Here is a 72,089-nt window from a genome sequence, read left to right as displayed (position 1 = left end):
AATCCTTAGGACTATTATGAAAAATTAAAGAGTATAGACCTGGTGATAGAGTCCATAAATTTCCACTTCCTAATTCCATCAAATTTTTTTTAATTTTAAGTGTTGTATTACCCAACATTAAAATATTATTTTCTTCTCTTGGTCCATAACTATTGTCTAAAATCTTTTCTTGCTTTAACTGATTAATGTTGAGATTGTACTTCACCCCGGTTTCTTCATATACACTTTCATTTAAATCATCTGTGTGAGGTTGTTGTGAAACATCGGATTCATCTATAAGAGACTGTTGTGAAACATCAGATTCATCTATAAGAGACTGTCGTGAAAAAGCATCAACATAAGCATCACTCTCACTATCACTTTCGATTACTCTCTCGTGTTCCCTTTTTTCTTTTTTACTTTTAGGTACTCTTATATTCTCTTTCTTGAACTTAGTCTTAATATCATGTGTATCATTAATATATTCCTTTTTATTCAATTTTTTATTTTCAGTGAGTAATTCATGTAAAGGTTCTGTAATAGGTTTAAAAGTTTCCTCCAAATTTGATACGTTCTCATTTTTTATTTGTTTCAATTCATTAAATTTTCTTTTTAATGAATTTCTACTTTTCGTCAACTGTTCTAAAAGTTTACGCTTCATTGTTGTCGTTTTCTCTGATACTCATGTGCTACTGGGAAAAATGTACTATAATTTAAATGTTTATAACAAAGAGTTTGAGTTTGAGTTTTATAAAACTTTTTTTTTATTTTTTTTATTTTTATTTATCAAAATAGATACATTAATAATATTAAAAATGAAAACATTTTAAGCTTTATTTAATTTTAAATAGAGATTGTTATCCTTCTTTTTAATAATACAAAAAAGATTATCTTTTATATAATCAATTGTTGAATCGTCTAAAGTTGAGTATCGTTCCGGCAAGTACAGCATATACTCTTCAAGTTCAAGAGTGAGGGTCATCCCAAAGCTGGTTTTCTTACGTTGAGCACGTCGAATAGGTTAGCACACCTCCGATTCCATCTTCATTCCCGGATTGACCATTTGTAGTTGTTTCTTCTTGTAGTTGTTTTCGTTGTTTTTGTTGCTTTTACCTGTTTTTGTTGTTGATTTTAGTTGTTATTTTAGCAGTTGTAGCTGTTTTTTGTTGTTTAATTTACCTGTTTTTAGCAGTTGTAGCTATTTTTGTTGTTAATTTTAGTTGTTTTTAGCAGTTGTAGCTGTTTTTGTTGTTAATTTTAGTTGTTTTTTAGCGGATGTAGCTGTTTTGTTGTTGTTTTCAGCTGTTTTTAGCAGTTGTATCTGTTTTAATTGTTGTTGTTGTCTTACTGTTTTAACTGTTTTTTATGTTATTCTTATTGTTGTTGATTTTGATGATTGCAAGATTTTTTAGGTTGAAACTTTAGGCTGAGAACGTTTTAGCTTGAAACTTTAAGGTTGAGACTGTTTGCAGGTGGTTTTTAAATGTGTGTTAGAATAACTTTTGATCGAGTTTTTATACCTTGAGGTAAACTAACCCTCCCTGTTCTCTCTCATTCTTGATTTAGCATCGACCCATCATAGCAGTGAATAGCATGTAAATAGGGTGGGTTTCAAGAATCATAGAGAAATTACTTGATCATAGTGTAAAAGTTAGGGTGGGATAGAGAGAGTAAGAATTGGAGGGACAGGTGTCCACAGTTGGTACTATTAAAGTCTTGTTTTCTCTCATAGTTATAGTTAATGTTATTCCCCAAGTATTTCACAATTTCTTTTGGGGGTTGTAAATTTCCAAAACTATCAAAGTAATGTATACTTTTTTTATTTTTGTTATAAGCTACCCAATGTGTACCATTTGATGAACTATCATCTAGGTTTATAATTCCTGACTCTTCTCTCCAAGGAGATTTGGGGAGTGAGTCTCTCATAAACACACCTCGGAAATGTGGAATGTACTTTTGAGCAAAATTCAAAATTTCGAAATTTGAAAGAGGTTTTTTAGGTAGCTTAGTAATTAGTTTTTTGGATTTCCTCTAAATGGATTAAGATATAATCCATAACCTTTTCTATAAGGTTTAAGAAACATACCTTCACCCACCTTTATACTTTCCATTTTCTTATTATGTTGCTTACTCTCTTCTAATTGTTTTTTCCCCATATTTGCATTATTAATAGTTTTAGCAATAGCTGCACTACCAGAGGCGAGACTACCTAATGCACTTAGTGCAGTCAAAATGGGTACAATAGGTAAAAAACCACCAATTTTCGGTACATTAATAATACGAGGAATCTTAATTTTTTTTTTATTTCTGCCAATTGATTTATTGACTGCTTTACGTGCAACCTTAATCGCACTCATTAGATCTAGTGGCTTCTGAGTTTTCAATGCCCGCATTCCTGTTTGGATAACATTTGAAAAACTCTTTACCTTTGATTTCCTTTTCTTACACTTTCTCTTTGTTCCCTTTTTCACACCCATTCCGAATTTCTTTTTTGTTTTCATAATATTTGTAATCAAGTATGCTGCTGTTTTCTCTGCAATACTACTATCTTTTGAACCAACACGTTCCCACGCTTTATTTATTAGTACTGCGTCAGCCCTATGTCGATCAGCTAGATCCTTATATTGTGAATATGCAATATCATGTACTCTACAAGCTTCATCCAATTGATTTATCCCACGATCACCGCGCTCCAACCTTTGTTTTAGCTTTGTTCCAGGTCCACAAAAATTATAACCAGGAATATGTACTTCAAATGGAAGTGTGTTAATTATTTTGTTGATAATACCACTACCTCGTTTCAAGTTTGAACTCTGACTGCAACAATTATAAAAACTTTTACCCATTTTATATAATGTTTAATCAAGGAGCATTTCTCATCGAATGAAGTACATTACACACGTGAATATGCGTTTAATACGTCAAAAACAAGAAATCTGTGTTAGAAATATCGAGGGTGGTGATCATTCATTAACAAATTCAGTTCCACGACATAGTTCTTTATTACCCAATACAATAAGAGCATTGGTTGTCGGTCCCTCAAACTGTGGAAAAACAAATGTTATGCTCAGCCTTATTGAAAGTCCAAACGGGCTAAAATTTGAGAATATATATGTATTCTCAAAGAGTTTATATCAACCAAAGTATGAGTATTTAGAGAAACTAATTAAACCGATAAAGGGAATGGGATATTATACGTTCTCACAAAATGATGAAGTTTTACCACCCGCTAAGGCTAAAGAAAACTCTATTATGATTTTTGATGATGTTGCTTGTGAAAAACAAAACAACATTCGTTCATATTTCTGTATGGGGCGTCATAAAAATATAGATTCTTTTTACCTATGCCAAACATATACTCATATTCCAAAACATCTAATACGTGATAACGCGAATATGATTATAATGTTTAAACAAGATGATTTAAATATGCGTCATATATATCGTGATCATGTAAATACTGATATGTCCTATGATTCATTTATGAAAATTTGTCAAAAGTGTTGGAGTGATAAATACGGATTCCTCATAATAAGTAAAGATAACGATATGGAAAAGGGAAGATACAGGAAGGGTTTTAATGAATTTATAATTATTTGAGAATATAAGTTTCATTCTGTAAGCTATATTTTCACAGTACATTATTAGACCCCAAAATGAGTAGATCATTCACTCTTACAATAAATGGTAATGAACCCATTACAAACATTTCTTATTTCCCACCCATTGAACTGACAAATGGTGAATATGAGTGTGCACTCATTGACTTTCATATGTACAACTCTATACCCAATGTTGATATAAATAATAATCTATTTCATATTGGTGATAAAGTAATTCAACTTCCAATCGGGTCATATGAACTCAATGATATTTATGATTTTCTAAAAAATAAACTAAAAGATTATGATCTTGAGAAAACATTTCAAATGGAGAGTAATAATAACACACTTCAAGTTCATATTACAACTACCAAGGAACCTATTTATTTTAATAGAAACAACTCCATTGGACAATTGCTTGGTTTCAATAAAAAAATAATTTATCCCGACTTGAAAAAAACATATATATCTGATCAACCTGTCAACATTTTAAAAATAAACACAATACGCTTAGTATGTAATATTATAAGCGGGTCATATATTGATAGTAGACAAGATCATTCATTATACGAATTTGGAATTAATGTTCCACCAGGCTATAAAATGAATATCACACCACACAATCTTATTTACTTACCAGTCAACACTAGAGAAATAAGTACACTCTCTATTCACATAACTGATCAGAACGGTGAATTAATAAATTTACGCGGTGAAAACTATACAATTCGTTTACACTTAAGATTAATACAATGATTATATACAATAAAAGAGGTGATACCTACCATCATCAGCACACTTTAAAACATAAAGTTATAGGAAGAGGATCGAAACCAAAAAGACACACACTTACATTAAAAATAAGTTAATTCTTAAATCATTGGGCTTCAAAGTGCGAGTTTAACTAAAGTCATGGGGTTGAATGAAATATTGACAGTACGGGAAAAACCTTTCTCTGATGAAAGTATATCAAAGAAGGAATATCACAGCTATCAACCCTATCAACAATCATTTAAACCAAATGATGAGATAAGAATTACAATCCAAAATCAAGATTTATATGTACTCCCCCATGAGAGTCTTCTAAATTTTCAAGGAGATATTACCCTAATTAAGGAAGGGGGAGCGGTAGAAACTCAAAATGTTATTGCGAAAATGAGAAATAATTGTATGGCATACTTTTTAGATGAAATACGCTATGAAATCAATGGTGTTGAAATAGATAGAACAAGATTTAGTGGTATTACTTCTACAATAAAAAACTTTGTTTCTTTAAATCAATTTGAAAGCAAGAGACTTTACAATTCTGGATGGAGTGGAGGACCAGTTTTCAATTTAACCCCCCACTTCCACTTTTCAATACCCCTTAAAAACCTACTTGGATTTGCTGAAGATTTCAAAAAAGTATTATTAAATTGTAAACATGAACTAGTACTATTAATATCAAAAAATTTTAATGATGTACTTGAGCAAGATAAATTTGAGAATGCACAATTAGTCGGAAAATATCATCTCAATATGACTAATATTACATGGAAAATTCCTCATATAACACCCAGCGATTCAACGAAAATTAAAATGTATGATATTATAAAAAGTGGAACCAATCTACCGATTGCATTCCGTAGTTGGGACACATACATTAATCCTAAACTAAGTAATGGAACAAATCATGTTTGGAATGTTAAATTAGCTGCTAACCGAGAACGTCCACGATTTGCTTTAATTGGATTTAAAGATAACCACTATCTGATTACAAACAATTTAAGAAATCTAAAGGTCTACTTAAACTCTGAAACTTATCCCTACGATGACTTAAACTTGGACTTTGATAAAGATCGATTTGCTCACCTGTATGATATGTACTGCAAGTTTCAATCTAGCTACTATAACCGAAGTGAATCTCCTTTACTATCACCTACAGACTTTAAAACTAAAGCTCCTATTATCGTAATTGACTTATCATATCAAAATGAAATGGTTAAATCGGGACCCATTGATGTTAGGATTTCAATTGAACTTACCAAGCCTGCTATCGAAAATGTTCAAGTATATTGCGTGCTCATACATGATCGTTTAGTTGAATATAACCCGTTGAATGGTCTAGTTCAGCGGATTGTCTAACAATTAATCAATCAATCATGAGTGAAGATATTGTTGCAATTGATGTTCAAGGATTTCTTGGGAACAACAATAAATTTATTCTAAAGGAAATTGGTGTGGTATTCAAAAACGAGACAATCTTGAACTCTAATTTTATCATACACTCTCCACATGATTTTATTGAATTGAATAAGAAATGTAGAAAAACAGCTACTTGGCTAACAAAAAAACATCACAAAATTTATTGGAATGATGGAGTATACTTTTTCAAAGAAACACAAATGTATTTAAGAGAAATAATTAGAAAACAGGAAATAATTTGTAAGGGATATCAAAAAAGGTTATTCCTACAAAAATTTTTAAAAATTGATAATGTAATTAACATTGATGAAATTGGTTGTCCCTCTCTAAAAATAATGGATGGAAAGCACTTTCCGTATTGTTCATTACATGCTCGGGATGGTGTCTGCTCTCTGAACAATGCTCATAAAATCTTAAACTTTTACACAAACGAAAACTCCTAAACACCTTTTAAACAATTCATTCACATTTTGAGAGTCGGGAAAATAAGTTTACGAAATGACTGATTCTAATAACAATCTTAATATACCGACTTATTCATCTTTAAGAAATAAAATTAATTTTTTTATTAATACATTTGGAAATATGATTTCAAAAGAGGACTGGAGACAAGGAACATGTTCATGGGTACTGACGTAAAGGAGTTTATAAAAACAACATTTGGAGAACATTTAAATTTATGTACATTTTCTAATGATAATATAGAAACTTGTGCTTGTTTTCATATTGTAATTCAACAATATAGAGTTAGAAAATTAATTTCATCATATATTGAAATTTTTAAATAAAGAGAAAACCAAAAAAAAATTTTCTATTGTTTTGAATTTGTTTTCGAGGGTGGGTCTATCTTCAGCTGTTGCATTTTTTAACATCTGTTTTCTAAGTATAATACAACGAGTTATCTCTACCAAACTTTAGTTTAAGATAAACATTCAGACTATTACGTTGAAAGAAAAAATGATTTCCTCAAAAATTGAAGAGTTCTTAAGGGAGCATGGAAGTGAGATCTTCAAGGAACATGCTACGAAATTGAAATCATTTCATACATTTTTTAAAGATGTAGAAGCCACCCCACTAATTCATTCAAAGTATGGAGAACACCTATCATCCTGTGCATGGGCATATGATGATTGTAAAGTTGGACCTGACACTTGCAGGTGTATGCATGTTGAAAAGAGAGAAGAAGACGCCTTAAAATTGATGGAAAGATACATTCATTTATTTGAAAGACTCAATGTAAACTAATTTAAGACGAATATATAGAAATAAAAACGTATTTGACTAAACAAACGATCTCATTTGTTTTTGTGTATAAATGTGTATATTCTGTTAGGAACCACCACCACAAGCACCGCCACCACCACCATCCCTCTTATACTCCTACGCTCACTTTCCCATCTAATGCTCGCTAAAGAGGGGAGAGGTTACCGAACTCACGCTTGTTTCACACCACAAAAGTATGCGGTCTAATATCCCTCAAACCAACACCTTTTGACCACAAGACCGTAACCAGGTTACACTAACAGGTGTCACCTACAACCCTAATTGAATCAACAAAACGCCCACGCATAGAAAAACAACTTCCCTTCCTCCTCCTCCTCCGCCTAAATATAGTTTTACAAATTCATACGCATGACAAAACACCCCTTGTAAAACGAATAGTTTTTTAAAACTGAACTACTTTCCACATTTCTCCTTAACACATACATTTTTTGAAAACTTAGAAGGTAACCGTTTTCTCTCTCATGTAAGCGCATGAGAAAAAATTTTCAAATATGATTAAAGAAAAACGTATTTGACTAAACAAACGATCTCATTTGGTTTTGTTCTGTTAGGAACCACCACCACCACAGTCACCATTTTGACCACAAGACCGTAGGCAGGTTACACTAACAGGTGTCACCTACAACCCTAATTGAATCAACAAAACGCCCACGCATAACAAAACAACGTTTTTGTTACACTCCCACGCTCACTTTCCCATCTAATGCTCGCTAAAGAGGGGGAGGTTACCGAACTCACGCTTATTTCACACCACAAAAGTATGCGGTCTAATATCCCTCAAACCAACACCTTTTGACCACAAGACCGTAGCCAGGTGTCACCTACAACCCTAATTGACTCAACAAAACGCCCACGCATAACGCCTTCTAACCCAAGTTAGAAGCAACATAGTGATCTGTGTGCAACCATTGCACTCCACAAAATCCCACGCATGACAAAACACCCCTATCACACACGCAAGCCAGGTGTCACCTACAACCCTAATTGACTCAACAAAACGCCCACGCATAACGCGTTCTAACACAAGTTAGAAGCAACATAGTGACCTGTGTGCAACCATTGCACTCCACAAAATTCCACGCATGACAAAACACCCCTATCACACACGCACCTTTAGCTTGAGAAAAAGACAAGACAAAACAAGACATATCAAAACACCACTCTCTCACACTCCTACACACCACTTTCTAACCTCATTAAGTGACCTGTGTGCAACCATGCTCATCTAACTAGGGTCAGCAACACCCCCCTTTTTGAATTAATTATGCTAAGTAGGTCATTAGAACACCTGTGTGCAACCATGCGTGACTAATTAGGGTCAGTGTGCAACCATGCGTGACTAATTAGGGTCACCCCCACCTCCTTTTTTGACATGATTTATTACCTAGTGAGCCAGCTCCCGTATTAACTACCTACTGCGCACGTTTCCGACGTCAATTCAGGATTAGTTTTGTAGATTCGTAGTTTTGAGATCATGTCCGCCTCGATTCATGAACATAGTTTTTGTGTTTAGAAGGTATTGAAAATGCTGACCAATTATCTCCCCTTTAAATTGATCAGTAAATTGGTCAATTTCCTCATGAAATTTCATTTTGTATAAAATGATCATTTTAAAATGATGTATAACAATTATTTTATTGTTTTGGAGCTACTTTTAAAAATTGTCAAAATAATGTATGCATTGTTAAGAGCACAAGTCCCGCCCTTAAGGTGGGTTTCACGATAGGGAAACCGGTTTTCCTTAAAACTGTTTAATGACGGACAGTCCATTTCCTCGATATTAATGAGCTGAGGACTCCCAAATAACGTCTGTAGAAATCTTCTGTTTTTCACACCTTTACAAATAATTTGTTTTCCGCTTGCAATTGTCCTTAGATACTTTCGAGTTTGTGGAAAACTATTTTCTCCATCGTTCCAAAAAATGTTGTGATGTGTATTGGTTAACCAAAGTGCAGTCTTTCGAGATTTTGTATTTAGCAAAGTAAAATCATATGGAGGTTCTTTTAAAAAACTATTATTCAGTTTAAGATCTCTTTTAAATACAATTCCAATTTCCTATAGAATAAAATTATTATTATTATTATTAAGAAAGAAACCTTGAACATCAGTCGAAACAGTATCTTTCAACATTTTTCTAATGTTAAACAACTCGTTGTACTAGTCCGTTTAATGGGTTATATTCAACTAAACGGTCATGCAGGAGGAGACAGTAAGCTTGGGTATTTTCATGACTTGGTGTCTTCAGTTCTATTGAAATTCTCACAGTTTTCACTGATTCGTTTTGATATGAAAGATCAACCACAATAATGGGGGTCTTCAATTTTAATTTATTTGGGGTCGAAAATGGTTGTGATTCACGATCATAGTAACTAGATTGAAATCTTCTATAGATTTCATATAGGTGAGCATACTGATTCTTAGTAAAGTCAAAATTCAGATTATCGTATGGATATGACTCAGAATTCAAGTGAACTTTCAAGTTTGATAAGTTATTTGTGATAAGTTCTCCAAGTTGTAAATCCAATTATGACAAATCTTGGTTTTTTGCGGCTAGCCGACAATTTCACATTCCAGCTGCGTTGACTCTCATACCCCATTTTGGGGCTAGCATATGAATACCAACTCCGGAATGCAATTGGTAGGCTTACACCACTTTTAATAATATCGTACATCTTAAATTTTGCAAAATCGCTCGGAGTCACATTGGGAATTTTCCAAGTTATATTCGTAATTTTCATCTTAAAAGTTTGTTCATTTCTGATTTGTTCAAACACATCCCCAAGGTTCTTAGTAAGCATCAACACTAGTTCATGTTTACATTTTAACAAAACTTTTTTATAGTCCTCAACAAATCTCAACAAATAATTTAATGGTACAGAAAAGTTGAAGTGGGGTCCCGTAGAAATATCGCCTCCACTGCTCCATCCAGAATTCAATAGATTTTGACTTTGAAGATTATCCAGAGATATAAAATATTTTTAGGGTAGTAGTCATATTGACATGGACTTGACAAGTTGGGCACGTTGTATTTAGTTGTTACCCTTCATTTGTATTTGTAGTTTTAATTACAGTCAGAAACAAATTTTGTAGGATCATTTATTATTTTTTTTTATTTATTTTAGTATTGTAAACATATTTTATTAAATTCATAATTTTATATATATTATATATATTTGTATATAATTTATTTTCAGACTCCACCCTCTGTAAAAAATATATATGGGTTATTAACCTTCGTTCCAAACGCATATTTTCGCTTGGTTCCCATAGATAGATGTAAAATAATTCTCACAATTTAATGTTTCTCAGATGTTGGGCTATTTTAAAGCGTTCATTTGCTCCATCCCATATTATCATTATAACATATTTCGAAGGCATAATTACCTAACATAGGAGCGTCTTTTAATTTAATTTCTGATTCAAGTTTATGATAGAGGTGTTGTGACCTGTTAACATCTGTTTTTTGTTGCCAACTATTTTTCTAGTTCTAGTTTTCTAGTTCTTTTCTATTTGTATACTATTTGTATGAGTTAGGCACCAATGTCTAAAGTTTTGAATAAGTTTAATAATCTCTTTAATTACGATACTCATCTGGTTTTCAAGATTAATGATGGCGGATGAGCTGCTTAAACTTTGATTACTAGCAGTTGCTAACTGTTATGAGCTATTATTAGATGGTTACTATCTGTTTAGTAGATGTCTACTAGTTGCTTACTCGTTGTTATTAGCTGGTTACTATGTGTTTAGTAGATGTATACAAGTTGCTTACTAGATGTTATAAGCTGGTTACTGGCTGTTTAGCATCTGGTTTCTATATACTTATTAGATGTATACAAGTTGTTTACTAGATGTTATTAGCTGGTGACTAGCTGTTTAGAATATGGTTTCTATGTGTTTAGTAAATGTATGTTTACTAGATGTTAGCAGGTTACTAGTTGTTATTAACTTCTACGAGCTGTTATAGTCTTTTGTTAAGAATGATCAAAAATTCTTGATCACTAGACGACTCTCGATGTGATAAAAAACTTACACACTGATTTTCAATGTGTTTGCTGTGTACGTGAGAAATATCGCACAACCAAAATATCTGAAGATTGATATATAAATCTTCGGGGAACATGTCCGATTATGTTGGGGATAGATGTATCCCGTGATTGTAAAACTAATTAAGAAATTAGTTGTTCACAAGCTGTCTAAAAGCTGTTTAGAAGCTGCTTTGATAAACAATTATGATTCATGTTGACAGATATTAAGAACTGATAATATCATCCACTTTAACTAGTATATAGTAAAAATAAAACATTTCCTTTTTTCATATTCCTTCATCTTACGTAGGTATAATAAGAGTATCCTTAACTACAATAGCTAGTCTTACACCCCATAAATATAGTTATTAGCTACAATAAAATGTTTAGAAAGAACAAAATATATAAATGTCAAAAAACGATTTCACAGGCTTTCGCGGTTTGTGGGCGTTTAAGTGGGCGTGGCAAACTTTTTTTTAGGTCAATCGATAGGTATTGATGAGAACAATACATTTCAGTTAAAATTTTCTATCTAGCATCAAAACTGTATGAGTTACAGTTTTGGGCGGTTTGTGGGCGTTAGAGTGGGCGTGGCAGTCTACTGAAACAAACTTGCGCTGCGTAAGAAGCTCAGGAATCTGTACGCCAAATCTCAATAGCCTAGCTCTCATAGTTTCCGAGATCTCAGCGTTCATCCGGACAGACGGACAGACGGACATGGCTAGATCGACTCGGCTAGTGATCCTGATCGGAAACGCTTCCTTCTGCCTGTTACATACTTTCCGACGAATCTAGTATACCCTTTTACTCTACGAGTAACGGGTATAAAAAATGACCAGATCGTACAACTATATCCTGTAGCTTCCTTGGGAACGATTTCCTCAGTAATTGCGCTTAAATTCATAAATTCATGATATATATATCATATATGATATGATATATTTTCCGGTAAGTTATGAAAAGAGCTAAAACTTCTTCAATTCTTGGTTCGGAAATTTATTTATTCCCTTGCAAATCAGATATTCGTAAAAGAGATGCAGCAGACTCATCTCTAATCGCAACCTCTGCTATGCGTCGGCGTTTCGTCCTATTCGAAATGTCTGCAAAATCCTTTTTTGGCCGTCCACGAGTAATATTAGTTGCTTTTGATGGCAAGCAGTATTTTATAATTATAGTTTCCTTGCACTCCAGCCAATCATAATTTTTGTTAAGAAATCTCTCTTTATTCTGATTAGCAATCTACCAAAAACGATGCCAGCTTTTTACAAATAAAGCTTATTTGTGTTGGGAATTCATACAAATTCGGCTCATATCCCTTATTTCTTATGTCCTTAATTAGGGCATCCAGTACATTTTTAAATCTTTCCGCAAGTGTGCCAGATTCCTCAATCCAAATGTTAAAAACATAATTTCGAGTATACTTGCTTTGAATTTGGGTACCTGAGAAAATAATTAAATAATCAAACAAAAAAACAATCTAAAAACATAAAGCACAAACGCAAAAACAACAACAAACTACAACGGCAACAACAACATAACAGACACAGAACAAAAAAGTGCGTCCCTCCTAGATAGAGCTGCTGAAAAATAAAAGAGGTTATGTTGAATATTGCAATGGCAAATGTGCAGACGCAGGTTATCGCAGCTGAAGTAAACATTTTTATAATCTAAAAATATTAATAAATAATATAATGTGTACTTTATTGGGGGGCAACGGGGGGAAAACACTTACCTAAACTTTGTAATGGACATCAAATACAAACTAAAAAAGACGCACTTCTTTAAAAATAGATATAGACAAGACACAGCACAAAATATTTATATATTTATCTGTATAAATAAAGTATATACCACTATGAACAATATTCATTTGAGTTCTATTGATTTTACGGGTGTTCTATAATTAATTTGCCTTTTTTAAATTTGGGCTGTTGCACTTGACTGCTGGCAAATTGCAAATACGTAAACACGTGCTCGCTCTTTTCGTTTTTTTAGAGAGTCCCGTTAGAATTGCCAAACAAACGGTATTGTGTCGTTGAATTTGGAAAAGTGGGTTTCGTTGGAATAGCTCAAAATCAATTTTTTGATTTATGGCCTATGGCAGCGACCACTGTGCAACGGGGAAACCGGTTTCCTTTAAACCTGTTTAATGACGGACAGTCCATTTCCTCGATATTAATGAGCTGACGACTCCCAAATAACGACTCTAGAAATCGTTTCTTTTCCACACTTTTACAAATAATTTGTTTTCCGCTTGTAATTGTCCTTAGATATTTTCGAGTTTGTGGAAAACTATTTTCTCCATCGTTCCAAAAAATTTTGTGATGTGTATTGGTTAACCAAAGTGCAGTCTTTCGAGATTTTGTATTTAGCAAAGTAAAATCATATGGTGGTCCTATTAAAAAACTATTATTCAAGTTTGGTTTTTTTTCGAATACAATTCCAATTTCCTTTAGAATAAAATTATTATTATTATAATTAAGAAAGAAACCTTGAACATCGATCGAAACAGTATCTTTCAATATTTTTCTAATGTTAAATTACTCGTTGTACTAGTTTCTTAAGATTTATTTAACTAAACTGTCATGTATGAGGAGACAGTAAGCTTTGGTGTTTTCATGACTTGGTGTCTTCAGTTCTATTGAAATTCTTTCATCAATAGGACCAGTATTCACTGATTCGTTTTGAAATGAAATATCAACCACAATAATAGGGGTCTTCAATTTTGATTTATTTGGGGTCAAAAATGGTTGTGATCTTGGTTTTTTGACAATTTCACATTCCAGCTGTGGCTTACGCCACTTTTAATAATATCGTACATCTTAAATTTTGCAAAATCGCTTGGAGTTACATGAGGAATTTTACAGGTTATATTCGTCATTTCCAGCTTAAAAGTTTGTTCATTTCTGATTTGTTCAAACACATCACCATGATTCTTAGTTAGCATCAACACTAGTTCATGTTTACATTTTAACTAAACTTTCTTATAATCCTTAGCAAATCTTAACAAATTTTTTAATTGTACAGAAACGTTGAAGTGGGGTCCCGTAGAAATATCGCCTCCACTGCTCCAGCCAGAATTCAATAGATTTTGACTTTGAAGATTATCCAGAGATATAAAATATTTTTAGGGTAGTAGTCGTATTGACATGGACTTGACAAGTTGGGCACGTTGTATTTAGTTGTTACCCTTCATTTGTACTTGTAGTTTTAATTACAGTCAGAAACAAATTTTGTAGGATCATTTATTATTTTTTTATATTTATTTTAGTATTGTAAACATATTTTATTAAATTCATAATTATATATATATTATATATATTTGTATATAATTTATTTTCAGACTCCACCCTCTGTAAGAAATATATATGGGTTATTAACCTTCGTTCCAAACGCATATTTTCGCTTGGTTCCCATAGATAGATGTAAAATAATTCTCACAATTTAATGTTTCTCAGATGTTGGGCTATTTTAAAGCGTTCATTTGCTCCATCCCATATTATCATTATAACATATTTCGAAGGCATAATTACCTAACATAGGAGCGTCTTTTAATTTAATTTCTGATTCAAGTTTATGATAGAGGTGTTGTGACCTGTTAACATCTGTTTTTTGTTGCCAACTATTTTTATACCCGTTACTCGTAGAGTAAAAGGGTATACTAGATTCGTCGGAAAGTATGTAACAGGCAGAAGGAAGCGTTTCCGACCCCACAAAGTATATATATTCTTGATCAGGATCACTAGCCGAGTCGATCTAGCCATGTCCGTCTGTCCGTCTGTCCGTCTGTCCGTCTGTCCGTCTGTCCGTCTGTCCGTCTGTCCGTCTGTCTGTCCGTCCGGATGAACGCTGAGATCTCGGAAACTATGGGAGCTAGGCTATTGAGATTTGGCGTAAAGATTCCTAAGCTTCTTACGCAGCGCAAGTTTGTTTCGGCACAGTGCCACGCCCACTCTAACGCCCACAAACCGCCCGAAACTGTGGCTCCTACAGTTTTGATGCTAGAATAAAAATTTTAACTGAAGTGTATTGTTCTCATCAATACCTATCGATTGACCCAAAAAAAAGTTTGCCACGCCCACTTTAACGCCCACAAACCGCGAAAACCTGTGACGCCCACAATTTTCATGCTAGATAAAAAATTTTAACTGAAATGTATTGGTCTCGTCGATACCTATCGATTGATCCAAAAAAAAATTGCCACGCCCACTCTAACGCCCATAACGCTTAAATCTGTATACCGCCGGTAGGTGGCGCATTTTAATCTCGCTTTGCTGCTTGCATATCTCCATATAGCTGAGTAACGGGTATCTGATAGTCGAGGTACTCGACTATAGCGTTCTTCCTTGTTCTAGTTCTAGTTTTCTAGTTCTTTTCTATTTGTATACTATTTGTATGAGTTAGGCACCAATGTCTAAAGTTTTGAATAAGTTTAATAATCTCTTTAATTACGATACTCATCTGGTTTTCAAGATTAATGATGGCGGATGAGCTGCTTAAACTTTGATTACTAGCAGTTGCTAACTGTTATGAGCTATTATTAGATGGTTACTATCTGTTTAGTAGATGTCTACTAGTTGCTTACTCGTTGTTATTAGCTGGTTACTATGTGTTTAGTAGATGTATACAAGTTGCTTACTAGATGTTATAAGCTGGTTACTGGCTGTTTAGCATCTGGTTTCTATATACTTATTAGATGTATACAAGTTGTTTACTAGATGTTATAAGCTGGTTACTGGCTGTTTAGCATCTGGTTTCTATATGCTTAGTAGATGTATACAAGTTGTTTACTAGATGTTATTAGCTGGTGACTAGCTGTTTAGAATATGGTTTCTATGTGTTTAGTAAATGTATGTTTACTAGATGTTAGCAGGTTACTAGTTGTTATTAACTTCTACGAGCTGTTATAGTCTTTTGTTAAGAATGATCAAAAATTCTTGATCACTAGACGACTCTCGATGTGATAAAAAACTTACACACTGATTTTCAATGTGTTTGCTGTGTACGTGAGAAATATCGCACAACCAAAATATCTGAAGATTGATATATAAATCTTCGGGGAACATGTCCGATTATGTTGGGGATAGATGTATCCCGTGATTGTAAAACTAATTAAGAAATTAGTTGTTCACAAGCTGTCTAAAAGCTGTTTAGAAGCTGCTTTGATAAACAATTATGATTCATGTTGACAGATATTAAGAACTGATAATATCATCCACTTTAACTAGTATATAGTAAAAATAAAACATTTCCTTTTTTCATATTCCTTCATCTTACGTAGGTATAATAAGAGTATCCTTAACTACAATAGCTAGTCTTACACCCCATAAATATAGTTATTAGCTACAATAAAATGTTTAGAAAGAACAAAATATATAAATGTCAAAAAACGATTTCACAGGTTTTCGCGGTTTGTGGGCGTTTAAGTGGGCGTGGCAAACTTTTTTTTTAGATCAATCGATAGGTATTGATGAGAACAATACATTTCAGTTCAGTTCAGTTCAGTTCAGTTTCTATCTAGCATCAAAGCTGTATGAGTTACAGTTTTGGGCGGTTTGTGGGCGTTAGAGTGGGCGTGGCAGTCTACTGAAACAAACTTGCACTGCGTAAGAAGCTCAGGAATCTGTACGCCAAATCTCAATAGCCTAGCTCTCATAGTTTCCGAGATCTCAGCGTTCATCCGGACAGACGGACAGACGGACATGGCTAGATAGACTCGGCTAGTGATCCTGATCAAGAATATATATACTTTATGGGGTCGAATACGCTTCCTTCTGCCTGTTACATACTTTCCGACGGATCTAGTATACCCTTTTACTCTACGAGTAACGGGTATAACTACAAGTACAAATGAAGGGTAACAACTAAATACAACGTGCCCAACTTGTCAAGTCCATGTCAATATGACTACTACCCTAAAAATATTTTATATCTCTGGATAATCTTCAAAGTCAAAATCTATTGAATTCTGGATGGAGCAGTGGAGGCGATATTTCTACGGGACCCCACTTCAACTTTTCTGTACCATTAAAAAATTTGTTGAGATTTGCTGAGGACTATAAAAAAGTTTTGTTAAAATGTAAACATGAACTAGTGTTGATGCTTACTAAGAACCTTGGGGATGTGTTTGAACAAATCAGAAATGAACAAACTTTTAAGATGAAAATTACGAATATAACTTGGAAAATTCCCAATGTGACTCCGAGCGATTTTGCAAAATTTAAGATGTACGATATTATTAAAAGTGGTGTAAGCCTACCAATCGCATTCCGGAGTTGGTATTCATATGCTAACCCCAAAATGGGGTATGAGGGTCAACGCAGCTGGAATGTGAAATTGTCGGCTAGCCGCAAAAAACCAAGATTTGTCATAATTTGATTTACAACTTGGAGAACTTATCACAAATAACTTATCAAACTTGAAAGTTCACTTGAATTCTGAGTCATATCCATATGATAATCTGAATGTTGATTTTAGTAAGAATCAGTATGCTCACCTATATGAAATCTATACAAGATTTCAATCTAGTTCCTATAATCGTGAATCACAACCATTTTCGACCCCAAAATAAATTAAAATTGAAGACCCCCATTATTGTGGTTCTTTCATATCAAAACGAATCAGTGAAAACTGGTCCTATTGATGTGAGAATTTCAATAGAACTGAAGACACCAAGTCATGAAAATACCCAAGCTTACTGTCTCCTCCTGCATGACCGTTTAGTTGAGTATAACCCGTTAAACGGACTAGTACAACGAGTTGTTTAACATTAGAAAAATGTTGAAAGATACTGTTTCGACTGGTGTTCAAGGTTTCTTTCTTAATAATAATAATAATAATTTTATTCTATAGGAAATTGGAATTGTATTGAAAAGAGATCTAAACTTGAATAATAGTTTTTTAAAAGAACCTCCATATGATTTTACTTTGCTAAATACAAAATCTCGAAAGACTGCACTTTGGTTAACCAATACACATCACAACATTTTTTGGAACGATGGAGAAAATAGTTTTCCACAAACTCGAAAATATCTAAGGACAATTACAAGCGAAAAACAAATTATTTGTAAAAGTGTGGAAAAGAAACGATTTCTAGAGACGTTATTTGGGAGTCGTCAGCTCATTAATATCGAGGAAATGGACTGTCCGTCATTAAACAGGTTTATAAGGAAACCGGTTTCCCTATTGCACAGTGGTCGCTGCCATAGGCCATAAATCAAAAAATTGATTTTGAGCTATTCCAACGAAACCCACTTTTTCAAACAGCTGATTGTCCAAACTCAACGACACAATACCGTTTGTTTGGCAATTCTAACGGGACTCTCTAAAAATAGAACGAAAAGAGCGAGCACGTGTTTACGTATTTGCAATTTGCCAGCAGTCAAGTGCAACAGCCCAAATTTAAAAAAGGCAAATTAATTATAAAACACCCGTAAAATCAATAGAACTCAAATGAATATTGTTCATAGTGGTATATACTTTATTTATACAGATAAATATATAAATATTTTGTGCTGTGTCTTGCCTATATCTATTTTTAAAGAAGTGCGTCTTTTTTAGTTTGTATTTGTTGTCCATTACAAAGTTTAGGTAAAGTTTTAAGTGTTTTCCCCCCGTTGCCCCCCAATAAAGTACACATTATATTATTTATTAATATTTTTAGATTATAAAAATGTTTACTTCAGCTGCGACAACCTGCGTCTGCACATTTGCCATTGCAATATTCAACATAACCTCTTTTATTTTTCAGCAGCTCTATCTAGGAGGGACGCACTTTTTTGTTCTGTGTCTGTTATGTTGTTGTTGCCGTTGTAGTTTGTTGTTGTTTTTGCGTTTGTGTTTTATGTTTTTAGATTGTTTTTTTGTTTGATTATTTAATTATTTTCTCAGGCACCCAAATTCAAAGCAAGTATACTCGAAATTATGTTTTTAACATTTGGATTGAGGAATCTGGCACACTTGCGGAAAGATTTAAAAATGTACTGGATGCCCTAATTAAGGACATAAGAAATAAGGGATATGAGCCGAATGTGGACGAATTCCAAACACAAATAAGCTATATTTGTAAAAAGCTGGCATCGTTTTGGTAGATTGCTAATCAGAATAAAGAGAGATTTCTTAACAAAAATTATTATTGGCTGGAGTGCAAGGAAACTATAATTATAAAATATTGCTTGCCACTAAAAGCAACTAATATTACTCGTGGACGGCCAAAAAAGGATTTTGCAGACATTTCGAATAGGACGAAACGCCGACGCATAGCAGAGGTTGCGATTAGAGATGAGTCTGCTGCATCTCTTTTACGAATATCTGATTTGCAAGGGAATAAATAAATTTCCGAACCAAGAATTGAAGAAGTTTTAGCTCTTTTCATAACTTACCGGAAAATATATCAGCCTGAATTTATGAATTTAAGCGCAATTACTGAGGAAATCGTTCCCAAGGAAGCTACAGGATATAGTTGTACGATCTGGTCATTTTTTATACCCGTTACTCGTAGAGTAAAAGGGTATACTAGATTCGTCGGAAAGTATGTAACAGGCAGAAGGAAGCGTTTTCGACCCCATAAAGTATATATATTCTTGATCAGGATCACTAGCCGAGTCGATCTAGCCATGTCCGTCTGTCCGGATGAACGCTGAGATCTCGGAAACTATGAGAGCTAGGCTATTGAGATTTGGCGTACAGATTCCTGAGCTTCTTACGCAGCGCAAGTTTGTTTCAGTAGACTGCCACGCCCACTCTAACGCCCACAAACCGCCCAAAACTGTAACTCATACAGTTTTGATGCTAGATAGAAACTGAACTGAACTGAACTGAACTGAAATGTATAGTTCTCATCAATACCTATCGATTGATCTACAAAAAAAGTTTGCCACGCCCACTTAAACGCCCACAAACCGCGAAAACCTGTGAAATCGTTTTTTGACATTTATATATTTTGTTCTTTCTAAACATTTTATTGTAGCTAATAACTATATTTATGGGGTGTAAGGCTAGCTATTTTAGTTAAGGATACACTTATTATACCTACGTAAGATGAAGGAATATGAAAAAAGGAAATGTTTTATTTTTACTATATACTAGTTAAAGTGGATGATATTATCAGTTCTTAATATCTGTCAACATGAATCATAATTGTTTATCAAAACAGCTTCTAAACAGCTTTTAGACAGCTTGTGAACAACTAATTTCTTAATTAGTTTTACAATCACGGGATACATCTATCCCCAACATAATCGGACATGTTTCCCGAAGATTTATATATCAATCTTCAGATATTTTGGTTGTGTGATATTTCTCACGTACACAGCAAACACATTGAAAATCAGTGTGTAAGTTTTTTATCACATCGAGAGTCGTCTAGTGATCAAGAATTTTTGATCATTCTTAACAAAAGACTATAACAGCTCGTAGAAGTTAATAACAACTAGTAACCTGCTAACATCTAGTAAACATACATTTACTAAACACAGAAACCAGATTCTGAACAGCTAGTCACCAGCTAATAACATCTAGTAAACAACTTGTATACATCTACTAAGCATATAGAAACCAGATGCTAAACAGCCAGTAACCAGCTTATAACATCTAGTAAACAACTTGTATACATCTACTAAACACATAGTAACCAGCTAATAACAAAGAGTAAGCAACTAGTAGCCATCTACTAAACAGATAGTAACCACCTAATAATAGCTCATAACAGTTAACAACTGCTAGTAATCAAAGTTTAAGCAGCTCATCGGCCATCATGAATCTTGAAAACCAGATGAGTATCGTAATTAAAGAGATTATTAAACTTATTCAAAATTTTAGACATTGGTGCCTAACTCAAATAGTATACAAATAGAAAAGAACTAGAAAACTAGAAAAATAGTTGGCAACAAAAAACAGATGTTAACAGGTCACAACACCTCTATCAGAAACTTGAATCAGAAATTAAATTAAAAGACGCTCCTATGTTAGGTAATTATGCCTTCGAAATATGTTATAATGTTAATATGGGATGGAGCAAATGAACGCTTAAAAATAGCTCAACATCTGAGAAACATTAAATTGTGAGAATTATTTTACATCTATCTATGGGAACCAAGCGAAAATATGCGTTTGGAACGAAGGTTAATAACCCATATATATTTCTTACAGAGGGTGGAGTCTGAAAATAAATTATATACAAATATATATAATATATATATAATTATGAATTTAATAAAATATGTTTACAATACTAAAATAAATAAAAAAAAATAATAAATGATCCTACAAAATTTGTTTCTGACTGTAATTAAAACTACAAGTACAAATGAAGGGTAACAACTAAATACAACGTGCCCAACTTGTCAAGTCCATGTCAATACGACTACTACCCTAAAAATATTTTATATCTCTGATAATCTTCAAAGTCAAAATCTATTGAATTCTGGATGGAGCAGTGGAGGCGATATTTCTACGGGACCCCACTTCAACTTTTCTGTACCGTTAAAAAATTTGTTGAGATTTGCTGAGGACTATAAAAAAGCTTTGTTAAAATGAACTAGTGTTGAAGCTTACTAAGAACCTTGGGGATGTGTTTGAACAAATCAGAAATGAACAAACTTTTAAGATGAAAATTACGAATATAACTTGGAAAATTCCCAATGTGACTCCGAGCGATTTTGCAAAATTTAAGATGTACGATATTATTAAAAGTGGTGTAAGCCTACCAATTGCATTCCGGAGTTGGTATTCATATGCTAGCCCCAAAATGGGGTATGAGAGTCAACGCAGCTGGAATGTGAAATTGTCGGCTAGCCGCAAAAAACCAAGATTTGTCATAACTGGATTTACAACTTGGAGAACTTATCACAAATAACTTATAAACTTGAAAGTTCACTTGAATTCTGAGTCTGTTCTTACTGTCAAAAGTCTTTTTACGGTGCGTAAGGTTCTCAGATAGGCGCTAGATATTACATCATCGTATAACGTACGAAACTCTTCAATTTCATCCTTTAGCTCTCGAATTTCTCGATCAGCAACACCAACAGCGTCTTCACTGTTGATAGATCTTCGTTTAGCAAGAGAGTTAACATTGGTGGATTGAACCAACTTATTGGGTCGAGGATCTTCCTTTTCAGCAACACCAGCAGCAGCAGCAGCAGCAGCAGCAGCAGCAGCAGCAGCATCAGCATCAGCAACACCAGCAGCAGCAACATCATCAGTAGTACCATCATCAGTACTAGCAGCATCACCATCACCATCAATGATAGATTTAGAAACTTGTGTTTTGGAACCCTTTATTTTTTTTTTTTGATTGAAAAAATATAAATATAAAAAGAGATGAAGAATAAATTATAATTTTACATTCTTTTTTATGTTTTTTTTCTTGTTTTGTCTAGGCGCAGCAGGTATGGTTATGGTGGAGACCTACGTTATTATCCTCAATGGTGTCTTTAGGAATTTGAGTTAAGATCTTGTAATCGTGGACGGTATAGTCTTCTTCTTCTTCGTCTTCTTCTGAGGTTGCGTAACCGGGTTGTCTGTGGGTACACACCACACATTTGCAATTGGAGCATCGAAGCGCTTTCGGTGGTCTACTCAATTTGCTTAACCAATTTGAACCGGATGCTTCTTCTGCTCCTACTACCACTTTCTTGAATTTGATCGTTTGTGACTCCATGTTAACTTCTGCTTGCTTGCTTAGTTTTTTGGTTATATATATTGTTCACGTACTTAATTCAATTATGAACTGACTTTGAATTTGACTGTCTCAGCGCTATTTATTGGAAACTTTTCGCTGATTGAGTGTGCACTTGCAAATACAAAGTAAGTGTTTTTTGTTTGAAATCCCTTTTGAACACCGGATGTGCGATAACTGCATCCATTGCAAAAAAAAAATTATTAATTTGTTTATTTCTACCCCCACGCTCAATTTTTTTATTTGAGTAGGTGGCTTGCTGGATTCGTTTTCGTTTTTTTTTTTAAAGTTATGTGAAAGATAACGAAGAAAAAAAGGACACTAAAATTTATTGGCTGAGTGGATGATAAGAGTATGCTTTGAGAAAAAAAATGTGATTTAAATTCACAACTGCGCAATAAGTGCACACACACACACACACACACACACACACATCGAGTTGTGAAAGCAGAGAGTGAGGACGCGTTCTAAAATCGCTCCGTTTATTCCTTGAAGTTTTCAGCTTAAAACCAGAAGCGCAGCCGGCCATCCGGCGTGGAGCACTCGGGACACGCACCTGGACATCAGCTGGTGGACGGGAGGCCGTGGACGACATCTAGGAGCAGCTTGGGAATCTATCCCCAACAGGTTTGGCGGCCAGGCAGGGGCCGGTCGTAGATGAGGGAGGGGAGGCATCTCTGCCTCTTAGTACTTTCCACTCGTTGTTTGTTTAGCAGTTGCCAAATTTTTTCACTCGCGCTTTCTATTTTTGCAAACACTGAATCAGTGGTGGAAAGCGCTTGCGCGACCAGCTGATCGTAGTGAGCGAAAGGGGCTGCGGGTGCTATAGCAGCAAGCTTCGGACAGGGTGCAGGCCAAGCACATAAATAAGTGCGTGCCGCAGCACGTAGGGAATTTTGGGTGGCTCTTTAAAAAAAAATTAGAAAATAAAAACCATAAGCCTTATTACTAAGACTTATCCCCTTTATTTAATAATTCATAAAAATATTCAAGTCCGATCGGAAAACAGCAGATACTGCGGGTAAAGATCTAAGCTTACTGCAGTACCATCGAACTCCCCAGGCGGGGAAATGGCGGGCAGGGGATCGGGGGCACAACACCCTGGCGCTAGCCTAGGGGTTGGGCCAACCAATAGTGGAGGCACGCCGGCAAACAAAGGCCTGGCGGCGCCGGCTAATGCCGACGGCTTCCACACGCCTTTGTCCAGTCTACCTGACTAAGCCAACACGGGAGCTGACCCTTTTAAAAAAAGCAGTGTAATGGCGAGATCGCCAGAAAAAAGGGTGGAGTGCAGTGGCAGGCAGCCTGGCAACCCCCCAGCAGGAGATAAAAGCAGCCCAAAAGCTGCAGATGAGGAGCAGGGGGATATGCTGAAGCAGCTGACGGGCCTGGGATCAAAGGCCAGGGAGCTGAAGAAGCTAATGGAAGGAAAGCGTTCCATTACTAACCCCATGAGGGATATAGTCGACGAAATCGACTATCTCCAGAGGGAAGTCTTGTCGGCTGTGCAATGCATAGTCGAAGAACAGGAAAAAGCTAAGGAGATAGCAAAAAAAAAAACCTGCGCAGAAGTGCTTGCGAGCGGCACCAGCAAGCGACCCAGGGGTCAAGAAACTAGGATGACGCTAGCGGTACCAGCGAAAAAGGCGATGCATAAGGCACCGGCAAGTGATGCCAGTCAAGGTGTAAAGAAAGGGAGACATACTGGGACAGTTAGCACCAGCAAGCCCCAAAAACCTGGGAAGAAGCCAGAGGAGTGGACACAGGTGAAGCAGAAGGTCCGGAAGCCCAAGGTGCGACCGCCACGGAACGACGCGATAGTCATCGCAGCCTCTGCTGGAGGGTCCTATGCCGACATCCTTAAAAAGGTTAAGGCTGAACCGCAGCTTAAGGAGCTAGGACAAGCAGTACAGGCCGTTAGGCGAACAGCAAAGGGGGAACTCCTAGTGATTCTAAACAAGGTCTCTGACCCTAAAACCGTAGAGCTTCAGACCACAATGAAGGCTGTCCTGGGCAACAATGTCGACGTCAGAGCGCTGACTGAGACAATGCTGATCGAGGTAAAAGACATCGATGAGACCACCGACAAAGCAGACATCTTATGTGCGGTTCAATCACAATTTGATGTGGAACTGCCAGAGTCCGCGGTGGTAAACCTAAGGGTGGCATACGGAGGCACCCAAACCGCCACACTAAGAGTTATGCCCGACATAGGGAGGCGACTCTTGGAGAAGGGCAAAATAAGGCTGGGATGGACCTGGTGTAGAGTCCGCCCAAAGCAAACACCTAAAAGGTGTTTTAAATGTATGGAGTTTAACCATGTAGCAGGGAATTGCAGGGTCCAGGAGGACTGCTCAAAATGCTGCTACAACTGTGGCGCAAAGGAGCACCAAGCCAGAGGCTGCAAAGCAAAGGCCTGCTGCATGCTATGCAAACGCAAAAAGGAGAAAGATTGCGATCACCCAACAATGAGTGGGAAATGCCCGTACTTCAGGAGGGCTATGCAAGGGCTTAGGGGTAAATGAAGTTCCTTCAGATTAACCTAAACCATTGCTAGGTTGCCCAATCGTTGCTAGAGCAAAATGTCATCGAGAAAAACGTAGACATGGCACTCATAAGCGAGCAATACAGGAATAAAAACTCCGGAGAATGGGTAACAAATAATAGCAAAAAATCGGCAATATGGAGCTGCGGTAATCCAAGGCGACAGATTAGCAAGAAAAAATGCGGAAATTGCTTCGCTAGGGCCCAAGTGAATGGTATAGCTTTCTATAGCTGTTACCTGCCGCCAAGCCTTAGCCTCCCCCAGGCAACATCTGCGCTCGAAGAGATTGCAAAAGACGCCCGGGAAAATCGCCCCGCCGTAATTGCCGGGGACTTTAATGCCTGGGCTACGGAGTGGGGCTCCCCCCGAACCAACGCGAGGGGAAAGGCGCTACTTGAGAGCTTCGCCGCACTTGACCTAGTGCTGCTGAACTCTGGAACAAAACCGACTTTTTCAAGAGCCGGCACCAGTTCTATCATTGACCTCACATTTGTGAACACTGGATTGGCCTCGGGCTCCAGCTGGGAGGTTAGTGACACCTACACGGGTAGTGACCATGCAGCAATAATCTGCACGATAAATTCTAGAAGTGGCCCACCACGAGTCCCTAAGACCGTGCCAGGGTACAAAATAGAAACGCTAGACGTGGAGATGGTACAGATGTTGTTCGAGGACCTCTCCACAAGCGGCTCAGCTGAAGAAAGGGCAAACCACATCGCAGAGTACACCAAGGTAGCCTGTGATGCATCTATGCAGAGAAGAGGGAAAAACCCATCAAGAAGAAGACCTGCATACTGGTGGAACCAATCCATTGCGGAAGCCAGGAAAGACTGCCACAGGGCAAGACGCGCATACCAACGCTCAAGAGGAAGGCCCGAATTTGAGGCACTCCAAATATACTTCAGGGAAAAGAGACGAGCCCTGGAAAAAACTATAAAAGAGAGCAAACGCAGGTGCTTTAACAATATCTGCGAGGAAATAGACTCCAACCCATGGGGCTTCGCATATAAACTCGTCACAAAACGGCTGCGGGTATTAAGTCGGCCATCACCGACATGCCCAGTCAGCCTAAAAAGGATCGTGGAAACACTATTCCCAGAGCAAGAAGGTATGGCGCGGACCTCACTGATCGTGAACAGGGCGAGCATAAAGCTCACAAGTGCCGAAGAAGTCCTCCAGGTATTGAAGATAATACTGGACGACAAGGCACCGGGACCAGATGGAATCCCGAATAAAGATCTCAAAATTGCCATAAAAGCAAATACTAAAGAGTACGTTGACATGTATAACGCATGCCTAACGGAAGGTGTGTTCCCTAGCCGCTGGAAAACACAGCGGCTGGTACTCATACCAAAGGGGGAAAAACCCGCGGAGGAGCCTTCTTCGTATAGGCCACTCTGCATGCTGGACACGGTGGGTAAAATTCTCGAAAGAATAATCCACTCCCGGCTAGAAGGTGCCCTTGCCGAAACCAACGGCCTCTCAGAGATGCAGTATGGTTTTCGGAAGGGGCTATCCACCATCGACGCCGTCGGTAAACTGTGTGAAATCGCAGATAAAGCCATTGAGGGGAAAAGGTGGTTGTACGGCACTAAGCAGTACTGCTTAGCGGCAACGTTGGATGTAAAAAACGCTTTCAACTCCGCCAGCTGGCACCACACACTAAATGCACTGAGCAACTTAAATGTACCAGTGTATATACAGAGAGTAATAGCGAGCTACTTTGAAGGCCGCCTGCTCCTGTACGATACTGATTCCGGGCAATCGACCCACAGGGTCACCGGGGGAGTTCCCCAAGGATCAGTCCTAGGCCCTTTGTTATGGAATGTCATGTACGATGGGATACTTAGGATCACGATGCCCGAAGGGGCACGACTCATTGGTTTCGCGGATGACGTGGCCATAGTGGTTACGGCAAAGAAACTCCCAGATGCGGAAGGAATCTGCAATGAAGCGGGGAAACGAGCAAGCGCATGGCTCGACTCCAAGGGACTCGCCTTGGCAGCGCACAAGACTGAAGCAGTCCTGATAAGTAGCAGGCAGAAAGTGGAGGCAGCTACTATCAAAATTGGAGAAGCCACAATTACATCGCGTCCAAGCCTAAAATACTTGGGCGTCATGATCGACCACCGGCTTTCTTTCAAAGAACATCTAGCGTACGCTAGTGGCAAGGCAAGTAGGACCGCGGCCGCGATATCGCGAATTATGGCGAACACTCGGGGACCAAGGCAACCAGGACGTAGATTACTGGTTAGTGCTGTCACATCGACGCTGATGTACGCTGCTCCCATATGGGCTCGAGCCACAAAAAATGGAAGTTATATGCAAGACGGCGACTCCGTGTAGAGATTGTGTGCACTACGGGTATGCTGTGCGTTCCGCACGGTATCCCATGACGCGGCGTTGGTAATATCGGGAGGCATACCGATTGATCTGCTGGCAGTGGAATCAGCCAACATCCGCGGGGGCAGCACAGGGGTCGCAACTGCAGAATCCGTACGGAAAAGGTGCAGAGAACTCACCATTGCTAAGTGGCAAGAGAGGTGGGTAAATAGTAGCAAAGGACGATGGACGTATAAGCTTATCCCAGAACTGCAGAGATGGATGGGACGGAAGCATAGACATGTGGACTACTACTTAACGCAACTGTTGACGGGACATGGATGCTTTAAATACTATCTGAATAGGTTTAAGCATGAACGTTATCCGCACTGCCCACTCTGCGAGTCGGATAATGAAGACGCAGAACACGTGTTTTCTGTCTGTCCGAGATTCGAAAATGAACGAAGAGATCTGAGCATAAGGGTTGGGAGGACGCCAGCCGCTTGTAACCTGGTGGACATTATGCTTGAATCAGAAGTAAATTGGTCTGCGGTTTGCAACATGGCCACAATAGTACTCAAAAAACTGCGCATCGCAGAAAGACTGCGAAATTCCAATAGGATAGAATCCTAGAGAGCCCTAAGGGCATTCCCCCCCCGGCGAAGTAATACCTAACGGCAGTACCGCCGGGGAAGCGGGGAGGGGGTGGAGTTTTTACTGGGTTAGAGTCCCAGACTTCGGCAAGCTAGTTCAGCTCCGAGTTGGCTTTCGATGCTTTAAACCACCACTAACACAAAAAAAAAAAAAAAAAAAACACACACACAGTGCACAACCACTGCAGAGCGGCGCAGGACTTGCTAGCACAGACGGTCATCGAGCAGCAGGCTGAGGTGGCAATACTCAGCGAGCCCTACAAGGACAAGCACGAAGGCGTATGGCAACGCAGTTCGGACGGCAGAGCAGCAATATGGAGCTGCGGGCAGCCCCCTGGACACCTATCGCAAAGGGCTTCCAGGACGGGATACACCAGAGCGAAGATCAAAGGGATCACATTCTACAGCTGCTACATAGCCCCGAGCGCACACATTAGTGAATTCAGAACAATAATGCAGGAGATCGCTGATGACGCACGCGGTAGGTCCCCTATTCTCATCGCAGGTGATTTCAACGCATGGTCCACAACATGGGGCAGCGCTAGTACGACGCAGCGGGGAACCATCCTCCTTGAGGCAGTGGCTTCGTTAAACGTATGCCTACTCAATGAAGGTAATAGACCAACCTTCAGCAAGTCAGGTCGGGAGTCAATCATCGACTTGACCTTCGCTAGCCCTGAACTGGCACGCAACTGTGTATGGAGGGTGTCAGACATATACACCCACAGCGACCACGCCCTGATCATCACCCAGACAAGCCCCAGACTGACCGCCCCAAGCAGCCGCCAAACGACATACAAAGCGCATACCCTGAACACAGTGTCCCTCCTAGCCCACATGGAAGGCGTCTGCGTTACAGGAGACGCTAACACATGCGCGAGGAACATAGCCGAGAGAATGAAGGAAGCGTGCGACGCATCTATGGAGAAGGCCACGAAAGGTGGTAACGGGCGAAGACCAGTACCATGGTGGAATGACGAAATAGGGAGCGCGAGGAGAGACTGCCTAGCGGCCCGGCGCAGGTGTCAGAGAAGCAGAGGACGCGGAAGCCAGGAGCTAAAGGAAACCTACAGAGCTAAGAGAAAGGTGCTGAAGAACGCGATTAAAGTTAGCAAGGCCAGATGCTTCCAGGAGCTGTGCGAAGCGGCGGATGCAGAGCCATTCGGGTCAGCATACAGGATGGTCATGGGTAAGCTCAACAGACAGCCGACCCCTACCGGCCACGTACAGCTTGGCCAAATAGTGTCCACCCTGTTCCCCACCCAGCCGCCCCTTACCTGGCAAGCTACCGGGGAAGGCGATACTGTTCTCACCAGCGAAGCCGAAGTCCTGGCTGCGCTAACGAAAACCAAAGTCGAAAAAGCCCCTGGCCCCGACGGCATTCCCAATGCTGCACTGCACACATTGGTGGCAAACTTCCCTGGTATATTCACGAAGATGTACAACATGTGTCTCACCCAACGAACCTTCCCCATAGGTTGGAAGCGACAAAGGTTGGTGCTTATCCCAAAACCGGGCAAGTTGAACGACGACGCATCCTCGTACAGACCCCTATGTATGCTGAATACAACGGGGAAAATATTCAAGCGCATAATCTGCACCCACCTCGAAAAAGAACTCGATCAACTCAGAGCGTTATCGGACCACCAGTTTGGCTTCCGGAGAAAAAGAAGCACTATTGACGCGATCCAAACGGTCACCCAACTGGCTGCTAACGCAATCGAAGGAGAAAGGTGGCTAGGTGGCTCAAAAGAGTACTGCCTCGTCTGCACCCTGGACGTCAAGAATGCCTTCAACTCTGCCAACTGGAACCTTGTCCTGCAGGCACTTCAGCGCATGGGAATCTCGAACTACCTGATCGAGCTCGTAGCGGACTACTTCAAGGACAGAGTGCTCACATATTCCTCTGATGCCGGAGAGCACGAGTACCTGGTGACAGGAGGAGTACCTCAAGGCTCAGTCCTGGGCCCGATACTGTGGAACGTCATGTACGACGGGATCCTAAGGCAGGTACTACCCGAAGGATGCACAGTTGTGGGATTTGCGGACGACATAGCGCTGGTAACGGTAGCGAAAACCCTCGATGAGATCACGGATAGATGCAGCCTCTCGATAGACACCCTTATGTGCTGGCTCACAGACAACGGGTTAGCAGTCGCCGAGCACAAAACGGAGGCAGTGCTCATAAGCAGCAGGAAGACTGTGGAGAAGGCCATAATTCGAGTCGGATCAACTCTAATAGAAACAAGCGCCTCAATCAAGTATCTTGGAGTACTGATCGACCACAGGTTATCGTTTAAGACGCACCTATCGTATGCCGCAGCCAAAGCATCCAGAACGACTGCAGCCATCTCAAGGATGATGGCCAATACTCGAGGACCAAAGCAGCACAGCAGAAGGATTATAGCGACAGTGGTGACATCTATCATAATGTACGCCGCGCCCATATGGGCCGAGGCTATGAAGACCGCATCATACAGCCGCCAGTGCAAAGCTGTCTACAGACGCTGCGCACTGCGCATCACAAGCAGCTTCTGCACGGTATCTGAGGAAGCCGCGCTAGTGGTAGCCGGTACTATACCGATAGACCTGCTGGCGGCAGAACGAAGAACTGGGAGCAGAGGAAGCAGGACCCAACGCGGTAACACGATCGAGGCATGGCAAATGAGGTGGAACAATGCGACCACAGGGCGGTGGACGCACAGGCTAATTCCAAATCTAACCCCCTGGCTGCAGAGACGACACGGACAGGTAGACTTCTACCTCACGCAGATGATCTCCGGGCACGGATGCTTTAAGGAATACCTGCATAGGTTTAAGCATGAGCTAAACCCCTACTGCGACCACTGCGGCACAGGAAGCATCGAAGACGCGGAGCACGCGCTATTCATCTGCCCCCTATACGATAGGAACCGAGCCGAAGCTGAAACGACAACCGTATGTAACCTGACAGCGGACAACGTGATCAGCTGCATGCTGGAAGATCAAAGCAAGTGGGACGCGATAGCCAACATGGCCGCTGGCATCCTGAAGGATCTTAGGCGTCGAGAACGGAGTCGACGCATGGAGTTATAAGGACGAGCGGCAACCTGACCGCCATCCGTCCCGCGAAGTATAGCTTTGCGGCAGTCCCGCGGGATCGGAACTTTTTCTACCTCTTCTCTTCTTCTACCACTTATATTCTTGTATATATTTAAGCTTATTTAATATAAAAAAAAAAAAAAAAACACACACACAGTGCAATATAAAGTATGTATTTTTATTTTTTGTATTTTTTTTTCTTGTGATAACGAAGAAATAAAGTGTTTTAAATTTATTGGCTGAGTGGGTGATTTAAATTCCTCAACTGCACAACAAGTGAGTGATAAAAAAATCCCGCTCTCGCTCTCCCTCCCGCCCTCCCTCCCGCTCTCGCTCTCCCTCCCGCTCTCCCTCCCGCCCTCCTCCCGCTCTCCCTACCGCCCTCCCTCCCGCTCACCCCAATATTAAATACGATTTTTTTTTTTTAGTTTCACCACAATATGAAATATTAGTATTTTAATTTATTTCTATTTTTTTTTTTGTTTTTTAAATATTTTGAGTACAATATGCATTATTAAGTTCGTAATTATTATTATTATTATTTCGAACTGGTGATGCTGTATCTTCAGTCATCTCAACTTTGATGCAGTCTATATAACAGGAAAAGATTATTTGAAATATTACAATTGCAAGATAGACTAACAAAAGCAATAATAAAAATATAATAGTAATGTTAATATGATAGACATATTTTGGTACGAGTGATGTTTTTGAAACGTCATCGTTGTCTGCTGCTGCTGCTGCTGCTGCTGCTGCTGCTGCTGCTGCTGCTGATGATGAGTCTGGTTCTTTGATGCTGGTTGTTGTTTGTGTTGCTGCTGTTGTGTTGTCTGCTGCTGCTGCTGCTGCTGCTGCTGATGATGAGTCTGGTTCTTTGATGCTGGTTGTTGTTTGTGTTGCTGATGTTGTGTTGTCTGCTGCTGCTGCTGATGAGTCTGGTTCTTTGGTGCTGGTTGTTGTTTGTGTTGTTGTTGTTGTTGTTGTTGTTGCTGTTTCTGTTGTTGTCGGGGGTTGTGGTGTTGTTGTTGTTGTTGTTGTTTGATTTGAAGTGATTTTAGCGACTGCGCATACTAACAGTAATAGGAATACGCGAAAATGCATTTTTTTTTTGTTCGAAATGCTTGAGAGAGAGACTCGAGAATAATTTTCAACATCAGTATCACCTCAAACTTCTTGGAGATAAGACGTGTTACCTCTGTGCTCCCGTAGTGCTAATCGCAAACAGCAGCTCTTGCTAGCTTACCAGCAAAAAAACAAACAAGTGCACAAAACAAAATTCGCAACAATCAAAAACAACAAACACAACAAACACATCAAACACAAATCCACGTGCCGGGCGCCAGCCCAATAAAAACAACAACAATGGATAAACCGCCTGACATAAGTAGAACATCAATATACAACAAACACCTAGGCGAACCAAAATACATTGTAATCACCAGAACCGACAATAAGTCTTTTGAAAATGTATCACCCTTCCTAATTAAAAAAACCATCGATTTCGCGTGCGGAGGAGAAGTGGAGTCATGCAAAAACACTCGATCGGGCTACTTATTAGTTAAAACTAAGAACAATTTACAAGCAAACAAATTACTTAGAATAAAAAACATGGCAGACATTGAAGTAAAAGCCACCGAACACAAGACCTTGAACTTCTCTAAGGGGGTCATATACTGCAACGAATTACGCAGTATAGACGAAACCGAAATACTAAACGAACTAAAACATCAAAAAGTCATCATCCTAAAAAAACAAGATCAAGCTTTAACAGAAACTGGCTTAATTATAATAACATTCCAAACCCTTACTCTCCCAGACTCCCTGAACATTGGATACGAAAAGATCCGCGTACGCCCATACATCCCGCTCCCATTAAGGTGCAGAAAATGCCTACGATTTGGACACCCGACTCCAACCTGTAAAAGCCCCGATGAACTTTGCAAGAATTGCTCCGAGAAAGTCCACACCGAAGAAAATGAGAAATGCAACAGCGAAAAATGCTGCATTAACTGCAAACACATGTTCGAAACAGACGCAAAACACAGCCCACTAGACCGCAGCTGCCCAACATTCATAAAACAAAAAGAACTGATCACAATAAAAACTACACAAAAAGTGGATCACAAAACTGCACTAGAACTATACTACACTCGTCGCAACCAACATCTTAGCAACAGCTTTGCATCTGTCCTATCTAAACAACAGACCCCAAAAACAACAACTACCACAAAAATAACACCCACACCCCAGCACACAAAACAAAACAATGACACGCAAGCAACACACGAACATCAACAAAGAAAACTAACATCATACCAAGACCTCTCTACAGACACCTCCACACCAACCCAATTTACAAACACCACACCACCCCCACAAACTTCACCCGCTCACCAAACAACTGATGTTATCAGCATGGATCTCGACCCCCCTACCACCTCAAAGGACAACATGGCAAGCGAAAGGACCCAAGATCTGAAACTACGTATTTTCTCTAAGGACAAAAACAAGACACTAACAACCAACTTAAAAGCCACCAAAACTAACCAACCAAAAAATCTTAACAAAAACAAGCACATTAACATAAGCGACTCAGAAAGTATGTGACACTTTTAGCAGCAGTTAGCAAAAAACAGGTACTCAATCAACTAATCCTTTACCAACAACAAACTACTGGCTTTTAAAACGACTATGAAGATTATACAATGGAATATGAATGGATATATCAACAACTACGGCGAACTTCAAACAATCATTAAAAAACACACACCACTTATAGTATCTTTACAAGAAACACATATAAAATTTACCAGTCACATTCCCATACCCATTAACTATATACTTATTTCAAAAAACACCTCATCTTCCCACGGTGGCGTAGGTCTCCTAGCCCACAAATCACTGCAAGCTCGAGAAATAACCCTTAGCGACGATTTTGACGCGGTATGCATGGAACTGAACTCCAAACTTAAATTCAGAATTATCTCAGCCTACATCGCACCTAACAAATCTTTCTCACTGCAAAACCTTCAGGCCGTACTAGACACCTCACACATACCCACCTTGATCACTGGCGACTTTAACGGTTGGCACAAAAACTGGGGCTCAAATCAGAACAACACAAGGGGAAAAATATTAGAGAAATTTATAACCCAATCAAACTATATTTTATTAAACGACATGTCTCCTACTCACTTTAGCACACACAACACACTAACAAACGTTGATCTAACTTTCAGCAGCCCAATGCTACAAATCGACAGCAAATGGCAAACAGAAGATAATCTGTTTGGCAGCGACCACTTCCCCATAATTATTACCCTCTTCACCTCCAACACATCGAACCGCCAAGTCACTCCACGTAAGCCTACATTTCTAACCGACAAAGCAAACTGGCAAGAATTTTGCCAGCTAACTGAAGAATACTCCGCACAAAGACAACCAAGCACAAACATAAACAAGGAAGCTGCAACAATCCACAAAATAATCCTCTCCAGCGCCCACAAAGCAATACCCCAAACACACCCTATAAGTAAGACCCAAAATGTACCATGGTGGAACAATAACCTTAGCAAACTGAGAGCAGACAAAATGAAGAAATGGCACGATCTAAGAAGAAACATAACTACAGAACACATCCTGAAATACAAAAAAGCAAATGCACTATTTAGACTAACACTAAAACAAGATAAAAAACAAAGTATAAACAACTTCACTTCCCAAATCTCACCCGAAACACCCCCAAAAACAATCTGGAGCAACATCCGACGATTTTGCGGACTCAACCCTCAAAAAAACATACACTGCATATTTAACCCAACCACAAACCAAAACACCACCCACAAACTAGAAATCGCAGACTTATTTTGCAAAAATTTTTCAGAAATATCATCCGATACAAATTTTACGACCACATTCATACACCAAAAGCAAACATCACTTAATAACACACACACCCTGTCATACATTCCCAGCAAAAGAGCAATAGAAATAGAAAAGCCCATAACACCAATAGAATTCGCAGCAGCACTAAACACACTAAAAGGAAATACACCCGGACTGGACAGAATTAACTATACCATGATAAAAAACATAGGTAAAACAACAAAAAATAGAATAATAAGCCTGCAAAACTCAATATTAAATAACTACATCCCACAAACCTACAAAAATAGTCTTATAATACCAATAATAAAACCAAACACAGATAAAACCAACCTAAATTCATACCGGCCAATCTCACTAAACTCATGTCTATCAAAAATTCTTGATAAAATTATAGCAAAACGACTGTGGTGGTTTGTACTAAACGACAAACTTATCCAAAACAGCCAAACTGGTTTCAGAAAAGGTAAATCAGCTATGGACAGTCTACTGCTAGTTGACCATCTATTAGCAAGAGCTATCTCAAGAAGAAACCACGCATCCATCATATCCCTAGATTTCGCAAAAGCTTTCGACAGAATTGGAATCCACTCCATACTCAATCAACTCGCCAGTTGGAAAACAGGACCAAAAATAACAAACTACATAAAAAACTATATGACAAACAGAAAAATACTGGTTCGTATCAACTCCGACCTCTCTTCCTTTCAACCCATCCAAAACGGCATACCTCAAGGCTCTCCACTTTCCGTGATCCTCTTTGTGATAGCATACAACCAACTAGCAGAAAAACTCACTCTTCATCCCAACATTAGCCTAAGCGCATATGCGGACGACTTTAACTTGATACTAAAACTAAAAAACAGAAAAAATATCAACATAAACCTTAACCCCATCATAACCACCATACTGGACTGGGCCGAATACTCTGGCGCCAAGCTCTCGACCACAAAATGCAAACACCTGCACGTCTGCAGAAAGCACAACTGCAACTGCACTTTATCCACGGGTAACATACAAATACAAAACGAAACATCACTAAAAATACTTGGCGTACATTTCAATAACAAATACAGGTGGAAAACGCACACTGAACTACTCTCACACAGCCTCAAACAATCAATTAACATAATAAAATGCCTCTCAAGCCCAAAATTCAACTGCAACACGTCTACACTCCTAAACGTCACAAAAGCAATCATCACCGCAAAAGCAGACTACGGCCTTCCAATCTACGGATATTGCCCACAAACAACATTACGAAAAGTAAAATCACCGATAAACACTGCCTTCAGAACTGCTCTTGGCGCATTCAGGACGACACCTATCGACAACATCCTGTACGAAGCACGCGCAGACCCACTAGAAGATAGACGTGACCTCCTAACAACAAACATTTTAAAATCCCTGATTAACGCCAAAAACTCACCAATAATAAAAATTCTTAAATCATACCGACCACCAAAACGACCACAATACAAATCAACAATAGACCGCATAATAGAAAACTCCAAAGCGCACGACCTCCCCCTCAAACAAGTTACTCAGCGTGCACAGACCGCACCACCCTGGAACACTGATATGTTAAAAATCGACACATCGCTAAGTACATACAACAAAAAAAACACAACACCACAAATTTTTCGGAAACTATTCACAGAAATTAAGACAAAAGACAATCACAAATTCACCTACATTTACACAGATGGATCGCATACAAACACAATTACCAGCCTCGCAATCACAACCGAAACAGATAGCATAAAACTAGGCCTTCTACCACACTACTCGTCAGTGTTTTCCGCTGAGCTGCTAGCGATTGTAGAGGGGCTCGAAATATTAAAGAAGAAAAGAGGCAAATTTTGCATATGCTCTGACTCTCTCTCTGCCATCGACGCAATAAAAAACACAAACAATATTGAGCATTACATTTCACACGCCCGCAACCTGCTACAAAAATTCCCTAACAAATTCAAACTGCTCTGGATACCCGGCCACGTAGGAATACCAGGAAATGAACTGGCGGACTCCCTAGCAAAAAACGCAATCAAACAACCACTTATAACTATTGAAAATCTTAACACAAAAGACATACTAAAATATATAAAAAACACACACCAAGCCAAAACACTATTACATATAACGAAGACATCAGCCTGGTACCAGTCAATTAACCAACTCCAACTCAACAGCTACCACATCACAAAGAACAACCACTTATCCATCTCACGTTTAGACCAGATAAAAATAACAAGACTCAGACTTGGACACACCAAAATAACCCACACACACTACATCGATCCAAACCATACCAATACCTGCCCATTCTGCAACGACATTGTATCAATAAGACACTTACTTTCCACTTGCAACGCGCTAAACATCCAAAGACAACAAATATTTAATAACACCAATCCACTAGAAGCACTTTCCAATCCCACACCACCAAACATATCAAAAATTATACAATTTCTAAAAAACACAAATTTATACCACCGCATATAGGATAACTCTACCTAAGCTAAACAATAGAAATAAATACCTATAAGAAACCCTAAAAAATAATATTATATACAATTCGAGCTGAAGGCCCACGTCGCCATTGCTCAACATCATTGCTAGCTGATAATTTCAATTATTTGTTAGCTCTTTATAAATAAAATAAATAAATAAAATTTTCAACATACTAAATCTACTGACCAACATACACTCAATTTTATAGCTGAATCTATATACTATATATCACATTCTATCTTGCCTTAATTTTTCCACCCATTTTCTTTGTTTTCCTTTTTACAATCTCTCGCTCTATAATACACACACACACAAACAACACAGGAAGCCTCCCACTTATTATTCGGATATACTAGATGTTGACGATGATGATGATGATGATGATCTGAAATATATATATAACAAATAAAATAACTGATATATATATATATTTATAAGTAGTATACTTACAAAATTTGATAGGAAGTCATAATTTGTAATGCGTCATGTTCATCAACCAATTTTTGTTGTATGTACTTGAAATGTTGTTCTTTTTCACAATCTACTACATCATCAGCAGCAGTAGCATAAGTTGTACTCATCTCTTTATTCGTTTCCATTTGATTAAAGGTAATATTTAAATTTTTAATATGTTCTAATCGCATATGTATACTTTGGAGAGTTTCTTTATCCTCGGGCGACAGAATGTGTAGATAATTTTGAATAAAATCAATAATTTTTTTTGTAAATGTCATTATTTTTTTTTTTGTGTGTTGTTATTATTGAATATTCATATGCAAAACCTGTTGATAATCATTGATGTTATACGTTCCGATGTGTCTCTCTAACTGAAGGTTGGTGGGGTTGGCTTTATCGTAATAATCATCTCCCTCATCGTTGGTAAAGTCTCGTTCAAAAAAATAATTTTTCTCTATCAGGTTTCGCTCATTGGTATTGCTTACAGCATTATAGTGATGACAAAAAATTCGTAATGTTTTATTTTCGAAATCGCTATGATAATTGCATCGAATATTGACAATACTTCTCAATACTTTTAATTTGAAATATCTACAAATTACAGCGGGTGCGTCAATTATTCCACCAATATCCTCTTCTTTTCTAATTAACTCTCGGCGGAAATTTTCAACTACCTCATCGATCGTGGGGAAAGTAAGAGGCATATGTTCGAATAGTACCAAATCTCGTTTAAATCTAATATCATTTTGATTTTTGTTGTTGCTGCTGCTGCTGCTGCTGCTGCTGCTGCTCTCTCGAATCACTTCCACAAATGCGGTATTAAGTTCAAAAATTAAATTTACTTTGACAGTCAATGTTTCGTTTACAACGAGATCAAAACTAGAGTATTTAATTTCCGTTTGGTAGGGAATTTTTTTGATATCATATTCGCTTTTTACTGACGCTATTCCAACGAAGATTCCAAGTACAAATAATAATATCAAAACCATAATTATTTTCATTTTGTGTATTTATTATTAATTTTTATTATGCGATTATATACTTTCCCTGTGGGTGAATGCTTAAAGACTAGTTTTACAGAATTGTGATTAAAGTAAAAAAATGCATGAATGCATGTATAATATATAGGTATAAAGAATATAAATTTTTTTTTTTGACGTCTCTCTCTCTCGGGCTCTGGCTTTGGCTCTCTCTACTGATTATTGAGTATTAGCTGCATTTGTTTTGGGCTGATAGCTTAGTAACAACAACAACACTAGTAAGTAAATGCATGAATAAAGTATGTGTATATAAATATATATAGGTATAAGTATAAAAAAAGATTAAAAAAGTTTTTTTTGTCTGCTCTCTTTCTCTCGGGGCTCCGGCTCTCCACTGATTATCGTTTATTGGCTGCGTCTGTTTGTTTGTGTGTTGTAATCGACTTCTAGCGCGTGCCCCTCTCTCTCTCTCAAGTGATTGTCATCGTCTCAGTTTGTATATAGTTGTTGATGTCTTCGTTGAGGATAATGTTCTTCAGGGTGTAGGGGTTTTTTTCGACAAATGTTTGTTCTACCTCACCGTTTGCTAATAAACGTTCAATAATGATTGTCTCAATATATTGATTGCATTTTATATTTAGTGTTCTCTTCTCATAATTGCTTTTATACAAACAACGAATTGATATAGCCGACTCTTTATATTGGAGATTAAAGTGCCTATAGAATGGTACTGTTGCATTCAGTATTCCTCCAATATTTTTCTCCTTTTCTATTAGGTTTGCTTGAAACAATTCGATTACTTGATCAACCGTAACTTTAATATTATCCTCGGCATTGTCCTCATCGTTAGCTGTTGATGTTGGTGGTGCTGCTGGTGGTGTTGGTGTTGACGATTCAGTTATCAATTCCACCCACTCACTGGGTTTTATTGTTGTGGTTGGTGGTGGTGGTGGTGGTGGTGTTGATGATGGTTGTCTCATAAATTCTAATGAGAGGTTTACTTTTAACACCTCGTTGTTCGATAATGTTATATTAAATTCTACACTTTTTGTATTTGTATTGATACTATTGGTGATATTCAGAATAGAAGCAAATTCAGGATTCGGAATAGGATTACAGTTTCCCTCCCCGAAATTGCAACCGAATAGTAAAATAATTACAATGATTATTATTCGCAACATTTTTATTTTTATTTATTATATTTTTTTTTTTTTTGGTTTTTATTCTCGTTTTGATTGTAGTTTCTAGCTTGCAGTTCGACTTGCTACTAATGCTTGCTTGCTTGCTTGCATTCTCACAGAGAACGCAATAGAAAAAATATTCACATATACGTACATTGTATATATATATATATTTATAATATTTTTCTAACCTCGTTTGATAGCGGTGTATATTCGAACAATTTATCATGAATTATGAGACAGTATGCAGATGTTTTTGAAGGGATATTACTTTGTGTTTTAATCTCAATTCGTATATCAATGGGTCCACTTTTTACTGCTTCATTTTGATGCGTTACATCTAAGACAATAATGGGAGCCTTATTTTTATAAGTCTCTAGCGATAATAACGGTTGTGACTCACAGCACAGCCGTAGTAACTTTTTTGAAAATTGATATACATATCGTATAATAGTGCATATCTATTATAAGAAAAATTTTGATTTAATCCGTCATACGGATATACTTCAGAATTGAGATATACTTTCACATCGACTAAATCACAATGAACATACTTCTTATTGTTTTTAAATGCGATAATAACATAGCGAGGGCGTTCAGTTTCAGCAGCTAATTTAACACTCCAAATAAATGTAGTTTGTGGAACTACTGGGTTATAGTATATATCCCAACTCCTGAAGGGAATCAATAATGGCGTTTGTTTGTTTATCACATTAAACATGTACAATTTATAAGCATCAGACAATTGTACATGGGGCATTTTCCAAACAATGCTCGAAATCGTCATTTTCAATTGACTCATTGTTAAAGCTACAGCAGTGCTCTTATAAACATCATCGTTATCTTTTCCTCTTAATAGAATTAGCTTGTGTTTCCCATTCAGCAGTATTTTATTGTAGTCCTCAGCAAATCCAAGTAACAGATTCAACGGCACGCAAAAATTAAAGTTTCCTCTTTCAAGTTTTAAATTGTCTGTGATGGACCATCCACAATTTTCGAGCAAGTGTTCTTGATTTCGTTTAATTGATAAATAATTTTTTAAATCGCTTGTTACACCCAAATGTCGTGTTCGATCAATTTCAATACCATTCAATTCATATCGTATTTCACTAAATAGATACGCCATGCAATTGTTCAATAAAGCTATTGTGGTTTCGATTTGATCATCAACTTTTGTGATATGCCCTTGAATGTGAAGAAAACTTTCGCTCGGCAACACATACAAATCTTGATTTTGTATGGCAATCCGAATTTCGTCATTGTTCTCATACGATCGCAAATAGGGTGAATAACTATGATAATCTTTCTTTATTATTGAATTATCAATAGTCGGTTTCTCGAGCACGTTAATTATATGTGACATTTTTTTTTTTTAGTTTGAATCCTAAACTCTCGTTGTCGTCGCCGTCGTTGTTGTTGTCGATTAGCTAATCTGGTCAGCGTTGGTGAAGCGAGTGAGGGAGAATTGAGTGATAATGCCTTTTTATAGACGTTGTTGTTGTTGTTGTTGTTGTTGTATATAATCATTTTTTTTATATTGGTTTTAAATGTAATCTTATTGTAATTCTTTCACCGCGAAAATTAATCAGATTACCGTCTTGATCACAGATTTTTAAAGTTATCGAATGTATTTCTTTTGTGTTTACTGGTAGATATATAACATTTTGTGGTACCTCAGTTATTTTATATCCAGGACTAACGACAAGCGCAAACTGATGTAGTGTGTGTGTTGTTTCGTTGTTTATATATGTATTATTTATAATATTGCATTGTACACAAATGGTATTAATTTTTGTGATATCAATTGCCTTATCAGAAGTATGTAATATATTAGGGCTTAATATATTCGAAGTGAATCCCAATAAAGAGCCGATTGACTTTTCCTTATTGAAATATATTTCATCAGTTGCAGAGAAAATTTCTGATTGCAAAGTGTTATAGTTTGGAACTAGATAGAATTTGGGACTTCCGTCGCTCTCATTCTGTGTTAACTTTCTATATTTTCGTGTCAATAGATCATTAATATCGCTGATTTCATAGGAACCTACGGGGATTTTTATCAAATGTTTACCAATATGAAATAAATTATTGTCTACGTCAACGTTTGGAATCGAATTATAAGTGTCCAGACTGATTAACGCACACTGATAGTTCTGTTCAAGTTCAATTGGAGGAAAATAATCTGCAACAAGTACTGACGTATTGCCTGTTAGTGTTAATGTTATCGACATCTTAACGGTTCGGGAGGGAATGAAATGTTTATAGGCTTTACACATACACATATATAGTATGCTGCGTGTGTGTGTGTGTGTGTGTGTGTGTGTGTTTACAAATCAATCCAGGAATTATGCTCTGATAAGAATCCTAACCATTTAACGAATGCTCTACCATTTCGACGTCTAATAACCTTCGCCACTAGATATGTATCGGGAAATTTAGTTTTCATCAGCTCATATTCGTAAAATCCTCCCTTAATATCATTTCCCTGATAATCTTTCAATATATACGTAATGGGATTGGTATTTTGTATCCGTTTGATTTGGAATATCTCAGTTGTCCAGTTTGGAGTATAACCTTTTTCGAACACATGTTTATATTTACTTATTCGCACATAATCGTCAACTTTGAATTTTGGTTTATGAGTGATTTTCAGATGATTGTAAACGGTTTGGAGGAGTAATTCTTCATTTAGAAAACTTACATCGTTTGGCGCCATCAGAATTGTTTTATGGTATGTGTTATTATATTTAGCAATCAATGCCTTATAGATATTAATCCATTTGTAGCTACCTTGATAGCTGAACTCTTTCCACATCATATTTTTGATGGTTCTATTAAATCGTTCAACGATGCTGGCTTTTAAAATACTATACGTTGAATAATGATTAATATGATTTAATTTCATCAGATTTTGAAATGTCTTATTGAAAAATTCTTTACCATCATCTGTTTGTAAGTTTTTCGGTTTTCTTTGTGCATCATCGAAAATGCTTTTCATACTCTTTGTGACGCTGTCTCCTGTTTTGTTTTTAATAGCAACAGCCCATGCTTGCTTCGAAAACGTGTCAATAACAGTTAAAAGATAACGATATCCCTTATTATATAATTGATAGGGTATCATTTCAACTAAATCGGCTTGCCATAAATCATCTATCCCCTTCATTATCACACGTCGTCTGATAAAATTTTTTCGTCCTTGTCTATGCAACTCTTCGGTGAGTTGTCTTTTATCCGCATTCAAGTTATTGTTGTTGTTGTTGTTGTTGTTGTTGTTGTCACTCATTTTGTTTTATTTTATTGTCAATATATTTAACAACAATGGGGAACTGTACTTTAATTTTTTTCACCTCATCCGTAGGTAGCTGTGTAGAGAGTAATTTAAAGAGAACGTCTTCAAGTCGTTGAATATTTTCTTCTAATCGCTCTATATACTTAGTATAAATATCTTGAGAGTAGTCCTCTAGAGCTAATTTTATAAGATTCGCACTTTCACTGACCTCTGATTGAAGGCTTGTTTCCAATGTAATTATTTTGCTTTTTAAAATATTTATGCTCTGTCTCAAGCTGTTTAAATCAATATCCGTTTTCTCTTGTCGATTTAAAATATATTTTTTTAGACTTGCTCCTCCTACTCCTCCTCCTACTCCTCCGGACGGCAAGCTTTCACCAAATTTATTAATCTGATTCATTTTATTATATTTGCCTCTCTAAGCTCTTCAATAATGGATATAATTTCGTTTTTGTGATTGGTATTTCCAGCACTCTCGGATGCTAATAGTAATCGTAATCTCTCGATTAATTCATTCGGATCATCCCAATACTTGTATCCTCTATCCTCCTTGGAGTAAGATTTTGTTGTTGCTGGTGCTGCTGCTGCTGTTTGTGTTGTAAGCAAACCTTTACCAATAAGTTGTGTTTTCGGTTTGAATAGATTTTTTATAATATGCTGATACTTAAATGATTTAGACCCCTTAACTTGTGAACTATTCTGATATTTTCGTTTGTATGCGTTTGTTCTTAAGAGAATATCTCGATAATTTTTCAAGTCCAGATTTGAATAATGCGCGGGCTTCGTGTGAAATAACAATTGAAATAGACCAGGAGTCAATTTCCATTTTTCCTTATCAATAATAATTGTGTTATTATTATTATATTTCAATTTACTATTGGCAAAATACCATTCACCATTTTCTTTTATATTCAGACCATACAACATGTCCAATTGTTTTTGACTTTTTAAGAGCTGAATATTATGCAAAAACGGTGATTTCTTGATCGAAACTTTTCTCTTGATTGCAATTTGTTTTTCCTTTTTGATCACATTGTTGTTGTTTTGTTGCTGTTGTTGTTGTTGTTGTTGTTGTTGTTGTGGCTGTTGTTTTGTCTTGTTATATCTTGGATATCTGGGTCCATTTATCAAAAAACTTTTCTCAAGCATAGAATCTCTTTTTTCGATTAATTTTAATCTTTTATTAGAGGAAGAAGAAGAAGAAGAAGACTGAGGCAGAGGTAAATTTTCTGTGTGAGCACTTCGTTTTTTTTGTGTGTGTGTGTATGATCTCGGTATAAAATTTATAATGTTCGATGACGATGTCTGTGCTGTTTTTTTAAATCTATTAAATTTGGGACCATTGACCTTACGACTTTTTTCAAGCATAGAATCTCTTTGTAGCAGATTAAAAGGTAATTTATATCTCTTGTTATTAGGCTGGACTGCTGCTAAAGATAAATTCTCAATGTTAGCATTACGTTTGAGATTTTTAAAAAGACTTAATTTTAAATCATAATCATCATCAACAGCAGCAGCAGCAGCAGCAGGGAGAGCTGGGGGGGCAGGGGGAGCAGGAGGGAGAGGGAGAGCTGGGGGGGCAGGGGGAGCAGGAGGGAGAGGGAGAGGGAGAGCAGCAGATGTACTACTACTAACTACTGCATTGTGGTCATCATCGTTCCCCCGTTTTAGTGTGTGTGCAGGACTGTTTTTTTCTAATAAATTAGAGTATTTTGCTCTTTGACTATCCAAAAATGAAGTATAGTCTGATAGGATATCGTTGGAAGTATCTATCAAGTCGGGTGGGTTGTTGTTGTTGGTTATTGGAAAACTCCTTATTTGCGGACGATTAAATTCCATATCAAACACATTAGCATCATCATCATCATTAGCAGCAGCAGCATCCTCATGCTGGATGTTTCTTCGTTGATAAGGTCTTCTTTTCCTTCTGTTTGCATTATAGGATTTAAATTTTCTCACTTTTATCTCCAAATCGTTGTTTGTGTTGTCGGTGTTGTCTAGTCTTCTTCGCATAACCCTCTTTGGAGAGTATCGTCTTTTGTGTTTAAGCATTTCAACATGTTGTTGTTGTTTTTGTTGTTGTTGTTGCTGCTGCTGCTGCTGCTGCTGCTGTTGTTCTCCTTCTTGAAGACCTCGATGCTGATGATCATCATATTTTATCAGTTCACGCTTATTATTGTTGTTGTTGTTGTTGTTGTATTTGTTTGCCTTCTTGTTCTTTTTTAGAAAATTTTCCGCAATCACATTCAAAGGTTTTGTAATTGGTTTAAAGGTATTTTCCAGCATATTAATTCGATCCATTTCATTCGACTTCATGCTCTTCAATTTCTGTGTCAACAACAATCTGGTTTGAATCAGATCATCCAACACTTTAGTCTTATTTTTTGATTTGACCATTGCTGCTGTGGTTGTTGTTGTTGTTGTTGTTTGTTTAAAAACCATTTATTTACTAGTAAAATATATGATATTATATATATATATATATATATATATAGCTGATCCAAAAGCTGATCCAAAGCTGATCCGAAGCTGATTCAGAGCTGATCCAGAGCTGATCCAAAGCTGATGCCGAGCTGATCCAGAGCTGATCGAGAGATGATGATGATTAAAGATGTATAAAACTATCGAATCCTTTTCTATATCGTCCTTTATCAATATCATTATCTTTACTTATGAGAACAAATTCATATTTTTGCTTCCAGCATTCCTCACAAATTTTTATAAATTGCTTAAAAGTCATATCGCCTATAACATGATCATTGTAAATATGTTTAATATTCATTTCATCTTGTTTAAAAATTATAATCAAATTAGCGTTGTCACGTATTAAATGTTTTGGTATTTTTGTATAAGTTTGACATAGATAGAAGGAGTCTATGTGTTTGTGGCGACCCATACAGAAATAATCTCTTATTGCTGTTTGCTTATCACAGATTACGTCATCAAATATCATTATTGAATGTGGTCTAGCCCTTTCTGGACTGACGACTTTTTCCTTGTCTGAAAACGTGAACATGTGTATCCCCTTAATTGGTTTAATCAATTTAATTAAATATTGATTCTTTGGCTGATACAACGATTTTGAATAAATGTATATATTTTGAAATTTAAGTCCATTGGGACTTTGGATCAAACTTATCATTACGTTTGTCTTTCCACAATTAGATGGCCCCACAATTAGAGCACGTATCGAATTTGGTAACAATGGGCTATGTGTAATTTTTCCACTCCTATCCCCCTCACCACAAATTTGATCGACATTTCGAACTTTAATTTGTCTGGTTTGTTGTTGTTGTTGTTGCTGTGGTTGTTTTATTGGACAAATTTTTACAACTACTAATGAAAATACTATAAATATTTGAGTATATATTTCGTTTTTGTTTAATATACGATTGTCATTGAAACAGAATAGTCATAAACAAAAAACAAAAAAAAAAAAAAGGAAATGCAATAATGCGTATAAATTATAAACATAAATTAAATTCATATCAGTATCGAATTGGTAGTGGACTCGTTAACAACTTGATTAACAAACTACCAATTGAACTTCATTTGCCAGGATATCAATTTTGTGGACCAGGCACAAAACTTGCAGAGCGTTTGAAACGTGGAGACAAAGGGATTAATCCGCTAGATGCAGCGTGTCGAGAACACGATATTGCATATTAACAATTCAAAGACCTGAAAAATCGTCATCAGGCCGATGATATTTTAGGTGATAGAGCGTGGGAACGTTTTAAAGCAAAATATAGCGGTCTAAAAGAACGTTCTGCTGCTTGGTTTGTGACTAACGCTATGAAAACAAAAGTTAAATTCGGTCTAGGTATGTCTAAAAACAAATCTCATCGACGTCAACGTAAGAGGAAACCAGCTAGTAATAAAAAAAACAACGTCGACGTCATCGACAAACAAGAAAAAAATCATTCGCAAGCATTGTGAGTCAAACGAAGCGAATTTTGAAACGAAGAAATCCTACGAGTATCGATGAAGCAATTCAGATATCTCCCACCTAGTTTTCATCGAAGACAACGAGGACAACGAGGACGAAGACGAGGTCTAGCGAATAATATCTCCAATATTCCGAGGGTGATACCATTACCAAAAATTGGAGGATTCCTACCGTTGATACCAATATTGACTGCACTTGGTGCAGTTGGTGGTCTTGCTAGTGGTGGATCTGCTGTTGCTAAAGCAATAAACGCTGTCAAAAATGGTAAAGAACAATTAGCCCAAGCGACACGTCATAACCGCTATATGGAATCAATTGCGATGGGAAAAGGACTTTTCCTGAAACCTTATAAGAAAGGATATGGACTATTTTATAAGCCATATTCAGCAAAAAACTAATAAATATGCTACCCAAACAAGCACTTACCGATATTGATTTAATTGATTTTGGTAAACAGCATTTTAGACACTTTCGTGGTGTTTTTATGCGTGATCGTCTCCCCAAGAAACCATGGACCAACGAATGTGGGATAATTAATTTAGATAACGAAAGCGGTAGTGGTACGCATTGGGTAGCATATTTCAAGAATAGAAATTATAAAGAATACTATGATAGTTTTGGTGATTTGCAACCGCCCATTGAAATTGTGAAATATTTAAAACCACCCATTGAATATAATTATAGAAATGAACAAAAATTCAATACATATAACTGTGGTCATTTATGTTTAAAATTTTTATTTCGAAAAAATAAAATGTAATATATTTGTATAAAGAAAAAAAGACAATTTTTTTTATTTTTAGCTTAACTTAGTAGGCTATATCTTTGTGACCCCATGCAAGTGTGTCTATATTATTCTCTTTTATATAGCGCTTATCATCTAAATAGTTTAGGGTGACTTTTGTATACTCTTGCGTATAAATTTGATGTAATTTCGATTTAAATAAGTACATTGTTCCAACTTGCTTATTTTTTTTATACAAGCAATCTCGAAAATCGTTAATAGTTAATTTTGAGGTCACACTCGCCTTTACTCCTTTAATTTTTTTGATCTCCGTTGTTTCAGCATTATTTATATTAGAGACTTGTATTGAATACATTTTAGCTCTGAGTCCAATAAATTCATTTATTATATCCCCCTGCACTCATCTTTCATCATATCTAATTTTTTTTTGTTTATCAATGGTAATTTAAAAACATTATCCTTATCATATTCTGAAGTATCGAAATGCTGATCAATTTCAAAACGAATGTCATCATAAAAATCTATAGTCTTAATATCATAGATAAAAGAATCAGTATCCATATACATTAAATTTATATTTTCTTGATATTTCGGCTTCATATAGTCATAGTGAAAATTGTACATTTTAAATTTTGATAATTCTAGAACGGTGAAGCCAATGTAGACAGGCTTATCATAGACAACATGCACTTTTTTCATTTGAATTGCAAAGAAATCATCGGCCAATTGCAATATATTCTTAAAATTAAATTTTGAGATAAGTGCTCTAGCTCCCAATTTTTTACCATCACTCTCCCACCTGGACACTAATCTAATTGATTTTCTCTTGTCGACATTCTCCATTGTCTTGCCATAGACTGCATTGTTTAGCAGCTTGAAAAAATTCTTTTCAAAATCATTAACAGCCAATGTTCTGTGATGATTGTTACAATCAATATATTTTTTAAGCCAATCAGAATGTTCAAATTGTAATATTCGATGAATTTTCTTTAAAATCAGTCCATGTCGAAGACATTGCTGCAAATTTCTATAGTGAATTATATAATTATATTTGTTTGTCAAGTCTGCAATCAATTTTGATTGTTGCATATTTTCATTTTTTTTGTTCTGCGAACAAAATGGTAAATCATTGTGCTGGCTGTGTAAGTTTTCAGTGTATTCCAAATCGACCTCTAAAATATAACCAATTGGTTGATCATCTACGCACGTGTTTAAATCAAAATTTTCAAAATTTCCCTCTTCTGTTTCTTCTAGCCATTTAAAATTTTTATACGGAATAGCTTGTGACATAGCATACCCATATAAATTATTAACATCTAAGTATACAATATAATTTGATTCTTTCTCACAGTCGTAATCGTTATTTAGATATTTGTTATTTGCAATAGAATGACGTTTACTACATTGAACAAGACCACCTCTAATACCTTTCATTATAAAATTATACATATCAATATCTGTGAGTAGTTCTAATTCAATTTTAGTTGTCTTCAACATAGAATCCCACGATAGATAGATAGATAGATTATAGATTTTTTTACATACTGTTCTAAAATTCTCAAAAACATCACATAGCAACAGCACATCTACCTTCAAATATAATAATAAATAATCTAATAAATTTGTGCACTCGAAGGCATTCCAAACGTTTTGAGCGTGCTGATAACTCTCTTCAGAACAGTGTCTATCAGTTAATTGGTTATAAAAATTTTCGCGCAACGGTAATTGTGTATCTGACAAGCGTTCAACTGAATTTAAATAGCTATACGGAAATATGCCTTTACGTTTAACCATTTGAAATTTGTTCGGGTCCGTGAAAAATGACTTTATTGTGGTTAGATTTGTTTCTTTTAAATAACTGGCTAAGCTGTCTAAACTGGAAGGCATAAATCTAAATGAATCTAAAAATCGAAGTTCTAACGTTTCATTGGGATTTATATAAATTTTCTTTGAGATCGAAATATAAAACTCTTTGTTTAGCGGAATTATAGAAATATCACCAGGAATTTTAATTAATTCTTTTACAAATAAATGAGCATCGTATGCCGAGAGATTATGGAAAAATATTGGGAAAAATTTTGCTAATTTATAGTTTAAATTGCAATTATTATGTGCTACACCTCTATATTTGCCTGTTAAGTGACAATGGTCTAGAACTCTTTTAGATTGATCAGTTAATATATTACCGCATATACTACAATTTTGTTCTAAGTCAATTATTTTTTGTTGCTCCATTGATAGCGGATATAAGGGTATCGTTACATTTAAGTGATTTTGATATAACACTAAACAATCATTATATATGCTCTCAACAAAATGTGTTGCACAATCTTCACCATAATATATTCGATATATATCCAAACTATTGTCAAATGAACACTTTATATAATAACTATATGCATACGGTATGTGCTTTTGAATCAAATTTATGTTATCCGAAGTTTTCAGATTCATCCCTTCTAAAATACACTCAAAATCAGCATATGCCACAAAGGGAACATCTAATTGATTTTTTAAATTTTTAAATCTTAAAGTCGCCGTTTCATTTGTAGGCATGTCGTTCCAGTTTGTCGCTATCATCGAAATGTTGAAAACAGCCATTGCATAGATGAATCTTCCTCGTACTTTTCGTTATTTGTTTGCGAAGTAATCTAATGGAGAATCAAAGAAATAAATATAATTTTTTTTATTTTTTAATTTTCTAATTTAATACTTACTTGGAAATATTTTTAATCCAAGCATAGTGATATTTGTCATCCTTCTCGAGAAGTAGTAGATATATAGTGTGTAAAACGTTGCCAGTTTTATTATTAGTTAAATAATATGGACCGATGACTGTCTTTTCATCGCTGTCTACACCCAACACAGTTATACTAATTTCAGGATTATTTTCTTCAAATATTTTTATGCTGTCGACCGGTGTGGGGAATTTTAATCCACTAAAATTTAACGATTTATTATTTATATTTATTATATCCGATCCAATGTTGTAAATGCCTTTACGTTTATATTGATTAGGTCGATTCTTATTAACTGAAAGTTTCACAAAAGCCGATATTAATGCCCATTTAAAACAATATTCGTCTCTATTTTGCACGTTGATGCAGGCTTTTCTATTTACTATTTCTCTTGGTAAACCAATGAAATTCGAGCCCTTTATTGGCTGATATTTATTTATATTAACTTCTAAATGAACTATTTCAATTAGGGACCAACCACTGTCTCGTTCTTGAAACTCGCTCATCTCACTTTTTATATAGTCATTTAAATTTTTGATTATTTCATTTAGATTAAGACTTGCATTTTTGTTTGAAATGACTTTAGATTGATTTCACAATGATATTCACTCTCTTTAATCAAAACATAATTACAGAATTGTTCAAAATTAAATTTGATATTGACGTGTTTTTTTTGAGCTTCTTGGAGTAGAGTGATCACTTGTTCTTTGATTGATTGTTGAAATAAATTGATATCCAAGCATTCTTTATTTGGATTTGTGATTATATAAGTTTCAATACGATTCCGAAATGCACTTCTTATACACCGCAAGTTATCACTTATTTGCGAACCAGATAATTGTTTATGCAAGTTGGTGCGTAAGTGATGCGACCAACTAATTTTAGCAACATTTAGATTACAGACATCACAATATCGTATTTCACTAGCGACAGGATTTGTGTTACTAGGCCCAGGATTGTTATTGTTATGTAAAGCATCACCCATTTTTGTTTTTGTTTTGTTTTAAATATTTATAAAAAAAGTTTATTTTATTTTTTTCTTATTCGTTACAAAAATTTAAAATATAATTATCCCCTTCTGATTTAAGTTTGACTAGCTTGTAGCCCCCCGTCGCCATGTGCTCCACAGCTTGCGATGACAGAGTACTAAAGCGTTCTGGTAAGAACACCACAAAATCTTCAAATGTGAGCATAATTTTAGCGCCGAAGCGTGTCTGCTTCACTTCAGCGTTCTTTATCACAATCGGTGTGTCAAACGGGAGAGCCTTAACACTCTTAATTGGGGGCAGAGAGACGGCCCCAAGCTCGTTAAACTGTTCTCCAAAGTCAGACATATTGCTGCTGCTGCTGCTGCTGCTGCTGCTGCTGCTGCTTATAATGCTGATGATGAAGGACTCTTCAAATAGTGTAAGTGAGTTCTTGCTCTGAATTTGACTTCTGCTTTCTGAATTACCCCAGTACTATACATCTCATATTTATACCAGTTTGCGAGACGAGGGGGAGGGGGAGTGGAAGGGGAAGTGGGAGGGGAAGTGGGAGGGGAAGTGGGAGGGGAAGTGGGAGGGGAAGTGGGAGGGGGAGTGAGCGCAACCCCCCAGAGGGTCAAGCACCAGGACAAGCGGGAGGACAAGCGGGAGGACAAGCGGGAGGGGAACTGGGAGGGGGAGTGAGCGCGGCCCTAGCAACTTCCACAACAACAACTTCCGCAAGCGATAAGCGCCCCCGCACCAGCGAAACAGTGAGCCAGAACATACAGTAAAAAAGTGATCCAGAACATACAAACCCCCCATTGATCCAGAACATACAAATACACCCTACTAGTATGCTCACCTATATGAAATCTATACAAGATTTCAATCTAGTTCCTATAATCGTGAATCACAACCATTTTCGACCCCAAATAAATTAAAATTGAAGACCCCCATTATTGTGGTTGATCTTTCATATCAAAACGAATCAGTGAAAACTGGTCCTATTGATGTGAGAATTTCAATAGAACTGAAGACACCAAGTCATGAAAATACCCAAGCTTACTGTCTCCTCCTGCATGACCGTTTAGTTGAATATAACCCATTAAACGGACTAGTACAACGAGTTGTTTAACATTAGAAAAATGTTGAAAGATACTGTTTCGACTGATGTTCAAGGTTTCTTTCTTAATAATAATAATAATAATTTAATTCTATAGGAAATTGGAATTGTATTTAAAAGAGATCTAAACTTGAATAATAGTTTTTTAAAAGAACCTCCATATGATTTTACTTTGCTAAATACAAAATCTCGAAAGACTGCACTTTGGTTAACCAATACACATCAATACACATTTTTTGGAACGATGGAGAAAATAGTTTTCCACAAACTCGAAAATATCTAAGGACTATTACAAGCGAAAAACAAATTATTTGTAAAAGTGTGGAAAAGAAACGATTTCTAGAGACGTTATTTGGGAGTCCTCAGCTCATTAATATCGAGGAAATGGACTGTCCGTCATTAAACAGGTTTAAAGGAAACCGGTTTCCCTATTGCACAGTGGTCGCTGCCATAGGCCATAAATCAAAAAATTGATTTTTAGCTATTCCAACGAAACCCACTTTTTCAAAAAGCTGATTGTCCAAACTCAACGACACAATACCGTTTGTTTGGCAATTCTAACGGGACTCTCTAAAAATAGAACGAAAAGAGCGAGCACGTGTTTACGTATTTGCAATTTGCCAGCAGTCAAGTGCAACAGCCCAAATTTAAAAAAGGCAAATTAATTATAAAACACCCGTAAAATCAATAGAACTCAAATGAATATTGTTCATAGTGGTATATGCTTTATTTATACAGATAAATATATAAATATTTTGTGCTGTGTCTTGTCTATATCTATTTTTAAAGAAGTGCGTCTTTTTTAGTTTGTATTTGTTGTCCATTACAAAGTTTAGGTAAAGTTTTAAGTGTTTTCCCCCCGTTGCCCCCCAATAAAGTACACATTATATTATTTATTAATATTTTTAGGTTATAAAAATGTTTACTTCAGCTGCGACAACCTGCGTCTGCACATTTGCCATTGCAATGTTCAACATAACCTCTTTTATTTTTCAGCAGCTCTATCTAGGAGGGACGCACTTTTTTGTTCTGTGTCTGTTATGTTGTTGTTGCCGTTGTAGTTTGTTGTTGTTTTTGCGTTTGTGTTTTATGTTTTTAGATTGTTTATTTGTTTGATTATTTAATTATTTTCTCAGGCACCCAAATTCAAAGCAAGTATACTCGAAATTATGATTTTAACATTTGGATTGAGGAATCTGGCACACTTGCGGAAAGATTTAAAAATGTACTGGATGCCCTAATTAAGGACATAAGCCGAATGTGGACGAATTCCAAACACAAATAAGCTATATTTGTAAAAAGCTGGCATCGTTTTGGTAGATTGCTAATCAGAATAAAGAGAGATTTCTTAACAAAAATTATTATTGGCTGGAGTGCAAGGAAACTATAATTATAAAATACTGCTTGCCACTAAAAGCAACTAATATTACTCGTGGACGGCCAAAAAAGGATTTTGCAGACATTTCGAATAGGACGAAACGCCGACGCATAGCAGAGGTTGCGATTAGAGATGAGTCTGCTGCATCTCTTTTACGAATATCTGATTTGCAAGGGAATAAATAAATTTCCGAACCAAGAATTGAAGAAGTTTTAGCTCTTTTCATAACTTACCGGAAAATATATCAGCCTGAATTTATGAATTTAAGCGCAATTACTGAGGAAATCGTTCCCAAGGAAGCTACAGGATATAGTTGTACGATCTGGTCATTTTTTATACCCGTTACTCGTAGAGTAAAAGGGTATACTAGATTCGTCGGAAAGTATGTAACAGGCAGAAGGAAGCGTTTTCGACCCCATAAAGTATATATATTCTTGATCAGGATCACTAGCCGAGTCGATCTAGCCATGTCCGTCTGTCCGTCTGTCCGGATGAACGCTGAGATCTCGGAAACAATGAGAGCTAGGCTATTGAGATTTGGCGTACAGGTTCCTGAGCTTCTTACGCAGCGCAAGTTTGTTTCAGTAGACTGCCACGCCCACTCTAACGCCCACAAACCGCCCAAAACTGTAACTCATACAGTTTTGATGCTAGATAGAAACTGAACTGAACTGAACTGAACTGAAATGTATTGTTCTCATCAATACCTATCGATTGATCTAAAAAAAGTTTGCCACGCCCACTTAAACGCCCACAAACCGCGAAAACCTGTGAAATCGTTTTTTGACATTTATATATTTTTTTCTTTCTAAACATTTTATTGTAGCTAATAACTATATTTATGGGGTGTAAGGCTAGCTATTTTAGTTAAGGATACACTTATTATACCCACGTAAGATGAAGGAATATGAAAAAAGGAAATGTTTTATTTTTACTATATACTAGTTAAAGTGGATGATATTATCAGTTCTTAATATCTGTCAACATGAATCATAATTGTTTATCAAAACAGCTTCTAAACAGCTTTTAGACAGCTTGTGAACAACTAATTTCTTAATTAGTTTTACAATCACGGGATACATCTATCCCCAACATAATCGGACATGTTCCCCGAAGATTTATATATCAATCTTCAGATATTTTGGTTGTGTGATATTTCTCACGTACACAGCAAACACATTGAAAATCAGTGTGTAAGTTTTTTATCACATCGAGAGTCGTCTAGTGATCAAGAATTTTTGATCATTCTTAACAAAAGACTATAACAGCTCGTAGAAGTTAATAACAACTAGTAACCTGCTAACATCTAGTAAACATACATTTACTAAACACATAGAAACCAGATTCTGAACAGCTAGTCACCAGCTAATAACATCTAGTAAACAACTTGTATACATCTACTAAGCATATAGAAACCAGATGCTAAACAGCCAGTAACCAGCTTATAACATCTAGTAAACAACTTGTATACATCTACTAAACACATAGTAACCAGCTAATAACAAAGAGTAAGCAACTAGTAGACATCTACTAAACAGATAGTAACCACCTAATAATAGCTCATAACAGTTAACTACTGCTAGTAATCAAAGTTTAAGCAGCTCATCGGCCATCATGAATCTTGAAAACCAGATGAGTATCGTAATTAAAGAGATTATTAAACTTATTCAAAATTTTAGACATTGGTGCCTAACTCATACAAATAGTATACAAATAGAAAAGAACTAGAAAACTAGAACTAGAAAAATAGTTGGCAACAAAAAACAGATGTTAACAGGTCACAACACCTCTATCAGAAACTTGAATCAGAAATTAAATTAAAAGACGCTCCTATGTTAGGTAATTATGCCTTCGAATTATGTTATAATGTTAATATGGGATGGAGCAAATGAACGCTTAAAAATAGCTCAACATCTGAGAAACATTAAATTGTGAGAATTATTTTACATCTATCTATAGGAACCAAGCGAATTGAATTCTGGATGGAGCAGTGGAGGCGATATTTCTACGGGACCCCACTTCAACTTTTCTGTACCGTTAAAAAATTTGTTGAGATTTGCTGAGGACTATAAAAAAGTTTTGTTAAAATGTAAACATGAACTAGTGTTGATGCTTACTAAGAACCTTGGGGATGTGTTTGAACAAATCAGAAATGAACAAACTTTTAAGATGAAAATTACGAATATAATTTGGAAAATTCCCAATGTGACTCCGAGCGATTTTGCAAAATTTAAGATGTACGATATTATTAAAAGTGGTGTAAGCCTACCAATTGCATTCCGGAGTTGGTATTCATATGCTAGCCCCAAAATGGGGTATGAGAGTCAACGCAGCTGGAATGTGAAATTGTCGGCTAGCCGCAAAAAACCAAGATTTGTCATAATTGGATTTACAACTTGGAGAACTTATCACAAATAACTTATCAAACTTGAAAGTTCACTTGAATTCTGAGTCATATCCATATGATAATCTGAATGTTGATTTTAGTAAGAATCAGTATGCTCACCTATATGAAATCTATACAAGATTTCAATCTAGTTCCTATAATCGTGAATCACAACCATTTTCGACCCCAAATAAATTAAAATTGAAGACCCCCATTATTGTGGTTGATCTTTCATATCAAAACGAAGTAGGTAGTTAATACGGGAGCTGGCTAGTAGGTAGTTAATACGGGAGCTGGCTCACTAGGTAATAAATCATGTCAAAAAAGGAGGTGGGGGTGACCCTAATTAGTCACGCATGGTTGCACACTGACCCTAATTAGTCACGCATGGTTGCACACAGGTGTTCTAATGACCTACTTAGCATAATTAATTCAAAAAGGGGGGTGTTGCTGACCCTAGTTAGATGAGCATGGTTGCACACAGGTCACTTAATGAGGTTAGAAAGTGGTGTGTAGGAGTGTGAGAGAGTGGTGTTTTGATATGTCTTGTTTTGTCTTGTCTTTTTCTCAAGCTAAAGGTGCGTGTGTGATAGGGGTGTTTTGTCATGCGTGGAATTTTGTGGAGTGCAATGGTTGCACACAGGTCACTATGTTGCTTCTAACTTGGGTTAGAACGCGTTATGCGTGGGCGTTTTGTTGAGTCAATTAGGGTTGTAGGTGACACCTGGCTTGCGTGTGTGATAGGGGTGTTTTGTCATGCGTGGGATTTTGTGGAGTGCAATGGTTGCACACAGATCACTATGTTGCTTCTAACTTGGGTTAGAAGGCGTTATGCGTGGGCGTTTTGTTGAGTCAATTAGGGTTGTAGGTGACACCTGGCTACGGTCTTGTGGTCAAAAGGTGTTGGTTTGAGGGATATTAGACCGCATACTTTTGTGGTGTGAAACAAGCGTGAGTTCGGTAACCTCCCCCTCTTTAGCGAGCATTAGATGGGAAAGTGAGCGTGGGAGTGTAACAAAAACGTTGTTTTGTTATGCGTGGGCGTTTTGTTGATTCAATTAGGGTTGTAGGTGACACCTGTTAGTGTAACCTGCCTACGGTCTTGTGGTCAAAATGGTGACTGTGGTGGTGGTGGTTCCTAACAGAACAAAACCAAATGAGATCGTTTGTTTAGTCAAATACGTTTTTCTTTAATCATATTTGAAAATTTTTTCTCATGCGCTTACATGAGAGAGAAAACGGTTACCTTCTAAGTTTTCAAAAAATGTATGTGTTAAGGAGAAATGTGGAAAGTAGTTCAGTTTTAGAAAACTATTCGTTATACAAGGGGTGTTTTGTCATGCGTATGAATTTGTAAAACTATATTTAGGCGGAGGAGGAGGAGGAAGGGAAGTTGTTTTTCTATGCGTGGGCGTTTTGTTGATTCAATTAGGGTTGTAGGTGACACCTGTTAGTGTAACCTGGCTACGGTCTTGTGGTCAAAAGGTGTTGGTTTGAGGGATATTAGACCGCATACTTTTGTGGTGTGAAACAAGCGTGAGTTCGGTAACCTCTCCCCTCTTTAGCGAGCATTAGATGGGAAAGTGAGCGTAGGAGTGTAAGAGGGATGGTGGTGGTGGCGGTACTTGTGGTGGTGGTTCCTAACAGAATATACACATTTATACACAAAAACAAATGAGATCGTTTGTTTAGTCAAATACGTTTTTATTTCTATATATTCGTCTTAAATTAGTTTACATTGAGTCTTTTAAATAAATGAATGTATCTTTCCATCAATTTTAAGGCGTCTTCTTCTCTCTTTTCAACATGCATACACCTGCAAGTGTCAGGTCCAACTTTACAATCATCATATGCCCATGCACAGGATGATAGGTGTTCTCCATACTTTGAATGAATTAGTGGGGTGGCTTCTACATCTTTAAAAAATGTATGAAATGATTTCAATTTCGTAGCATGTTCCTTGAAGATCTCACTTCCATGCTCCCTTAAGAACTCTTCAATTTTTGAGGAAATCATTTTTTCTTTCAACGTAATAGTCTGAATGTTTATCTTAAACTAAAGTTTGGTAGAGATAACTCGTTGTATTATACTTAGAAAACAGATGTTAAAAAATGCAACAGCTGATGATAGACCCACCCTCGAAAACAAATTCAAAACAATAGAAAATTTTTTTTTTTTGGTTTTCTCTTTATTTAAAAATTTCAATATATGATGAAATTAATTTTCTAACTCTATATTGTTGAATTACAAAATGAAAACAAGCACAAGTTTCTATATTATCATTAGAAAATGTACATAAATTTAAATGTTCTCCAAATGTTGTTTTTATAAACTCCTTTACGTCAGTACCCATGAACATGTTCCTTGTCTCCAGTCCTCTTTTGAAATCATATTTCCAAATGTATTAATAAAAAAATTAATTTTATTTACTAAAGATGAATAAGTCGGTATATTAAGATTGTTATTAGAATCAGTCATTTCGTAAACTTATTTTCCCGACTCTTAAAATGTGAATGAATTGTTTAAAAGGTGTTTAGGAGTTTTCGTTTGTGTAAAAGTTTAAGATTTTATGAGCATTGTTCAGAGAGCAGACACCATCCCGAGCATGTAATGAACAGTATGGAAAGTGCTTTCCATCCATTATTTTTAGAGAGGGACAACCAATTTCATCAATGTTAATTACATTATCAATTTTTAAAAATTTTTGTAGGAATAACCTTTTTTGATATCCCTTACAAATTATTTCCTGTTTTCTAATTATTTCTCTTAAATACATTTGTGTTTCTTTGAAAAAGTATACTCCATCATTCCAATAAATTTTGTGATGTTTTTTTGTTAGCCAAGTAGCTGTTTTTCTACATTTCTTATTCAATTCAATAAAATCATGTGGAGAGTGTATGATAAAATTAGAGTTCAAGATTGTCTCGTTTTTGAATACGACTCCAATTTCCTTTAGAATAAATTTATTGTTGTTCCCAAGAAATCCTTGAACATCAATTGCAACAATATCTTCACTCATGATTGATTGATTAATTGTTAGACAATCCGCTGAACTAGACCATTCAACGGGTTATATTCAACTAAACGATCATGTATGAGCACGCAATATACTTGAACATTTTCGATAGCGGGCTTGGTAAGTTCAATTGAAATCCTAACATCAATGGGCCCCGATTTAACCATTTCATTTTGATATGATAAGTCAATTACGATAATAGGAGCTTTAGTTTTAAAGTCTGTAGGTGATAGTAAAGGAGATTCACTTCGGTTATAGTAGCTAGATTGAAACTTGCAGTACATATCATATAGGTGAGCAAATCGATCTTTATCAAAGTCCAAGTTTAAGTCATCGTAGGGATAAGTTTCAGAGTTTAAATAGACCTTTAGATTTCTTAAATTGTTTGTAATCAGATAGTGGTTATCTTTAAATCCAATTAAAGCAAATCGTGGACGTTTTCGGTTAGCAGCTAATTTAACATTCCAAACATGATTTGTTCCATTACTTAGTTTAGGATTAATGTATGTATCCCAACTACGGAATGCAATCGGTAGATTGGTTCCACTTTTTATAATATCATACATTTTAATTTTCGTTGAATCGCTGGGTGTTATATGAGGAATTTTCCATGTAATATTAGTCATATTGAGATGATATTTTCCGACTAATTGTGCATTCTCAAATTTATCTTGCTCAAGTACATCATTAAAATTTTTTGATATTAATAGTACTAGTTCATGTTTACAATTTAATAATACTTTTTTGAAATCTTCAGCAAATCCAAGTAGGTTTTTAAGGGGTATTGAAAAGTTGAAGTGGGGGGTTAAATTGAAAACGGGTCCTCCACTCCATCCAGAATTGTAAAGTCTCTTGCTTTCAAATTGATTTAAAGAAACAAAGTTTTTTATTGTAGAAGTAATACCACTAAATCTTGTTCTATCTATTTCAACACCATTGATTTCATAGCGTATTTCATCTAAAAAGTATGCCATACAATTATTTCTCATTTTCGCAATAACATTTTGAGTTTCTACCGCTCCCCCTTCCTTAATTAGGGTAATATCTCCTTGAAAATTTAGAAGACTCTCAAGGGGGAGTACATATAAATCTTGATTTTGGATTGTAATTCTTATCTCATCATTTGGTTTAAATGATTGTTGATAGGGTTGATAGCTGTGATATTCCTTCTTTGATATACTTTCATCAGAGAAAGGTTTTTCCCGTACTGCCAATATTTCATTCAACCCCATGACTTTAGTTAAACTCGCACTTTGAAGCCCAATGATTTAAGAATTAACTTATTTTTTAATGTAAGTGTGTGTCTTTTTGGTTTCGATCCTCTTCCTATAACTTTATGTTTTAAAGTGTGCTGATGATGGTAGGTATCACCTCTTTTATTGTATATAATCATTGTATTAATCTTAAGTGTAAACGAATTGTATAGTTTTCACCGCGTAAATTTATTAATTCACCGTTCTGATCAGTTATGTGAATAGAGAGTGTACTTATTTCTCTAGTGTTGACTGGTAAGTAAATAAGATTGTGTGGTGTGATATTCATTTTATAGCCTGGTGGAACATTAATTCCAAATTCGTATAATGAATGATCTTGTCTACTATCAATATATGACCCGCTTATAATATTACATACTAAGCGTATTGTGTTTATTTTTAAAATGTTGACAGGTTGATCAGATATATATGTTTTTTTCAAGTCGGGATAAATTTTTTTTTTATTGAAACCAAGCAATTGTCCAATGGAGTTGTTTCTATTAAAATAAATAGGTTCCTTGGTAGTTGTAATATGAACTTGAAGTGTGTTATTATTACTCTCCATTTGAAATGTTTTCTCAAGATCATAATCTTTTAGTTTATTTTTTAGAAAATCATAAATATCATTGAGTTCATATGACCCGATTGGAAGTTGAATTACTTTATCACCAATATGAAATAGATTATTATTTATATCAACATTGGGTATAGAGTTGTACATATGAAAGTCAATGAGTGCACACTCATATTCACCATTTGTCAGTTCAATGGGTGGGAAATAAGAAATGTTTGTAATGGGTTCATTACCATTTAATGTAAGAGTGAATGATCTACTCATTTTGGGGTCTAATAATGTACTGTGAAAATATAGCTTACAGAATGAAACTTATATTCTCAAATAATTATAAATTCATTAAAACCCTTCCTGTATCTTCCCTTTTCCATATCGTTATCTTTACTTGTTATGAGGAATCCGTATTTATCACTCCAACACTTTTGAGAAATTTTCATAAATGAATCATAGGACATATCAGTATTTACATGATCACGATATATATGACGCATATTTAAATCATCTTGTTTAAACATTATAATCATATTCTTGCTTTAACTGATTAATGTTGAGATTGTACTTCACCCCGGTTTCTTCATATACACTTTCATTTAAATCATCTGTGTGAGGTTGTTGTGAAACATCGGATTCATCTATAAGAGACTGTTGTGAAACATCAGATTCATCTATAAGAGACTGTCGTGAAAAAGCATCAACATAAGCATCACTCTCACTATCACTTTCGATTACTCTCTCGTGTTCCCTTTTTTCTTTTTTACTTTTAGGTACTCTTATATTCTCTTTCTTGAACTTAGTCTTAATATCATGTGTATCATTAATATATTCCTTTTTATTCAATTTTTTATTTTCAGTGAGTAATTCATGTAAAGGTTCTGTAATAGGTTTAAAAGTTTCCTCCAAATTTGATACGTTCTCATTTTTTATTTGTTTCAATTCATTAAATTTTCTTTTTAATGAATTTCTACTTTTCGTCAACTGTTCTAAAAGTTTACGCTTCATTGTTGTCGTTTTCTCTGATACTCATGTGCTACTGGGAAAAATGTACTATAATTTAAATATTTATAACAAAGGGTTTGAGTTTGAGTTTTATAAAACTTTATTTTTATTTTTATTTTTTTTTTATTTTTATTTATCAAAATAGATACATTAATAATATCAAAAATGAAAACATTTTAAGCTTTATTTAATTCTAAATAGAGATTGTTATCATTCCTTTTAATAATACAAAAAAGATTATCTTTTATATAATCAATTGTTGAATCCTCTAAAGTTGAGTATCGTTCCGGCAAGTACAGCATATACTCTTCAAGTTCAAGAGTGAGGGTCATCCCAAAGCTGGTTTTCTTACGTTGAGCACGTCGAATAGGGTAGCACACCTCCGATTCCATCTTCGCCTTTGTTAAGAGAGGTTTTGGTGCGTTACCATTAAACTCCTTGAGTACTTTCATCATTCCCGGATTGACCATTTGTAGTTGTTTCTTCTTGTAGTTGTTTTCGTTGTTTTTGTTGCTTTTACCTGTTTTTGTTGTTGATTTTAGTTGTTATTTTAGCAGTTGTAGCTGTTTTTTGATGTTTAATTTACCTGTTTTTAGCAGTTGTAGCTGTTTTTTGTTGTTTAATTTACCTGTTTTTAGCAGTTGTAGCTGTTTTTGTTGTTAATTTTAGTTGTTTTTTAGCGGATGTAGCTGTTTTGTTGTTGTTTTCAGCTGTTTTTAGCAGTTGTATCTGTTTTAATTGTTGTTGTTGTCTTACTGTTTTAACTGTTTTTTATGTTGTTCTTATTGTTGTTGATTTTGATGATTGCAAGATTTTTTAGGTTGAAACTTTAGGCTGAGAACGTTTTAGCTTGAAACTTTTAGGTTGAGACTGTTTGCAGGTGGTTTTTAAATGTGTGTTAGAATAACTTTTGATCGAGTTTTTATACCTTGAGGTAAACTAACCCTCCCTGTTCTCTCTCATTCTTGATTTAGCATCGACCAATCATAGCAGTGAATAGCATGTAAATAGGGTGGGTTTCAAGAATCATAGAGAAATTACTTGATCATAGTGTAAAAGTTAGGGTGGGATAGAGAGAGTAAGAATTGGAGGGACAGGTGTCCACAGTTGGTACTATTAAAGTCTTGTTTTCTCTCATAGTTATAGTTAATGTTATTCCCCAAGTATTTCACAATTTCTTTTGGGGGTTGTAAATTTCCAAAACTATCAAAGTAATGTATACTTTTTTTATTTTTGTTATAAGCTACCCAATGTGTACCATTTGATGAACTATCATCTAGGTTTATAATTCCTGACTCTTCTCTCCAAGGAGATTTGGGGAGTGAGTCTCTCATAAACACACCTCGGAAATGTGGAATGTACTTTTGAGCAAAATTCAAAATTTCGAAATTTGAAAGAGGTTTTTTAGGTAGCTTAGTAATTAGTTTTTTGGATTTCCTCTAAATGGATTAAGATATAATCCATAACCTTTTCTATAAGGTTTAAGAAACATACCTTCACCCACCTTAATACTTTCCATTTTCTTATTATTTTGCTTACTCTCTTCTAATTGTTTTTTCCCCATATTTGCATTATTAATAGTTTTAGCAATAGCTGCACTACCAGAGGCGAGACTACCTAATGCACTTAGTGCAGTCAAAATGGGTACAATAGGTAAAAAACCACCAATTTTCGGTACATTAATAACACGAGGAATCTTAATTTTTTTTTTATTTCTGCCAATTGATTTATTGACTGCTTTACGTGCAACCTTAATCGCACTCATTAGATCTAGTGGCTTCTGAGTTTTCAATGCCCGCATTCCTGTTTGGATAACATTTGAAAAACTCTTTACCTTTGATTTCCTTTTCTTACACTTTCTCTTTGTTCCCTTTTTCACACCCATTCCGAATTTCTTTTTTGTTTTCATAATATTTGTAATCAAGTATGCTGCTGTTTTCTCTGCAATACTACTATCTTTTGAACCAACACGTTCCCACGCTTTATTTATTAGTACTGCGTCAGCCTTATGTCGATCAGCTAGATCCTTATATTGTGAATATGCAATATCATGTACTCTACAAGCTTCATCCAATTGATTTATCCCACGATCACCGCGCTCCAACCTTTGTTTTAGCTTTGTTCCAGGTCCACAAAAATTATAACCAGGAATATGTACTTCAAATGGAAGTGTGTTAATTATTTTGTTGATAATACCACTACCTCGTTTCAAGTTTGAACTCTGACTGCAACAATTATAAAAACTTTTACCCATTTTATATAATGTTTAATCAAGGAGCATTTCTCATCGCGTTTAATACGTCAAAAACAAGAAATCTGTGTTAGAAATATCGAGGGTGGTGATCATTCATTAACAAATTCAGTTCCACGACATAGTTCTTTATTACCCAATACAATAAGAGCATTGATTGTCGGTCCCTCAAACTGTGGAAAAACAAATGTTATGCTCAGTCTTATTGAAAGTCCAAACGGGCTAAAATTTGAGAATATATATGTATTCTCAAAGAGTTTATATCAACCAAAGTATGAGTATTTAGAGAAACTAATTAAACCGATAAAGGGAATGGGATATTATACGTTCTCACAAAATGATTAAGTTTTACCACCCGCTAAGGCTAAAGAAAACTCTATTATGATTTTTGATGATGTTGCTTGTGAAAAACAAAACAACATTCGTTCATATTTCTGTATGGGGCGTCATAAAAATATAGATTCTTTTTACCTATGCCAAACATATACTCATATTCCAAAACATCTAATACGTGATAACGCGAATATGATTATAATGTTTAAACAAGATGATTTAAATATGCGTCATATATATCGTGATCATGTAAATACTGATATGTCCTATGATTCATTTATGAAAATTTGTCAAAAGTGTTGGAGTGATAAATACGGATTCCTCATAATAAGTAAAGATAACGATATGGAAAAGGGAAGATACAGGAAGGGTTTTAATGAATTTATAATTATTTGAGAATATAAGTTTCATTCTGTAAGCTATATTTTCACAGTACATTATTAGACCCCAAAATGAGTAGATCATTCACTCTTACATTAAATGGTAATGAACCCATTACAAACATTTCTTATTTCCCACCCATTGAACTGACAAATGGTGAATATGAGTGTGCACTCATTGACTTTCATATGTACAACTCTATACCCAATGTTGATATAAATAATAATCTATTTCATATTGGTGATAAAGTAATTCAACTTCCAATCGGGTCATATGAACTCAATGATATTTATGATTTTCTAAAAAATAAACTAAAAGATTATGATCTTGAGAAAACATTTCAAATGGAGAGTAATAATAACACACTTCAAGTTCATATTACAACTACCAAGGAACCTATTTATTTTAATAGAAACAACTCCATTGGACAATTGCTTGGTTTCAATAAAAAAATAATTTATCCCGACTTGAAAAAAACATATATATCTGATCAACCTGTCAACATTTTAAAAATGAACACAATACGCTTAGTATGTAATATTATAAGCGGGTCATATATTGATAGTAGACAAGATCATTCATTATACGAATTTGGAATTAATGTTCCACCAGGCTATAAAATGAATATCACACCACACAATCTTATTTACTTACCAGTCAACACTAGAGAAATAAGTACACTCTCTATTCACATAACTGATCAGAACGGTGAATTAATAAATTTACGCGGTGAAAACTATACAATTCGTTTACACTTAAGATTAATACAATGATTATATACAATAAAAGAGGTGATACCTACCATCATCAGCACACTTTAAAACATAAAGTTATAGGAAGAGGATCGAAACCAAAAAGACACACACTTACATTAAAAAATAAGTTAATTCTTAAATCATTGGGCTTCAAAGTGCGAGTTTAACTAAAGTCATGGGGTTGAATGAAATATTGGCAGTACGGGAAAAACCTTTCTCTGATGAAAGTATATCAAAGAAGGAATATCACAGCTATCAACCCTATCAACAATCATTTAAACCAAATGATGAGATAAGAATTACAATCCAAAATCAAGATTTATATGTACTCCCCCATGAGAGTCTTCTAAATTTTCAAGGAGATATTACCCTAATTAAGGAAGGGGGAGCGGTAGAAACTCAAAATGTTATTGCGAAAATGAGAAATAATTGTATGGCATACTTTTTAGATGAAATACGCTATGAAATCAATGGTGTTGAAATAGATAGAACAAGATTTAGTGGTATTACTTCTACAATAAAAAACTTTGTTTCTTTAAATCAATTTGAAAGCAAGAGACTTTACAATTCTGGATGGAGTGGAGGACCCGTTTTCAATTTAAGCCCCCACTTCAACTTTTCAATACCCCTTAAAAACCTACTTGGATTTGCTGAAGATTTCAAAAAAGTATTATTAAATTGTAAACATGAACTAGTACTATTAATATCAAAAAATTTTAATGATGTACTTGAGCAAGATAAATTTGAGAATGCACAATTAGTCGGAAAATATCATCTCAATATGACTAATATTACATGGAAAATTCCTCATATAACACCCAGCGATTCAACGAAAATTAAAATGTATGATATTATAAAAAGTGGAACCAATCTACCGATTGCATTCCGTAGTTGGGATACATACATTAATCCTAAACTAAGTAATGGAACAAATCATGTTTGGAATGTTAAATTAGCTGCTAACCGAGAACGTCCACGATTTGCTTTAATTGGATTTAAAGATAACCACTATCTGATTACAAACAATTTAAGAAATCTAAAGGTCTATTTAAACTCTGAAACTTATCCCTACGATGACTTAAACTTGGACTTTGATAAAGATCGATTTGCTCACCTATATGATATGTACTGCAAGTTTCAATCTAGCTACTATAACCGAAGTGAATCTCCTTTACTATCACCTACAGACTTTAAAACTAAAGCTCCTATTATCGTAATTGACTTATCATATCAAAATAAAATGGTTAAATCGGGGCCCATTGATGTTAGGATTTCAATTGAACTTACCAAGCCCGCTATCGAAAATGTTCAAGTATATTGCGTGCTCATACATGATCGTTTAGTTGAATATAACCCGTTGAATGGTCTAGTTCAGCGGATTGTCTAACAATTAATCAATCAATCATGAGTGAAGATATTGTTGCAATTGATGTTTCATTTGTTTTTGTGTATAAATGTGTATATTCTGTTAGGAACCACCACCACAAGCACCGCCACCACCACCATCCCTCTTACACTCCTACGCTCACTTTCCCATCTAATGCTCGCTAAAGAGGGGAGAGGTTACCGAACTCACGCTTGTTTCACACCACAAAAGTATGCGGTCTAATATCCCTCAAACCAACACCTTTTGACCACAAGACCGTAGCCAGGTTACACTAACAGGTGTCACCTACAACCCTAATTGAATCAACAAAACGCCCACGCATAGAAAAACAACTTCCCTTCCTCCTCCTCCTCCGCCTAAATATAGTTTTACAAATTCATACGCATGACAAAACACCCCTTGTATAACGAATAGTTTTCTAAAACTGAACTACTTTCCACATTTCTCCTTAACACATACATTTTTTGAAAACTTAGAAGGTAACCGTTTTCTCTCTCATGTAAGCGCATGAGAAAAAATTTTCAAATATGATTAAAGAAAAACGTATTTGACTAAACAAACGATCTCATTTGGTTTTGTTCTGTTAGGAACCACCACCACCACAGTCACCATTTTGACCACAAGACCGTAGGCAGGTTACACTAACAGGTGTCACCTACAACCCTAATTGAATCAACAAAACGCCCACGCATAACAAAACAACGTTTTTGTTACACTCCCACGCTCACTTTCCCATCTAATGCTCGCTAAAGAGGGGGAGGTTACCGAACTCACGCTTGTTTCACACCACAAAAGTATGCGGTCTAATATCCCTCAAACCAACACCTTTTGACCACAAGACCGTAGCCAGGTGTCACCTACAACCCTAATTGACTCAACAAAACGCCCACGCATAACGCCTTCTAACCCAAGTTAGAAGCAACATAGTGATCTGTGTGCAACCATTGCACTCCACAAAATCCCACGCATGACAAAACACCCCTATCACACACGCAAGCCAGGTGTCACCTACAACCCTAATTGACTCAACAAAACGCCCACGCATAACGCGTTCTAACACAAGTGAGAAGCAACATAGTAACCTGTGTGCAACCATTGCACTCCACAAAATTCCACGCATGACAAAACACCCCTATCACACACGCACCTTTAGCTTGAGAAAAAGACAAGACAAAACAAGACATATCAAAACACCACTCTCTCACACTCCTACACACCACTTTCTAACCTCATTAAGTGACCTGTGTGCAACCATGCTCATCTAACTAGGGTCAGCAACACCCCCCTTTTTGAATTAATTATGCTAAGTAGGTCATTAGAACACCTGTGTGCAACCATGCGTGACTAATTAGGGTCAGTGTGCAACCATGCGTGACTAATTAGGGTCACCCCCACCTCCTTTTTTGACATGATTTATTACCTAGTGAGCCAGCTCCCGTATTAACTACCTACTCTGGCTCACTAGGTAATAAATCATGTCAAAAAAGGAGGTGGGGGTGACCCTAATTAGTCACGCATGGTTGCACACAGGTGTTCTAATGACCTAATTAGCATAATTAATTCAAAAAGGGGGGTGTTGCTGACCCTAGTTAGATGAGCATGGTTGCACACAGGTCACTTAATGAGCTTAGAAAGTGGTGTGTAGGAGTGTGAGAGAGTGGTGTTTTGATATGTCTTGTTTTGTCTTGTCTTTTTCTCAAGCGTGTGTGATAGGGGTGTTTTGTCATGCGTGGGATTTTGTGGAGTGCAATGGTTGCACACAGCTCACTATGTTGCTTCTAACTTGTGTTAGAACGCGTTATGCGTGGGCGTTTTGTTGAGTCAATTAGGGTTGTAGGTGACACCTGGCTTGCGTGTGTGATAGGGGTGTTTTGTCATGCGTAGGATTTTGTGGAGTGCAATGGTTGCACACAGATCACTATGTTGCTTCTAACTTGGGTTAGAAGGCGTTATGCGTGGGCGTTTTGTTGAGTCAATTAGGGTTGTAGGTGACACCTGGCTACGGTCTTGTGGTCAAAAGGTGTTGGTTTGAGGGATATTAGACCGCATACTTTTGTGGTGTGAAACAAGCGTGAGTTCGGTAACCTCCCCTCTTTAGCGAGCATTAGATGGGAAAGTGAGCGTAGGAGTGTAAGAGGGGTGTTGGTGGTTTCCAACAAAAACGTTGTTTTTCTATGCGTGGGCGTTTTGTTGATTCAATTAGTGATAGTTTTAATAGGGTAGATTCAATTAGGGTTGTAGGTGACACCTGTTTGTGTAACCTGCCTACGGTCTTGTGGTCAAAATGGTGACTGTGGTGGTGGTGGTTCCTAACAGAACAAAACCAAATGAGATCGTTTGTTTAGTCAAATACGTTTTTCTTTAATCATATTTGAAAATTTTTTCTCATGCGCTTACATGAGAGAGAAAACGGTTACCTTCTAAGTTTTCAAAAAATGTATGTGTTAAGGAGAAATGTGGAAAGTAGTTCAGTTTTAGAAAACTATTCGTTTTACAAGGGGTGTTTTGTCATGCGTATGAATTTGTAAAACTATATTTAGGCGGAGGAGGAGGAGGAAGGGAAGTTGTTTTGTTATGCGTGGGCGTTTTGTTGATTCAATTAGGGTTGTAGGTGACACCTGGCTACGGTCTTGTGGTCAAAAGGTGTTGGTTTGAGGGATATTAGACCGAATACTTTTGTGGTGTGAAACAAGCGTGAGTTCGGTAACCTCTCCCCTCTTTAGCGAGCATTAGATGGGAAAGTGAGCGTAGGAGTGTAAGAGGGATGGTGGTGGTGGCGGTGCTTGTGGTGGTGGTTCCTAACAGAATATACACATTTATACACAAAAACAAATGAGATCGTTTGTTTAGTCAAATACGTTTTTATTTCTATATATTCGTCTTAAATTAGTTTACATTGAGTCTTTTAAATAAATGAATGTATCTTTCCATCAATTTTAAGGCGTCTTCTTCTCTCTTTTCAACATGCATACACCTGCAAGTGTCAGGTCCAACTTTACAATCATCATAAGCCCATGCACAGGATGATAGGTGTTCTCCATACTTTGAATAAATTAGTGGGGTGGCTTCTACATCTTTAAAAAATGTATGAAATGATTTCAATTTCGTAGCATGTTCCTTGAAGATCTCACTTCCATGCTCCCTTAAGAACTCTTCAATTTTTGAGGAAATCATTTTTTCTTTCAACGTAATAGTCTGAATGTTTATCTTAAACTAAAGTTTGGTAGAGATAACTCGTTGTATTATACTTAGAAAACAGATGTTAAAAAATGCAACAGCTGATGATAGACCCACCCTCGAAAACAAATTCAAAACAATAGAAAATTTTTTTTTTTTGGTTTTCTCTTTATTTAAAAATTTCAATATATGATGAAATTAATTTTCTAACTCTATATTGTTGAATTACAAAATGAAAACAAGCACAAGTTTCTATATTATCATTAGAAAATGTACATAAATTTAAATGTTCTCCAAATGTTGTTTTTATAAACTCCTTTACGTCAGTACCCATGAACATGTTCCTTGTCTCCAGTCCTCTTTTGAAATCATATTTCCAAATGTATTAATAAAAAAATTAATTTTATTTCTTAAAGATGAATAAGTCGGTATATTAAGATTGTTATTAGAATCAGTCATTTCGTAAACTTATTTTCCCGACTCTCAAAATGTGAATGAATTGTTTAAAAGGTGTTTAGGAGTTTTCGTTTGTGTAAAAGTTTAAGATTTTATGAGCATTGTTCAGAGAGCAGACACCATCCCGAGCATGTAATGAACAATATGGAAAGTGCTTTCCATCCATTATTTTTAGAGAGGGACAACCAATTTCATCAATGTTAATTACATTATCAATTTTTAAAAATTTTTGTAGGAATAACCTTTTTTGATATCCCTTACAAATTATTTCCTGTTTTCTAATTATTTCTCTTAAATACATTTGTGTTTCTTTGAAAAAGTATACTCCATCATTCCAATAAATTTTGTGATGTTTTTTTGTTAGCCAACTAGCTGTTTTTCTACATTTCTTATTCAATTCAATAAAATCATGTGGAGAGTGTATGATAAAATTAGAATTCAAGATTGTCTCGTTTTTGAATACGACTCCAATTTCCTTTAGAATAAATTTATTGTTGTTCCCAAGAAATCCTTGAACATCAATTGCAACAATATCTTCACTCATGATTGATTGATTAATTGTTAGA

At 36.2% G+C, this 72,089-nt stretch overlaps 1 protein-coding gene and 1 long non-coding RNA gene across 2 annotated transcripts; both read right to left on the bottom strand.

The window, feature by feature from the left end:
- Positions 1-31,926: 31,926 nt before the first annotated feature.
- Positions 31,927-45,973, bottom strand: LOC139354293 (myb-like protein Q). The gene is made up of 3 exons (XM_070998513.1): positions 45,617-45,973; positions 32,040-32,422; positions 31,927-31,942 (listed from the first exon to the last, which is right to left on the bottom strand). Exons 1-3 carry the CDS (start codon positions 45,971-45,973, stop codon positions 31,927-31,929), a joined length of 756 nt encoding a protein of 251 aa, XP_070854614.1.
- A 4,695-nt stretch (positions 45,974-50,668) lies between these two features.
- On the bottom strand, positions 50,669-51,229 carry LOC139354210 (uncharacterized). The gene is made up of 2 exons (XR_011605328.1): positions 51,069-51,229; positions 50,669-51,002 (listed from the first exon to the last, which is right to left on the bottom strand). It is a non-coding gene; the product is annotated as an uncharacterized lncRNA (long non-coding RNA).
- Between the last annotated feature and the right edge of the window lie 20,860 nt (positions 51,230-72,089).

The sequence above is a fragment of the Drosophila suzukii genome, assembly GCF_043229965.1.
Source record: "Drosophila suzukii chromosome 2 unlocalized genomic scaffold, CBGP_Dsuzu_IsoJpt1.0 scf_2c, whole genome shotgun sequence".
Classification (NCBI taxonomy): domain Eukaryota; kingdom Metazoa; phylum Arthropoda; class Insecta; order Diptera; family Drosophilidae; genus Drosophila; species Drosophila suzukii.
This window is presented reverse-complemented; position numbering and strand designations above follow the sequence as displayed.

Bases quoted from the DNA above. Each gene is read 5' to 3' on its own strand.
- LOC139354293 (XM_070998513.1), bottom strand. From the start codon at position 45,973: ATGAAGTCGAATGAAATGGATCGAATTAATATGCTGGAAAATACCTTT. The intron at 32,423-45,616 runs GTGAGAAAATTT...TATTACTGTTAG, and splicing joins ACAACGATTTGGAGATAAAA to TATGCGCAGTCGCTAAAATC.